General features: G+C 48.1%; 1 protein-coding gene across 1 annotated transcript in view; it reads right to left on the reverse strand.

The window, feature by feature from the left end:
- Nucleotides 1-71,349: 71,349 nt before the first annotated feature.
- The window catches only part of LOC100194109 (Protein BRASSINAZOLE-RESISTANT 1), a 2,647-nt gene continuing 1,907 nt past the window's right edge, over nt 71,350-72,089 (reverse strand). Inside the window, exon 2 of the mRNA NM_001139162.1 lies at nt 71,350-72,089. This exon is cut by the window's right edge and continues 350 nt beyond it. Coding sequence (NP_001132634.1) covers nt 71,651-72,089 — 439 coding nt within the window. The 3' untranslated portion in view covers nt 71,350-71,650.

Below are 72,089 nucleotides of genomic sequence, written 5' to 3' on the forward strand. Positions count from 1 at the left end.
AGATACTGCAGGTATGGGGCCTGCCAATCTCGATCTGGCGTGGCCCCGCTCTGCTCTTCCTCGACGTCCAGTGCCTCGCCCTCGGGGGCCGAGGGTACCTCGGGCTGTGCTGAGGGTGCCTCGGGCTGAGCCGAGGGTACCTCGGGCTCGGGCGCGTCGTCGATCTTGACAGAGGGTTGATGCAGATCCTGGGAGAAGACGTCCGGGGGGACCATCGTTCGCCCCGAGGCTATTTTAGCCAGCTCGTCTGCAGTTTCGTTGTAGCGCCGAGCGATGTGGTTGAGCTCGAGCCCGAAGAACTTGTCTTCCAGGCGCCGAACCTCGTCGCAGTAGGCCTCCATCTTCGGGTCGCGGCAGTGGGAGTTCTTCATGACTTGGTCGATGACGAGCTGCGAATCACCGCGGGCGTCGAGGCGTCTGACCCCTAGCTCGATGGCGATCCGCAACCCGTTGACCAGAGCTTCGTACTCGGCCACATTGTTGGACGCCGGGAAATGGAGGCGCAGCACGTAGCGCAAGTGCTTCCCGAGGGGCGAGATGAAGAGCAGGCCCGCGCCGGCTCCTGTCTTCATCAGCGACCCGTCGAAAAACATGGTCCAGAGCTCCGGTTGGATCGGAGCCGTCGGCAACTGGGTGTCGACCCATTCGGCCACGAAGTTCGCCAACACCTGGGACTTGATGGCCTTCCGAGGGGCGAACGAGATCGTTTCGCCCATGATTTCCACCGCCCACTTTGCGATCCTGCCCGAGGCTTCTCGGCACTGGATGATCTCCCCCAGGGGGAAGGATGACACCATAGTTACCGGGTGAGACTCGAAGTAGTGTCGCAGCTTCCGCCTTGTCAGGATCACAGCATACAACAGCTTTTGAACTTGTGGGTAGCAGATCTTGGTCTCGGACAGCACTTCGCTGACGAAGTAGACCGGCCTCTGAACGGGCAATGCATGCCCTTCCTCTTGCCTCTCGACCACGATCGCGGCGCTAACCACCTGAGTGGTCGCGGCGACGTAGACCAAGAGGGCTTCTCCATCCGCCGGGGGCACCAAGACAGGCGCCTTCGTAAGGAGCGCCTTCAGGTTGCCGAGGGCTTCCTCGGCCTCAGGGGTCCAAGCGAAACACTCGGCCTTCCTTAAGAGGCGGTACAGAGGCAGACCTCTTTCGCCGAGGCGCGAGATGAAGCGGCTCAGGGCCGCGAGGCATCCCATGACCCTCCGTACACCTTTTAAGTCCTTGATGGGTCCCATGCTGGTGATGGCCCCGATCTTCTCCGGGTTGGCTTCGATGCCTCGCTCGGAGACGATGAACCCTAGGAGCATGCCTCGGGGCACCCCGAAGACACACTTCCCAGGATTGAGCTTGACTCCTTTCGCCTTGAGACATCGGAATGTCACTTCAAGGTCGGAGAGGAGGTCGGAAGCCTTCCTTGTCTTGACTACGATGTCATCGACGTAGGCCTCGACTATGCGACCGATGTGTTCGCCGAACACATGGTTCATGCACCGCTGGTACGTCGCGCCCGCATTCCTCAAACCGAACGGCATGGTGACGTAGCAGTACATGCCGAACGGCATGATGAAAGAAGTCGCGAGCTGGTCGGACTCTTTCATCCGGATCTGGTGATACCCTGAGTAGGCATCGAGGAAGGACAGGGTTTCGCACCCAGCGGTGGAATCCACGATTTGATCGATGCGAGGCAGAGGGTAGGGAACCTTCGGACATGCTTTGTTGAGACCAGTGTAGTCTACACACATCCGCCATTTCCCCCCTTTCTTCCTCACAAGCACAGGGTTGGCAAGCCATTCAGGATGGAATACCTCTTTGATGAACCCTGCTGCCATTAGCTTGTGGATCTCTTCGCCAATCACTCTGCGCTTCTCCTCGTCGAATCGGCGCAGAGGCTGCCTGACGGGTCGGGCTCCGGCCCGAATATCCAGCGAGTGCTCGGCGACATCCCTCGGTATGCCGGGCATGTCCGAGGGACTCCACGCAAAGACGTCGGCGTTTGCACGGAGAAAGTCGACGAGCACTGCTTCCTATTTGGGGTCAAGCCCGGAACCGATCCGGATCTGCTTGGTGGTGTCGCCACCGGGGTCAAGAGGGACGGCCTTGACCGTCTCCGCTGGCTCGAAGTTGCCGGCATGGCGCTTCACGTCTGGCACCTCCTTGGAGAGGTTCTCCAGGTCGGCGATGAGGGCCTCGGACTCGGCGAGGGCCTCGGCGTACTCCACGCACTCCACGTCGCATTCGAACGCGTGTTTGTACGTGGGGCCGACGGTGATGACCCCGTTGGGGCCCGGCATCTTGAGCTTCAGGTAGGTGTAGTTGGGGACGGCCATGAACTTCGCGTAGCATGGCCTCCCTAGTACGGCATGGTAGGTTCCTCGGAACCCGACCACCTCGAACGTCAGGGTCTCCCTTCTGAAGTTGGAGGGCGTCCCAAAGCAGACGGGGAGGTCGAGTCGCCCGAGGGGCTGGACGCGCTTCCCAGGGATGATCCCGTGGAAGGGCGCAGCGCCTGCTCGGACGGAGGATAGATCGACGTGCAGGAGCTTGAGGGTCTCGGCGTAGATGATGTTGAGGCAGCTGCCCCCATCCATCAGGACCTTGGTGAGCCTGACATTGCCGACAACAGGGTCGACGACGAGCGGGTATTTCCCCGGGCTCGGCACATGGTCGGGGTGGTCGGCCTGGTCGAAGGTGATGGGCTTGTCGGACCAGTCTAGGTAGACTGGCGCCGCCACCTTCACCGAGCAGACCTCCCGGCGCTCTTGCTTGCGATGCCGAGCCGAGGCATTCGCCGCATGCCCTCCATAGATCATGAAGCAGTCGCGGACCTCGGGGAACTCTCCTGCTTGGTGATCTTCGTTCTTGTCGTCGTCGCGGGCCCTGCCACCCTCGGCGGGTGGCCCGGCCCTGTGGAAGTGACGCCGAAGCATAACGCACTCCTCGAGGGTGTGCTTGACGGGCCCCTGATGGTAAGGGCACGGCTCCTTGAGCATCTTGTCGAAGAGGTTTGCACCTCCAGGGGGCTTCCGAGGGTTCTTGTACTCGGCGGCGGCGACAAGGTCCGCGTCAGCGGCGTCGTGTTTCGATTGCGACTTCTTCTTGCCTTTCTTCTTGGCGCCGCGCGGAGCAGACGCCTCGGGAGCCTCTTCCGATGGGCGGCCCTGGGGCTGCTTGTCCTTTCGGAAGATAGCCTCGACCGCCTCCTGGCCAGAGGCGAACTTGGTGGCGATGTCCATCAGCTCGCTCGCCCTGGTGGGGGTCTTGCGACCCAGCTTGCTCACCAGGTCGCGACAAGTGGTGCCGGCGAGGAACGCGCCGATGACATCCGAGTCGGTGATGTTGGGCAGCTCGGTGCGCTGCTTCGAGAATCGCCGGATGTAGTCCCGGAGCGACTCCCCCGGCTGTTGCCGGCAGCTTCGAAGGTCCCAGGAATTCCCGGGGCGCACGTATGTGCCCTGGAAATTGCCAGCGAAGGCTTGGACCAAGTCGTCCCAGTTGGAGATCTGCCCCGGAGGCAGGTGCTCCAACCAGGCGCGAGCAGTGTCGGAGAGGAACAGGGGGAGGTTACGGATGATGAGGTTGTCGTCGTCCGTCCCACCCAGTTGGCAGGCAAGGCGGTAGTCCGCGAGCCACAGTTCCGGTCTCGTTTCCCCCGAGTACTTCGTGATAGTAGTCGGGGGTCGGAACCTGGTCGGGAATGGCGCCCGTCGGATGGCCCGACTGAAGGCCTGCGGACCGGGTGGTTCGGGCGAGGGACTCCGATCCTCCCCGCTGTCGTAGCGCCCCCCACGCCTGGGGTGGTAGCCTCGGCGCACCCTTTCGTCGAGGTGGGCCCGACGGTCGCGTCGATGGTGCTCGTTGCCGAGGTGGCCCGGGGCCGCAGGCGCGGTGTTGCGCGTGCGCCCGGTGTAGACCGAGGCTTCCCGCATGAATCGGGAAGTCGCGGCATGAGGTTCCGAGGGATATCCCTGCCTTCGGGAGGCAGTGCTTTCGGCCCGTCGGGCCGCAGCGCCTTCCAGGAGATTCCTGAGCTCTCCCTGGATTCGCCGACCCTCGGTGGTTGATGGTTCCGGCATCGCGCGGAGGAGCATCGCTGCGGCTGCCAGGTTCTGACCAACCCCGCCGGATGCGGGCGGCGGCCTGACCCTGACATCGTTGGCGACGCGGTGCTGGAGACCTTGGGGCAGGTGACGTATTTCTCCGGCTAGGGGTTGGCCCGCCCATGCCTGTCCGACGTCCCGACGGATCGGCTCAAGCGCTCCTGTTCCCTCGTTGAGCCTGGCCTGCGCCTCGCGGACTTGCTCGAGTTGTGGGTCGTAACCCCCCGCCGGAGCGGGGACCACAGCTAGCTCCCGTGGGATGTCGGCGCGAGGCACCGGCCTAGGAAGATCACCGTCCTCCGGCATGCCGAGATGGTTGCCTTCGGAGGGATCCCCTAGCTCGATGTGGAAACATTCGCGGCTTGGGCCGCAGCTCTCGTCGCCAAGGCTGCGGCTTCCGTCGGAACAGTCGGAGAGGCAGTAGTCACATGCGGTCATGAAGTCCCGCATGGCACTGGGGTTGCCAAGTCCGGAGAAATCCCAACAGATGCTGGGATCGTCATCTTCCTAGGACCCAGAGGGCCCGTAGGTCGAGACGTCCGTCAGCCGGTCCCAAGGCGACCGCATACGAAACCCCAGTGGGGTTGCACTCGCCTCAATGAGAGCGCCCACCAAAACGAGGTCGTTTGGCGGGTTGAGGCCGAGTCAAAATGACGCAAGATGGGAGTTAGTTGCTACCTTTTGGTCGACGGGGAGCGACGTAGTCACATCGGGGACTGGTTGCACCGTCATCTCAGGTACGAGGGCGACGTCCTGCAGGCTTTCCGCGAGCGCGCTGGCGTCGTCTTCTTGTTCGGGGTCGGCGTGTCGCGGGGGGACGGCGCTTGCCTCCGTCTTGAACGCGAGGTCGACGTCCGGCGTGCCTTCCGTCGGGGCGTCGGGGGCGTCGATTCGCTCGACGGCCAACGAAGCGCGGCCTCCCGCCTGGCCTTGACGGCCCCGCCTCCTCCTCCGTTGGCGGGGGAGAGAACGGAGCGAGCTCGAATGTTGCTCTTCCACCACGCGGGGAAGATGTCGTCGATTCCGCCGCCGGCGGGCGGGTTGTCGGCCGCCATTGTCGTCGTCGCGCGGCGGTGGAAGAAGTATCATGCCGTAGCTGCCGTCGAAGGACATGAACTCAAGAGTCCCAAAACGAAGCACCGCCCCGGGCCGGAGAGGTTGCTGGAGACTGCCCATCTGGAGCTTGACGGGGAGCTGTTCGTCAGCACGCAGCATGCCCCTACCTAGCGCGCCAACTGTCGGCGTTTCGAGACAGGGGGGTCCCTAAGCCGACGAGTGAGTGTGCTGCGTGCCCCAGCCCAGATGGGTCGAGCGCGTGGGCGAGCGCGAAGGGGGGAGAGGCGAGGTGGCCGGAGTCGAGCGTGAGAGAGGTGGAAGTCCCGCGGCCTTCGTGTTCGTCCCGCGCCCAGGTCAGGTGCGCTTGCAGTAGGGGGGTTACAAGCGTCCACGCGGGTGAGGGAAGCGAGCGGCCCCAAGAGAGCGCCTGTCCCGTCCTCGGTCCCGCGCGGCCAACCTTTTCTAAGAAGGCCCTGGTCCTCCCTTTTATAGTCGTAAGGAGAGGATCCAGGTGTACAATGGGGGGTGTAGCAGAGTGCTACGTGTCTAGCGGAGAGAGAGCTAGCGCCCTAGGTACATGCCAATGTGGCAGCCGGAGAGGTCTTGGCACCTTGCTGGCGTGATGTCGTGGCTGTCAGAGGTGCGATGGAGCCTGGCGGAGGGACAGCTGTTGGAGCGGTCGAGTCCCTGCTGACGTTGCCCTGCTTTCGTAAGAGAGCTGGGGGCCGCCGTCGTCACAGAGCTTGTGGAGCGCCATCATTGCCCATCCGGCGGAGCTGGCCAGATGGGACGCCGGTCTTGTTCTCCGTGACCCGAGTCGATTCGGGGTAGGATGATGATGGCGCTTCCTGTTGACGTGGCGGGTCTGTGCCCTAGGCAGGGTGACGTGGGGGCTCCTTCGAAGCCGAGGTTGAGTCTGTCCTCTGTTGCCGAGGTCGAGCCCGAGCCATGGGGTCGGGCGAGGCGGAAGTCGTTCGGCCGAGGCCAGGGCAGAGTCCGAGCCCTGGGGTCGGGCGAGGCGGAGTTTCGTCGTCTTCCGGGTCTTAGCCCGAGTCCGAGCCCTGGGGTCGGGCGGAGCGGAGTTCGCCGTCTTCCGGGTCTTAGCCCGAGTCCGAGCCCTGGGGTCGGGCGGAGCGGAGTTCGCCGTCTTCCGGGTCTTAGCCCGAGTCCGAGCCCTGGGGTCGGGCGGAGCGGAGTTCGCCGTCTTCCGGGTCTTAGCCCGAGTCCGAGCCCTGGGGTCGGGCGGAGCGGAGTTCGCCGAGGCGCCTTTGGCAAGGCCTGACTGCTTGTCAGACTCACTCTGTCGAGTGGCACCGCAGTCGGAGTGGCGCAGGCGGCGCTGTCCTTCTGTTAGACCGGTCAGAGGAGCGGTGGAGTGACAGCGGTCACTTCGGCTCTGCCGGGGGGGCGCGTGTCAGGATAAAGGTGTCAGGCCACCTTTGCGTTAAATGCTCCTGCAATTTGGTCAGTCGGTGTGGCGATTTAGCCAAGGTTGCTTCTGAGCGAAGCCAAGGCCTCGGGCGAGCCGGTGATGTGTCCGCCGTAAAAAGGGGGGCCTCGGGCGAGACGGAAGTCTCTCGAGGTCGGCTGCCCTTGGCCGAGGCTAGGCTCGGGTGAAGCGTGATCGAGTCACTCGTGTGGACTGATCCCTGACTTAATCGTACCCATTAGGCCTTTGCAGCTTTATGCTGATGGGGGTTACCAGCTCAGAATTAGGCGTCTTGAGGGTACCCCTAATTATGGTCCCCGACAGTTTGTCAAAACTCTTTTGTTGTCTCTTTTGTCAAAAGTTGGCCTCTTGTGGGGAGAAGTAGTTATTATGGGAAAAAGGGAGAGTTTTTGAAATCTTTGATCAATCTCTTTTGGAATGACTCTCTTTATGCTTTAACATGAGTGTTTGACTTAGAGATAGAGATTTAAGTTTGATTTGCAAAAACAAACCAAGTGGTGGCAAAGAATGATCCATATATGCCAAAATTGAATAAAACTCAAATTCATTTTTATTTGAAGTGATTTTGCACTTGTTCTAGTTGCTTTATGTTGTGTTGGCATAAATCACCAAAAAGGGGGAGATTGAAAGGGAAATGTGCCCTTGGGCCATTTCTAAGTATTTTGGTGATTAAGTGCAAACACAAGTGCTTAAATGTGAATCTATGCCCATGGATGAACAAAGTGCAAATCAAGAGTAAAGGTATGTTACTAAGCCTTAGTACATTGGTTTTGTGTACTAATATACTTGTCTAAGTATCTGAAACAGAAAGAAGAAGAAAAGAGAAGGGTTGGCTGTATACAGCCAAGAGGCTGTTTCGGTCTGGGGCACCGGACTGTCCGGTGGTGCACCGGACAGTGTCCGGTGCGCCAGGCAGCCTCGGGCGAAGAGGCCGCTCTCGGGAATTTGCCGAACGGCGTACGGCTAAAATTCACCGGACTGTCCGGTGTGCACCGGACTGTCCGGTGAGCCAACGGTCGGTCGGGCCAACGGTCGGCCGCGCGATCTGCGCGGGACACGTGGTCGAGCCAACGGCTAGAAGGGGGCACCGGACTGTCCGGTGTGCACCGGACATGTCCGGTGCGCCAACGGCTCCGCGTCTGCCAACGGTCGGCTTCGCCAATTAAGGAAGGAAATCGGGCACCGGACACTGTCCGGTGTGCGCCGGACTGTCCGGTGCGCCCGACGACAGAAGGCAAGGATGGCCTTCCAGATTTGTTCTCAACGGCTCCTAGCTGCCTTGGGGCTATAAAAGGGACCCCTAGGCGCATGGAGGAAATAGACAAGCAACCTTAGAGCATTCTTGATCATCCACACTCAGTCTTTGCGCATTCGTTTGTCATTCTAAGTGATTCGAGCTCCGTTCTAGTAAGAACCTTGAGATAGTCTTTGAGCTCGATTCTTGGCCGTGTGTGTGCGCATTTTGCTGTGGATTTGTGTGTGTTGCTTCCCTTCCTTACTCCGTGATTCTTTGTGAACATCAAAAGTGTAAGGGCGAGAGGCTCCAAGTTGTGGAGATTCCTCGCAAACGGGATAAGAAAAGAAAAGCATAACACTGTGGTATTCAAGTTGATCATTGGATCACTTGAGAGGAGTTGAGTGCAACTCTCGTCCGTTGGGACGCCACAACGTGGAGTAGGCAAGTTTTGTACTTGGCCGAACCACGGGATAAATCACTATGTCTTCTCTGTGTTGAATTCTTTGTGATTATCGTATTGTGCAAGACCTTCTCTCTAGCCACTTGGCGATTATTGTGCTAACACTTAACAAGTTTTTGTGGCTATAAGTTTAAGTTTCACAGGATCACCTATTCACCCCCCCTCTAGGTGCTCTCAAAAGCCGATCCAACTCTTTTTACAAAGACATGTGATGGTGATTTGTTTGTGTGCCAAATTTATGTCGATGACATAAAATTTGGTTCTACTAACCAAAAGTCTTGTGAAGAGTTTAGCAGGGTGATGACGCAGAAATTCGAGATGTCGATGATGGGTGAGTTGAACTACTTCCTTGGGTTCCAAGTGAAGCAACTCAAGGACGGCACCTTCATCTCCCAAACAAAGTACACGCAAGACTTGCTGAAGCGGTTTGGGATGAAGGACGCCAAGCCCGCAAAGACTCCGATGGGGACCGACGGACACACCGACCTCAACAAAGGAGGTAAGTCCGTTGATCAAAAAGCATACCAGTCAATGATAGGTTCATTACTTTATTTATGTGCTAGTAGACCGGACATTATGCTTAGCGTATGCATGTGTGCCAGATTTCAATCCGATCCTAAGGAGTGTCACTTAGTGGCGGTGAAGCGAATTCTTAGATATTTGGTGGCTACGCCTTGCTTCGGGCTCTGGTATCCAAAGGGGTCTACCTTTGACTTGGTTGGATACTCAGACTCCGACTATGCTGGATGTAAGGTCGATAGGAAGAGTACATCGGGGACGTGCCAATTCTTAGGAAGGTCCCTGGTGTCATGGAACTCTAAGAAACAAACCTCCGTTGCCCTATCCACCGCTGAGGCCGAGTACGTTGCCGCAGGACAGTGTTGCGCGCAACTACTTTGGATGAGGCAAACCCTCCGGGACTTTGGCTACAATCTGAGCAAAGTCCCACTCCTATGTGATAATGAGAGTGCTATCCGCCTGGCGGAAAATCCTGTTGAACACAGCCGCACAAAGCACATTGACATCCGGCATCACTTTTTGAGAGACCACCAGCAAAAGGGAGATATCGAAGTGTTTCATGTTAGCACCGAGAACCAGCTAGCCGATATCTTTACCAAGCCTCTAGATGAGAAGACCTTTTGCAGGTTGCGTAGTGAGCTAAATGTCTTAGATTCGCGGAACTTGGATTGAATTGTAGCATACATGTGTTTATGCCTTTGATCATGTTCATTCTGCATTTTGTTGCTTATTGTGGTGCTCAAGTTGTACAAACACTCCCTGGACCTCACAAGTCCGTTGCAAAGTGATGCACATGTTTAGGGGGAGATATGTTACAACTTGACCCTTTGAAGACTAACCATGTGTTTGAGTTTGATGGTTTAGTCTCGAAGATGGATTGAAAGGGAAAAAGGTGGACTTGGACCATGAAAGACTTCCACTGCACTCCGATGAGAGGGTAACTTATTCCAAGTTCATCTTTAGACTCTTATTGCCTATTTGCTCTTAATTGAAGATTTTGGTGAGGCAATGGGGTTAAAGGGCCAAGATTGATCCCGTTTTGGTGCTTGATGCCAAAGGGGGAGAAAATAAAGGCCAAAGCAATAAATGGATCAGCTACCACTTGAGAGATTTGAAAATAGTAGAGTAGAGCTTTTGGTTTGTCAAAACTCTTTCTTGTCTCTGTTGTCAAAAATTGGCTTCTTGTGGGGAGAAGTGTCGATTATGGGAAATAGGGGGAGTTTTTGAAAATCTTTGATCAATCTCTTTTGGAATGACTCTCTTTATGCTTCAACATGTGTGTTTGACTTAGAGATAGAGATTTGAGTTTGATTTGCAAAAACAAACCAAGTGGTGGCAAAGGGATGATCCATATATGCCAAATTGAATCAAAATAAATTTGGGTTTTCATTTGAAGTGATATTGCACTTGTTCTAGTTGCTTTATGTTGTGTTGGCATAAATCACCAAAAAGGGGGAGATTGAAAGGGAAATGTGCCCTTGGGCCATTTCTAAAAGTATTTTGGTGATTGAGTGCCAACACAAGTGCTTAAATGTGAATCTATGCCCATGGATGAACAAAGTGCAAATCAAGAGCAAAGGTATGTTTCTAAGTCTTAGTACATTGGTTTTGTGTACTAATATACTTGTCTAAGTATCAGAAACAGAAAGAAGAAGAAAAGAGAAGAGTTGGCTGTGTACAGCCAAGAGGCTGTTTCGGTCTGGGGCACCGGACTGTCCGGTGGTGCACCGGACAGTGTCCGGTGGTGCACCGGACAGTGTCCGGTGCGCCAGGCTGCCTCGAGCGAAGTGGCCGCTCTCGGGAATTTGCCGACGGCGTACGGCTAAAATTCACCGGACTGTCCGGTGTGCACCGGACTGTCCGGTGAGCCAACGGTCGGCCGCGCGATCTGCGCGTGACACGTGGCCGAGCCAACGGCTAGAAGGGGGCACCGGACTGTCCGGTGTGCACCGGACATGTCCGGTGCGCCAACGGCTCCAAGTCTGCCAACGGTCGGCTTCGCCAATTAAGGAAGGAAATCGGGCACCGGACACTGTCCGGTGCACCCGACGACAGAAGGCAAGGATGGTCTTCCAGATTTGCTCTCAACGGCTCCTAGCTGCCTTGGGGCTATAAAAGGGACCCCTAGGCGCATGGAGGAGATACACAAGCAACCTTAGAGCATTCTTGATCATCCACACTCAATCTTTGCGCATTCGTTTGTCATTCTCAGTGATTCGAGCTCCGTTCTAGTGAGAACTTTGAGATAGTCTTTTGAGCTCGATTCTTGGCCGTGTGTGTGCGCATATTGCTGTGGATTTGTGTGTGTTGCTTCCCTCCCTTACTCCGTGCTTCTTTGTGAAATTCAATTGTAAGGGCGAGAGACTCCAAGTTGTGGAGATTCCTCGCAAACGGGAAAAGATCAAAGTAAAGAAGAACACCGTGGTATTCAAGTTGATCATTGGATCACTTGAGAGGAGTTGAGTGCAACTCTCGTCCGTTGGGACGCCACAACATGGAGAAGGCAAGTTTTGTACTTGGCCGAACCACGGGATAACCACCGTGTCATCTCTGTGATTGATTTCTTGTGGTTATTGTGTTTTGACTCCTCTCTAGCCACTTGGCAATTATTATGCTAACGATTAACCAAGTTTTTGTGGCTATAAGTTTAAATTCTACAGGATCACCTATTCACCCCCCCTCTAGGTGCTCTCACTTTCTCCTTGGCGGAGATGGGAGCCTTATGGCTTGTTAAGTTCTTGGCTTCCCTCTTGAAGCAAGCCCATCCTTAATTGAGGGGTGTCTACCAATCGTGTAAGCATCCCTAGCAAATTTTAGTTTATCAAAATCACTTTTGCTAGCCTTAAGTTGGGCATTAAGACTAGCCATTTCATCATTTAACTTTGCAATAGAAGCTATGTGTTCACTACAAGCATCAATATCAAAGTCTTTACATCTATTGCAAATAACAATATTTTCTACACAAGTTGTTGATTTACTAGCTATTTCTATCTTAGCATTCAAATCATCATTAATGCTCCTTAAGCTAGAAATCGTCTCATGGCAAGAAGATAATTCACAAGAAAGCATTTCATTTCTTTTAACTTCTAAAGCATGAGATTTTTGTGCTTCTACAAATTTGTCATGTTCTTCATACAACAAATCTTCTTGTTTTTCTAAAAGCCTATTCTTATCATTCAAGGCATCAATTAATTCATTAATTTTATCTACCTTGGTTCTATCTAGGCCCTTAAATAAACATGAATAATCTATTTCATCCTCATCACTAGATTCGTCCTCACTTGAAGAAGCATAAGTAGAGTTTCGACTACATGCCTTCTTCTCCCTTGCCATAAGGCATGTGTGACGCTCGTTGGGGAAGAGAGATGACTTGTTGAAGGCAGTGGCGGCGAGTCCTTCATTGTCGGAGTCGGAGGAGGAGCAATCTGAGTCCCACTCCTTTCCTAGATGTGCCTCGCCCTTGGCCTTCTTGTAGTTTTTCTTCTTTTCCCTCTTGCTCCCGTGTTCCTGGTCACTTTCATTATCGGGACAGTTAGCAATAAAATGACCAATCTTACCGCATTTGAAGCATGAGCGCTTCCCCTTGGCTTTGGTCTTGCTTGGCTGTCCCTTGCGACCCTTAAGCGCCGTCTTGAATCTCTTGATGATGAGGGCCATCTCTTTATCATTAAGTCCGGCCGCCTCAATTTGTGCTACCTTGCTGGGTAACACCTCCTTACTCCTTGTTGCCTTGAGAGCAACGGGTTGAGGCTCATTGATTGGACCGTTTAGAGCGTCGTCCACGTACCTCGCTTCCTTGATCATCATTCGCCCGCTTACGAATTTTCCAAGGACTTCTTCGGGCGACATTTTGGTGTACCTGGGATTCTCACGAATGTTATTTACCAAATGAGGATCAAGAACGGTAAAGGACCTTAGCATCAATCGGACGATGTCGTGGTCCGTCCATCGCTTGCTTCCGTAGCTCCTTATTTTGTTGATAAGGGTCTTGAGCCGGTTGTATATTTGTGTTGGCTCCTCGCCCCTTATCATCGCGAATCGTCCAAGCTCGCCCTCCACCAACTCCATCTTGGTGAGCAAGGTGACGTCGTTCCCCTCATGTGAAATCTTGAGGGTGTCCCAGATCTGCTTGGCGTTATCCAAGCCACTCACTTTGTGATATTCATCCCTGCATAATGAAGCTAGAAGAACAGTAGTAGCTTGTGCATTCTTATGAATTTGCTCATTAATGAACATGGGACTATCCGAACTATCAAAGTGCATTCCACTCTCTACAATCTCCCATATACTAGGATGGAGAGAGAACAAGTGACTACGCATTTTGTGACTCCAAAATCCGTAGTCCTCTCCATCAAAATGAGGAGGTTTACCAAGTGGAATAGATAATAAATGAGCATTTGTACTTTGAGGAATACGAGAGTAATCAAAAGAAAAGTTTGAATTGACCGTTTTCTTTTTCTCGTAGTCGTCGTCGTTGTTGTCCTTTTGGGAAGAAGAAGATTCGTCGCTGTCGTAGTAGACGATCTCCTTGATGCGCCTTGTCTTCTTCTTCTTCCCGTCTTTGCGCTTGTGGCCCGAGCCCGAGTCGGTAGACTTGTCATCCTTCGGCTCGTTGAAGATAGACTCCTTCTCGTTGTTGACCACCATCCCCTTTCCCTTAGGATCCATCTCTTCGGGCGATTAGTCCCTTCTTGAAGAGTACGGCTTTGATACCAATTGAGAGCACCTAGAGGGGGGGTGAATAGGTGATCCTGTGAAACTTGAAAACTTAAGCCACAAAACTTGGTTAATTGTTAGCACAATAATTGCCAAGTGGCTAGAGAGGAGTCAAAACACAATAACCACAAGAAATCAATCACAGAGATGGCACGGTGGTTATCCCGTGGTTCGGCCAAGACCAACGCTTGCCTACTCCACGTTGTGGCGTCCCAACGGACGAGGGTTGCAATCAACCCCTCTCAAGCGGTCCAAAGACCCACTTGAATACCACGGTGTTTTGCTTGCTTTTTCTCAATCCCGTTTGCGAGGAATCTCCATAACTTGGAGCCTCTCGCTCTTACACTTGAAATTCACAAAGAAGCACGGAGCAAGGGAGGGATTAGCAACACACTCAAGACAAGAAATCACAGCAACACCATGCACACAAGTCGCAACGAGAGCTCATAACACAACTCAAAGAGTTCACTACTCAACTAGAGCTCTAATTGCTATCGCAAAGAATCAAAAGCGCGGAATCGATGTCTTGGTGCTTAAGAATGTTGTAGGAATGCTTGGTGTTCTCCTCCATGCGCCTAGGGGTCCCTTTTATAGCCCCAAGGCAGCTAGGAGCCGTTGAGAGCAATCTGGGAAGGCAAATCTTGCCTTCAGTAGACTGGCGCACCGGACAGTCCGGTGCACACCAGACACTGTCCGGTGCCCGATTTCTTTCCTTAACTGACGCAGCCGACCGTTGGCAGACTTGGAGCCGTTGGCGCACCGGACATGTCCAGTGCACACCGGACAGTCTGGTGCCCCCTTCTAGCCGTTGGCTCGGCCACGTGTCCCGCGCAGATCGCGCGGCCGACCGTTGGCCCGGCCGACCGTTGGCTCACCGGACAGTCCGGTGCACACCGGACAGTCCGGTGAATTATAGTCGTACGTCGCCGGTGAAATTCCCGAGAGCAGCTAGTTCGCTCGGACCAGCCTGGCGCACCGGACACTGTCCAGTGCACCACCGGACAGTCCGGTGCTCCCAGACTGAGCAGATTCTTGGCTGCTCGAGCCAAGACATTTTCAATTGGATTTTTCCTGTTTCCAGCACTTAGACACAATACATTAGTCCATAAAACAATGTACTAAGTCTGAGAAACATACCTTTATCCTTGGTTTGTACTTTGTCCACCATTTTACATTTAAGCACTTGTTTAGACACTAAATCACCAAAATACTTAGAAATGGCCCAAGGGCACATTTCCCTTTCACATAACCATTATTACGATCGATAACTTATTATACTCATGCTAAGTGAAAGAATAAACTTAACCACTTAATTTAATGTAGGTGCAAATAAAGTTATCATCTAATCACCATTAATTCCACGCTTAGTTAACATGTCGCTTCCCGACACAGTTCAATTAGTACTAGCGCTTTTAAATGATCAGGAGTATCGCTGCGCGATGATTTGCACACAAATGAAAGTAAACACGTGTGACGTTATGCTACGCACGGGCGAGCGAGCGAGTTGCCATGCTAGTCGCGCGCCATGGACGCACCAGGGGCGCCACGGGGCGCGCAACGCCGCGCAGGGGCCAGATCGTGTCGGGCTAGGGCCGCGCCGCGCGTCGCGAGCAGGCCGCGCCGGGCCAAGCTGCACGCACGGACGCGCACCGCGCACAGCATGACGGGCCGTGCCAGGCAGCAGAGGTCGCGGGCGCGCCACGCCGGGGGCTGCGCCGCGCGCCAGCCACACGTCATGGCCGCGCTAAGGCGAGCCGTGGTAGGGGAAGGTCGCGCATGCCGCCGCGAGCGAGCCGCGAGCCAAGCCGGCAGCGCCGGACACGATGAGCCGTGCCGCGGGGGTGCGAGGGAGGCCGCGCGCGCCAGGGCCGCGCTGAAAGTTGCCTAGAAGGGGGGGAATAGGCAAGTGGAAACTTTTTCAACAAAAAAAACTAGAAACGAACTAGGTAAAACTGGTTCTACCGGTGTCAAAACTGGTTCAACCGGTTTGCACGAGCTTAACTAAAGAATGAGATATAAAACTGAATTGATCTCGAAATTTACCCAGTTAACTTTGGAAATGAGATGTTCTAGTTGATCCATAGGGTTCAAAGTAGTAGATCTGAGAAGGGCACTTCTCAAAATCCACGCACCAAAAAGATATAAACAAATCTTCCACGTAATGGTGAGAGAACGAAGAACACAAACAAACACAATGAGCAAGAACACAAGAGACACAAGATTTATCCCGAGGTTCAGTCACACCACCAAGGTGCCCTACTTCCTCGTTGAGGCGCCCACAAAGAGCCGAGTCTCTTTCAACCCTAATCCTCCCTTTACCGACCAAAAAGGTCAAGCCCACACAATAATCTTTGCTCAAACGAGTGGGTAATACAAACTTTTTTGTGGTCTTCCACAAGATTTGGAGACTCACAAGAGACACCTAGTCGTCTAGGAGCTAGAAGCTCCAAGAGTAATGAATCCACAAAGAACTCGATGTAGTACCAAAGCTCGAATGAAGAAGAGCAAGAGAGATTTGGAGATGAAGCACAAAACCACAGCTCTCAAACTCACTCAAAGATTTCTCTCCAAAGATTTGAAATGGGAGAGGCAAGAGGTGTGTGAGAGAGAGTGGGAGGTGTTTCTCAGGTTAGAAATGGAGTTTTGTGCGTGCTCTGCTATAGGGGAGAGAGGTAGGAGTGAGTATATATAGGTGGGGTTCCAAAACTAGCCGTTTTTGACTTTTCTGCTCAAAAACCGGTTGAACCGGTCCCAAAACCGGTTGAACCAGTTTTCAAAAAGCTACGCACAACTTTTTGGCTGACACAGCAGACAGACACAAAAAAGTGAACAGTGCAAAAACCGGTTGAACCGGTTTCCACCAGACAAAAACCGGTTGAGTGTCCGGTTGAGTGTCCGGCTGAACCAGTATTTGAATACCAGCTGAACCAGCCTGAAAACCAGCTGAACCAGTATTTTCCAGAGAGCAATTTTGGCCAAGATAGACTTAAAAAGGCTGTACTACATACTTTCACTAAGGATTAACAAGGGTAAAATGGAAGTTTTAGATCAAGGATTTTGAGCTTTAGTACCAACACCAACCTTCTTTATGGATCCCCTTTGATAGTACGACGATTCCTATACTCAAGTTAAATAAAATATAATTAAGTAAACTCCTTGAGTCATTGGTGTCTCAAGTGTGATTTCTCCATGGTGTTGCTTCATAAGGATCACAAACATCTTTGTCTCACCTTTTTAAGCAAACACAAATCGAGCCTGTGACTTGTGCCATTTCACCATATATGAGTTCAAATCATGGCTTCAAGTCACCTAACTGATGCATCAACATGTTGTAACTCTTTATAGCTGATTAGTTCATCGACTTAGTGCAAGTACTCTCTTCTTCACCTTAGCCATGGTACCTCGGTCTACAAGCTGTCGCTTGGCCTTCACCTTCGCTTAGTTCCTTGAAGCCCTTTCCTTGCTATCTTCACCCTATCAAGCCATTCTTGAGTCACATCCTATTGAGCATCCATTGAGAGAATCATTTCTTCAATATTGTGAACCTTGCTTGAATGTCATCTAGATATAACTGCTAAGATCAATCAAGCTCTAGTTTGATTCTCATATATTCATATATGGACTAATAGTAATATGGTCAAGCCAATTCACGATTCCTCATATCTTATTCACTTTGGCTTGACCAATCCTCTTAATCACTTCAACCTCTATTATGATCATATTTATGCATAGTGATTTCTCAGGACTTGTCCATATATCCAAACCAATATAGAGACCATATTATATCCATTTGCATTGTCTCACTGGTTATTTGACCTTGTGTTGAACCTTGTTCACTGATCATTATACACTATTCAAGTATGTTCATCATACTAAATTTCCTGTTCAACACTTAGCAAACTTGTTAGACCTTTAAATGTGTTGTTATCCAAATCACCAAAACTCACAAAAGGGATGAATGCACTTTCAATCTCCCCCTTTTTGGTGATTGATGACGACACATTTAAAGCTTACATAAGATTTGATAAATAAGATTTTGAATCCTATGATATAGTTTCCTCCCCCTAAATATGTGCATTTCAGAAAATACCAATTTTGTACTCAAATGCCAAAAGCACATATTTGGGTCAAAGAGTGAAGACAACTTATATCATACTATTCATGGGGTGCAATGAGCCATAAAATAAATGTCACTCATCAATTTCCTACATCTTATGTTTTACTTATGATTCTCCCCCTTTTGTCAATTATTTCTCCCCCTTTTCAAAAGTCTTCTTACACTTAGTTACATAAGACTAAAGGTAAGCTTTAATGCACAATTTCTCCCCCTTTGTCATAAATCTCCAAAACAATATAAAGAATATAAAGGGTAGAAATTATGATTAATCAAGATTTGAACACACTATCATGAAAAGGGTCCTTATATGGCACAAAGGTAATGGGTGTCATAAGTGATGTACCTTTGTGATTTACCTTTTCAAGGGGTTTCCAGACCTGTGTTGGATTTATAATTCATTTGCAAGCTCTTGTTGGTATAATTGTGACATAGGTCCAAAATATCAAATGAATATTGTCATACTAATTGAAAGATAAATCTTGATACCTGAAGTCTAGATGTCACCTAGCATTTTCTTATCATAACAAGAGGCAGCATTGAAAGGGAAATGTGCCCTTGGGCCATTTCTAAGTATTTTGGTGATTGAGTGCCAACACAAGTGCTTAAATATGAATTTATGCTCATGGATGGACAAAGTGCAAATCAAGAGTAAAGGTATGTTTCTAAGCCTTAGTACATTGGTTTTTTGTACTAATATACTTGTCTAAGTGTTAGAAACAGAAAGAAGAAGAAGAGAAAAGAGGTGAAAAAAGGCTTGGCTGTGTACAGCCAAGACTCAGTTCAGTCTGGCACACCGGACTGTCCGGTGGTGCACCGGACAGTGTCCGGTGCGCCAGGCTGACTCGGCGTGAAGTGGCCGCTCTCGGGAATTCGTCGACAGCGTACGGCTAAAATTCACCAGACTGTCCGGTGTGCACCGGACTGTCCGGTGTGCACCGGACTGTCCGGTGAGCCAACGGTCGGCCGCGCGATCTGCGCGGGACACGTGGCCGAGCCAACGGCTAGAAGGGGGCACCGAACTGTCTGGTGTGCACCGGACATGTCCGGTGCGCCAACGGCTCCAAGTCTGCCAACGGTCGGCTTCGCTATTTAAGGAAGGGAATCGGGCACCGGATAGTGTCCGGTGTGCACCGGACTGTCCGGTGCCCCCGACGACAGAAGGCAAGAATGGCCTTCCAGATTTGTGCTCAACGGATCCTAGCTGCCTTGGGGCTATAAAAGGGACCCCTATGCGCATGGAGGAAGACAACCAAGCATCCTTTGAGCATCATTGATCACTCACACTTCATTCTTGCGCACTTGTTCGACATTCTAGTGATTTGAGCTCCGTTCTAGTGTGCTAGTCTCTTGAGCTCAAGTGTGGGTTTTGCGTGTGCGTATTCGCTGTGATCCTTGTGTCGTGTGTGAGTTGCCAATCCCTCCCTTGCCCCGTGATTCTTTGTGAACATCTTTTGTAAGGGCGAGAGGCTCCAAGCTGTGGAGATTCCTCGCAAGTGGGATTAAGAAAAGCAAAGCAACACAGTGGTATTCAAGTTGGTCTTTGGACCGCTTGAGAGGGGTTGATTGCAACCCTCGTCCGTTGGGACGCCACAACGTGGAGTAGGCAAGCGTTGGTCTTGGCCGAACCACGGGATAACCACCGTGCCATCTCTGTGATTGATATCTCTTGGTTATTGTGTTGTGTTGAGATTCTTCTCTAGCCACTTGGCAAATTACTGTGCTAACAAGTAACCAAGTTTTGTGGCTTAAGTTTTTGAAGTGTTACAGGATCACCTATTCACCCCCCTCTAGGTGCTCTCAATTGGTATCAGAGCCGTTCTCTTCAAGAAGGGACTAATCGCCCGAAGAGATGGATCCTAAGGGGAAGGGAATCGTGATCAACGACAAGGAGAAGGAGTCCTTCGTCAACGAGCCGAAGGATGACAAGCCTACTGACTCGGGCTCGGGCCACAAGCGAAAAGATGGGAAGAAGAAGAAGACAAGGCGCATCAAGGAAATCGTCTACTACGACGATAGCGATGAGTCTACTTCTTCCCAAAAGGACGACGACAACGACTACAGGAAGACGGTCAATTCGAACTTTTCATTTGATTATTCTCGTATTCCACATAGTTCGAATTCGCATTTGCTTTCCATTCCTCTTGGCAAACCTCCACACTTCGATGGGGAGGACTACGGATTTTGGAGTCAAAAAATGCGTAGTCACTTATTCTCTCTCCATCCAAGCATATGGGAGATTGTAGAGAATGGAATGAAATTTGATAGCTCGGATAACCCTATGCTTATAAATGAACAAATCCATAGAAATGCACAAGCTACTACTGTTCTATTAGCATCTTTGTGCAGGGAAGAGTACAATAAGGTGAGCGGCTTGGACAATGCCAAGCAGATATGGGACACCCTCAAGATCTCTCACGAGGGGAACGACATCACCATGCTTACTAAAATGGAGTTGGTGGAGGGCGAGCTTGGACGATTCGCAATGATAAGGGGAGAGGAGCCAACCCAAACTTACAACCGGCTCAAGACCCTTATCAACAAAATAAGGAGCTACGGAAGCACGCGATGGACGGACCACGACGTCGTCCGCCTAATGCTAAGGTCCTTTACCGTTCTTGATCCTCATCTCGTAAACAATATTCGTGAGAATCCCAGGTACACGATGATGACGCCCGAGGAGGTACTCGGAAAATTCGTAAGCGGGCGGATGATGATCAAGGAGGCGAGATACGTCGACGACGCTCTAAACGGTCCAATCAACGAGCCTCAACCTCTTGCTCTCAAGGCAACAAGAAGCAAGGAGATGCTACCTAGCAAGGTGGCACAAATTGAGGCGGCCGGACTTAATGATGAAGAGATGGCTCTCATCATCAAAAGATTCAAGACGGCGCTAAAAGACCGCAAGGGGCAGCCAAGCAAGACCAAGACAAAGGGGAAGCGCTCATGCTTCAAATGTGGTAAGCTTGGTCATTTTATTGCTAACTGTCCCGACAATGATAGTGATCAGGATCAAGGGAACAAGAAGGAGAAGAAGAAGAACTATAAGAAGGCAAAGGGCGAGGCGCATCTAGGCAAGGAGTGGGACTCGGACTGCTCCTCTTCCGACTCCGACAATGAAGGACTCGCCGCCACCGCCTTCAACAAGTCATCCCTCTTCCCCAACGAGCGTCACACATGCCTTATGGCAAGGGAGAAGAAGGTGAGTACTCGAGACTCCACTTATGCTTCTTCTAGTGATGATGAGTCTACTGATGATGATGACATAGACTATTCATGCTTATTCAAGGGCTTAGATAGATCTAAGATAGAGAAGATAAATGAATTGATTGATGCCCTAAATGATAAGAATAGGCTACTAGAAAAGCAAGAGGACCTCTTATATGAAGAACATGATAAATTTGTTAGTGCACAAAATTCTCTTGCTCTAGAAATTAAAAGAAATGAAGTGCTCTCTGGTGAATTATCTACTTGTCATGAAACCATTTCTACTTTACAAGGTGCTAACAATGATTTAAATACTAAATTAGAAGTAGTAAATAAATCTAATTCTTTTGTGGAACATGTTATAATTTGTACTAGGTGTAAAGATTTTGACATTGATGCTTGTAGTGAACACCTAGTTTCAATTTCCAAACTTAATGATGAATTGGCTAGTCTTAATGCTCAACTTAAGATTAGCAAGAATGATTTCGATAAGCTAAAATTTGCTAGGGATGCCTACACGATTGGTAGACACCCCTCAATTAAGGATGGACTTGGCTTCAAGAGGGAAGTCAAGAACTTAACAAGCCATAAAGCTCCCATCTCCGCCAAGGAGAAAGGGAAGGCCCCTATGGCAAGTAGTGTTAAAAAGAACCATGCTTTTATGTACCATGATAAGAGACAAACTAGAAATGCTTATAGGAGTTACAATGCTTATGATGATTCTGATTCTCATGACATGTTTGCTTCTAGTTCTTTCTATGTGCATGATAGAAATGCTGGTAGGAGAAATGTTGTTCATAATATGCCTAGGAGAAATGTTGTTAATGTTCCTAGGAAAGTTAATGAACCTTCTACAATATATCATGCTTTGAATGCTTCCTTTGCAATTTGTAGAAAGGATAGAAAGGTGATTGCTAGGAAATTAGGGGCAAAATGCAATGGAGATAAAACTTGCATTTGGGTCCCTAAGACAATTATAACTAACCTTGTAGGACCCAACAAGAGTTGGGTACCTAAGTCCCAAGCCTAAATTTGCCTTGCAGGTTTATGCATCCGGGGGTTCAAGCTGGATTATCGACAGCGGGTGCACAAACCATATGACGGGGGAGAAGAAGATGTTCACCTCCTACGTCAAGAATCAGGATTCCCAAGATTCAATTATATTCGGTGATGGGAATCAAGGCAAGGTAAAAGGGTTAGGTAAAATTGCAATTTCTAATGAGCACTCTATCTCTAATGTGTTTCTAGTAGAGTCTCTTGGATATAACTTGCTATCGGTTAGTCAATTATGCAATATGGGATATAACTGTCTATTTACAAATGTAGATGTGTCTGTCTTTAGAAGATGTGATGGTTCACTAGCTTTTAAGGGTGTACTAGACGGCAAACTTTACTTAGTTGATTTTACAAAAGAAGAGGCCGGTCTAGATGCATGCTTAATGGCTAAGACTTGCATGGGCTGGCTGTGGCATCGCCGCTTAGCACATGTAGGGATGAAGAACCTCCACAAGCTTCTAAAGGGAGAACACGTGATAGGTTTGACTAACGTGCAATTCGAAAAAGATAGACCTTGTGCAGCTTGTCAAGCAGGTAAACAAGTGGGAGGAGCACATCACAGCAAGAATGTGATGACCACCTCAAGACCGCTGGAGTTGCTACATATGGACCTCTTCGGACCCGTCGCCTATCTGAGCATAGGAGGAAGTAAGTATGGTTTAGTTATTGTTGATGACTTTTCCCGCTTCACTTGGGTGTTCTTTTTGCAGGATAAGTCTGAAACCCAAGGGACCCTCAAGCGCTTCCTCAGGAGAGCTCAAAATGAGTTTGAGCTCTGTTGGGGACTTGTTCTCAAATGCTAAGAGTTAAGAACAAGGCAACATAAAGAGTGTTAAGTGTTAAAGTCCTTCGTCCTTCGAAGCATTATGTCCCTTCAGGAAATAATGAGTTTCGGACGAAGGTCATAAGAGACATACCTTCGTAAACATAACAAGTAATGACGAAGGATTCATATAAAGCATGAAATATAATATAAGCATCATCATAGAATCATTTCTATTTTATTAACATGGAAAAATAGAAATGATTTCAAATTACAAATGTACCTTCGGTCCTGAGAGAAGGTAAAAAGTACAAGCGTGACGCAAAAGCAAATGCCAAGTCAGCGTTAACAGTACGGGAGTACTGTTCATCTATTTATAGACACGGGACGCAGCCCACGTAAAATTACATTTATGTCCATTACATTTGTCAATGACTTATGGAAATCTGACAAGGTCCACGTAGTCTTTTCATCTTTAAGTCGGTTCCCCTCTCTGCTATCGCGACGAAGCTTCCCTGCGCACAGCTTCGGCTGTGCACCATCCTTCGTGGAGCTTGGTAATCAGCCCGTCCTTCGTCTGGTTCAGGCTTCGTCCTGACCGCACTTCATGTTCGTAATTCTGAGTCCGAAGGTACCTGTTCACATAATCCACTTGGAAAACATTGTCAAATCATGTTTTTGAGGACCTTCGGAGGACGAAGGCCCCCAACAGTAGCCCCTCGCAATATTAATTTGTTTGAAATAATAAATTCAGATTGCGATATGAACGAAGGCTTTATGCCGAAGGTCCGAAAAAACACCTTCCCTTTGCTAGAATAGCAACATTCAATGACAAGTGGGGTCTTTCAACTTTCAACGCATCAAGCGTATAAATACGGCCATACCGCAAACTTATTTTGCACGCTTTCTGGCCAACCACTCTTGCTCACTCATTTTTTAGCTCTTGTGCACTGTGATCTGCTAAGTTTTTAGCTTTGAAGCTTCGGCTTTTAAAAACAGTTTTTTAGTGTTTCCGAAGATGTCTGAAGCTGCTAAGAAGGCTGCTGCTGAGATGAAGCTGAGTCTTGATGAAGAGAAGAACTTAGGGTTTCTTATAGCAATGTCGAAGACCAACACAGAAAAGATCACCAGGGAAATTCTGGAAGGGCTGTCTGAAGATACTGGTGACAGTGAAAGTTATGATGTGGACAGCGGTGGCGAAGACTCCGAAGATCGCCCCTGGCGACCAAGCCATTCAGTTTATGGTAAATCAACTATCAAAGAGAATCATCTTGTTAATATGAGAGGAAGGTATTTCCGGGATCTGTCCATTGTGAGGGCGGACGAAGGGGAAAAGACTTGTCCACACCCTGAAGAAAATGAAGTTGTGGTGTACCGAAGCTTTTTGAAAGCCGGATTGCGATTCCCCTTGAGCAGCTTCGTCGTGGAGGTGTTGAAAATCTTCGAAGTCTATCTTCATCAACTTACTCCAGAGGCTATTATAAGGCTAAATATCTTCGTGTGGGCCACGAGAAGCCAAGGTCTGAAGCCTGACGCAAGAAGCTTCTGTAATATACATGAATTATTATATGAAACAAAGCCTTGGGGCAAAGAACAGTACCACAATAACTTTGGCTGCTACAGTTTCGTCTCTCGCTCCGGGGCAAGCTGTCCCGTACCAACCTTTCGGAAGAGATGGCCCGGGGATTGGATGACAGAATGGTTTTATGTGAAGAATGACCTATCAGCACGAGAAGACATCAAAGGTATAATTATGCGTCCTATTTGGCAAAGCTTCGGCCTTCGGAGGCCGAAGGTGGAAATGAATGAAGCTGCCGAAGAATGCCAGAGGGCCTTCGGCGTCATCTGCTCTTTTATTGGAACAAGAGATTTAGTACAAGAACATATTGCCTTCCGGGTGTGGCCGCTTGCGGAGAAATGGGAAATGCCTCAAGAAACCACAAAAGAGACCGACGAAGGTGGGCTTGTGAGACTGAAGTACACCTTCAAGTTTGGAGATAAATTTACTGAGCCAGATGACGACTGGCTAAAGAATATTGAAAATTTAAGTGACGAATTACTTGGTGCTTATTCGAAGGCCGAAGATACCGCGATGACAGCAGCCTTCGGAGGCCGAAAAAAGAAGAGGCTGAATCGGGTATTTGATGCAATTGGGTTTGTTTACCCTGACTATTGCTACCCCATCCGAAGGCAGAAAAGAAAGAACATAACCTCTGCAAAAGAAGAAGCTGGAACTGCTCCTAGCGAGCCAGAGCCTGAAAGAAAGAAAATAAAAATCCTCACTCACCGGCCGCGTTATATCGAACCAGCTTCGGTGCCGGAGTTTACCGAAAAATCTTCTTCGGTCACCGAAGCTGAAAAGCCAATCAGACCAGTCACGCCACCTGCAGCTGCAGGGATGACCGAAACGGCGAAAAAGATAGAACTAGAAGAACCAAAGGTTTCGCTGCCAGAAACCAAAGAAATGGCCGAAGCACTATCCACAGAAAAAATTGCAGAAGTGGAAAAACCAACTGAAGAAAAAGTACCAGAAATTGTGAGTCCTGCAGCAAATGTTGAGACAACAAAAAATCAAAAAGCGCCAGCAATGACTCCAAAAAGAAGAAGAATGGCGAATGTGCTAGATGTACTAGAAACAATTAAGACTTCAAGCACACCTCCGAAGAAGGCTGCTGTTACTTTTGAAACAACAGCTGAAATTTCTGGTTCTGCAGCTCCAGAGCAAGAAATTGAAGCCGAAGCTGGGCCCTCAGAGTCCACAAAGGCAAAAACCTTGGAAAGTGAGGCAGAAAAAATAACAAAGCCAACTTTTGCTGAAGGAACTGGTGTTGTTACCCCCGAAGCATCCCCCAAAATTCGTGATTATATTTTTCGTCATGCTTCGGGGAAAAAATTATCAGAAAAAGAAGAACAAGAGGCCCAACACTATGCCCAAAAGTTGAAATATCCAAAGGGGGCGTTGATATTTAATGGCAGTGGAGAAGAAGATTTCTTGTATTGCCTCCCCGACAGCAAGGAAATTTCTGTCTGTCGGGAGATAAGCAGAAGCTTCGGATTCCCAACTTTAGAAGACGGACTTTCGGTGCTGTCAAAGAACGATCTGGCTGACAGCCTAGCTTACAACAGTTTAAAGGTGCGACAAATGGAATTCTTATATTTTTGTTGAGTTCAAGATTTTTCGTTTGTTTAAAACTATTAACACAGACATATTCCTGTCTGCAGGGCCTGATACTCAGCAATGCCCTCAGAGCACAGAAAGATGCTGAGGACGAAGGATGTACTATAGCCCTGAGCAACCTTCGTTCCGAAGTAATTGAACTGAGGAACGAAGGTCTCGAAAAAGACAAAATATTGCATTCCTTAATAAATAAAATAAAAGAAGACGAAGCTATTTTCAAAGGTCAGGCCGAAGCTCAGAAGTGTGAAATTGAAAACCTTCGTAAACAATTAGCCAAAGCTAAAGAGGAATGCATACTTGAAGAAACAAGGCGAGAACTCAGCGACCAATGGGCAAATCATTTAGAAGAAACTGTTAAAGAGCTTCGGTCAGCCAAGAAGAAATGCTTCGACAAATCTATAGAGTGTGTCAAGAAAATAAAAACTAGCTTCGCCAGCGTTGGCGCATTTTCGCAAGAAGAAAACTTTATAAGAGGTAACCCCGAAGGTCCCCTGGAATGGATCAATCATGAGGCGGAGGCCTTTGAAGAAATTTTAAATAGTCGCGGAGACATCTGCGCTTTTTCTGGTGCCAGAGGGATTGCCACTATTTTGGAGGGGAAAGGATGTGAACATGTAAAGATTTTATCGCAGTCCGAAGCCACCTTGTCCACTGAAGATATAAAAGATCCTTCAGCCGAAGCTAGCGCGGTTGGGGGAAAATTTTTCACCGACATCTGGGACAACGGTGGTAGAGAAATGGCCCAAGAAATCATTCAGAAAAGCGAGAAAGGGATTCATGAGGCTAGAAAAGTAGCCGAGGCTGCTGAGAAAAACGCAGAGCCCGAAGGGCAAATAGGTACTAACGAATAGTTTTCATTGCATTATAACTTTTAATTTTATAGTTCGTTCGCGATCTGTAATAATGATGTAATAGTATCCCGTCCTCACTCAGATCCTACTAAAGCATCTTCGGGCCCTCAGCCTAAAGATGACGACGAAATTAAAAAGATGGCCGAAGCTATCATGGATCAGGTTGTCGATCGACTGCTGAACGAAGCTGCAGAGATAGTACTTAGGGAAGACTAAGTGCTATTGCAAAAAACATTTGATATATGATTTGTGTAATATTCTGTAATCCTGTATGTAATATACTTGTTTTATGATTCAATTCTTTACGATGCATGAAACTTTAAACACGTACCATTTTTGAGTCTTCGACGAAAAAACACCTTCCCTTCTTTTCATGCTTCGTGAAGAAGAATTTATCATTTATCACGACAATATCCATAGTGTTCTGATAAGAAATATCCAAGCTTCGTAAAAATAATCTCCGAAGCTATACCTCGAAAATCAATATTGTTTCTCCCTGTAACTTGGCATGATTTGCCCTTTTTCAAAGCATTTTCCGAAGATCGATAACATGCCCCCTTCTTGTGCCACATGCAGTATGATGTATGATGATTATGCTATGCAAAATGATGTGATGATGTTATGTTATGCAAAATGATATTTTGTGCCGAAGATACACACATTCCTGCAATGGGGCACAATCTTTTGTATCAATACTGACTTTTTCATTATAAGCCTCCCTTAGGAGCTTCTTCGCCTTTTACTTCAGCGGAATCAGCGTTTATTTTTCGCTGTAAGTTCTGCATCCCCTTAGGAACGTCTTTGGAACTTCTTCGCCTTTTACTTAGGCGGTATAAGCTCTGCATTCCCTTAGGAACGTCTTTGGAGCTTCTTCGCCTTTTACTTAGGCGGTATCAGCGTTGACTTTTCGCTGTATGCTCTGCATTCCTTTTGGAACGACTTTGGAGCAGAAAACTTACACTGCGCTCCCTTCGGAACGACTTTTTGTGACTTCGTCAGACTTACTCTGCGTTCCTTAGAACGACTTTTTGTTGCTTCGAAGGATTTTCGATAGTCCGAAGGTCCTTTTTATTATCACAAAGCTGTGAAGAAAACATATTTTTCTTGTAGGAATCAACGAAACTAATTACATGAAACCTAAACAATGTCCTTTATTAGAAAAAAAAATAAAACTGAATGAAAAAGATTGCTATTAAGGTAGGATATTTGTCAATAGATGTGTTTTGACTCTGGCACGGTGCTGTTGACCGTGCGAGCTTCGGACTGTTCTCTGAAGTCCCTTTGATGTGGAGCATATTGGCTCCCTTCTGGCTGCTGGCCTTGTTGCAACGGAGGTGGAGGCGGGGGCTGTTGCCAGGAAGCTGAAGGCTGACTTGCCGAAGCAGCAGAGACTGCAGGATGGTTGCCCACATATTCTGGGATGTAGGGCGAATGATACGAAGCAGTGTGCATGACCTGCTTCGGCTGAGCCTGTTGCGCGGCAGCTTCGGCTATCTCTTTTTGCTTCTGAATGGTAACATGACACATCCTGGTAGTATGACCTTTGTTTTCACCACAGAATAAGCAAAATATTCTTCTGGGTTGATCCCCGAATCTTCCGCCGAAGCCCCTGGCGCCTCTGCCTCTTGGAGCTGGTGGTCGGAAGGAGTTTTGCTGTTGCCCCGAAGCCTGTGAGGAGTACTGTGGCCTTTGCTGCTGGCTCCCCTTATCATCATTTTGATTGGAATTATGAATTGATCTGACATGCCTCGGATAGAATCTTCCTCCGAAGCCCCTGGTCATCTCAGAAAATCTGAAGGCCTCCTCCCTTCTTTGGCGAAAATCATTGTCAGCTCGAATATATTCATCCATCTTCTGGAGCAGCTTCTCCAGCGTTTGTGGTGGCTTCCTGGCAAAATACTGCGCTGATGGCCCTGGCCGAAGCCCCTTGATCATGGCCTCAATGACAATCTCATTGGGCACTGTCGGCGCCTGTGCCCTTAGACGCAGAAACCTTCGGACATATGCCTGAAGGTATTCTTCGTGGTCCTGGGTGCACTGGAAAAGGGCCTGAGCAGTGACCGGCTTTGTTTGAAACCCTTGGAAACTAGTTATGAGCATATCCTTCAGTTTCTGCCAAGAAGTGATTGTCCCTGGCCGAAGAGAAGAGTACCAGGTCTGAGCAACACTTCTGACGGCCATGACGAAGGATTTTGCCATGACTGCCATATTGCCACCGTATGAAGATATTGTTGCCTCGTAGCTCATTAGGAATTGCTTCGGGTCTGAGTGACCGTCATATATGGGAAGCTGGGGTGGCTTGTAAGTCTGTGGCCAAGATGTAGCCTGCAATTCTGTTGAAAGAGGAGAAGCATCATCAAAAGCAAAGTTTCCATGATGGAGATCTTCATACCAGTCGTCTTCATTGCGGAAATCTTCCTGATGAAGCTCTCTGCGTGGAGGCCTTCGGGTTTGATCGCCTTGAACGAAATGACGGACCTCTTCCGAAGCTTCATCTATCTGTCTCTGAAGATCAGCTAGACGAGCCATCTTTTCCTTCCTGCGCTGAACTTGTTGCTGAAGGATCTCCAAATTTTGAATTTCCTGATCAAGATCATCATCCGGAGGTGTTGGACTGACAGCCTTCCTTTTCTGGCTTCGGGCTTCTCTAAGAGAAAGGACGTCTTGATTGGGGTCCAGCGGCTGCAGCGTGCCAGCCCCTGGTGCTGAAGCCTTCTTCGGCGGCATGACGAAGCTGATGCTTGCCGAAGGTGTCGAAAAGCTTAGGAAATGGAAGTGAGTTCCCCCACGGTGGGCGCCAATGTTGGGGACTTGTTCTCAAATGCTAAGAGTTAAGAACAAGGCAACATAAAGAGTGTTAAGTGTTAAAGTCCTTCGTCCTTCGAAGCATTATGTCCCTTCGGGAAATAATGAGTTTCGGACGAAGGTCATAAGAGACATACCTTCGTAAACATAACAAGTAATGACGAAGGATTCATATAAAGCATGAAATATAATATAAGCATCATCATAGAATCATTTCTATTTTATTAACATGGAAAAATAGAAATGATTTCAAATTACAAATGTACCTTCGGTCCTGAGAGAAGGTAAAAAGTACAAGCGTGACGCAAAAGCAAATGCCAAGTCAGCGTGAACAGTACGGGAGTACTGTTCATCTATTTATAGACGCGGGACGCAGCCCACGTAAAATTACATTTATGTCCATTACATTTGTCAATGACTTATGGAAATCTGACAAGGTCCACGTAGTCTTTTCATCTTTAAGTCGGTTCCCCTCTCTGCTATCGCGACGAAGCTTCCCTGCGCACAGCTTCGGCTGTGCACCATCCTTCGTGGAGCTTGGTAATCAGCCCGTCCTTCGTCTGGTTCAGGCTTCGTCCTGACCGCACTTCATGTTCGTAATTCTGAGTCCGAAGGTACCTGTTCACATAATCCACTTGGAAAACATTGTCAAATCATGTTTTTGAGGACCTTCGGAGGACGAAGGCCCCCAACAAGCTCAAGGCAAAGAAGATAAGGAGCGACAACGGGTCCGAGTTCAAGAACTTTCAAGTGGAGGAGTTCCTTGAGGAGGAAGGAATCAAGCACGAGTTCTCCGCTCCCTACACACCACAGCAAAATGGTGTGGTAGAGAGGAAGAACAGGACGCTAATTGACATGGCGAGGACGATGCTTGGAGAATTCAAGACCCCCGAGTGCTTTTGGTCGGAAGCCGTGAACACGGCTTGCCACGCCATCAACCGGGTCTACCTTCACCGCCTCCTCAAGAAGACGTCGTATGAGCTGCTAACCGGTAACAAACCCAATGTATCCTACTTTCGTGTATTTGGGAGCAGGTGCTACATTCTAGTGAAGAAGGGTAGAAATTCTAAATTTGCTCCCAAAGCTGTAGAAGGGTTTTTGTTAGGTTATGACTCAAATACAAAGGCGTATAGAGTCTTCAACAAATCATCGGGTTTGGTTGAAGTCTCTAGCGACGTTGTATTTGATGAGACTAATGGCTCTCCAAGAGAGCAAGTTGTTGATTGTGATGATGTAGATGAAGAAGATGTTCCGACGACCGCTATACGAACCATGGCGATTGGAGAAGTGCGGCCACAGGAACAAGATGAACGAGATCAACCTTCTTCCTCAACAACGGTGCATCCCCCACCTCAAGATGATGAACAGGTTCATCAAAAGGAGACGTGTGATCAAGGGGGAGCACAAGATGTTCACGTGATGGAGGAAGAAGCGCAACCGGCACCTCCAACCCAAGTTCGAGCGATGATTCAAAGGGATCATCCCGTCGACCAAATTCTGGGTGATATTAGCAAGGGAGTAACTACTCGATCTCGATTAGTTAATTTTTGTGAGCATTACTCCTTTGTCTCTTCTATTGAGCCTTTCAGGGTAGAAGAGGCCTTGCTAGATCCGGACTGGGTGTTGGCCATGCAGGAGGAACTCAACAACTTCAAGCGCAATGAAGTTTGGACACTGGTGCCTCGTCCTAAGCAAAATGTTGTGGGAACCAAGTGGGTGTTTCGCAACAAACAAGACGAGCACGGAGTGGTGACAAGGAACAAGGCTCGACTTGTGGCAAAAGGTTATGCCCAAGTCGCAGGTTTGGACTTTGAGGAGACTTTTGCTCCTGTGGCTAGGCTAGAGTCCATTCGTATCTTGCTAGCATATGCCGCTCACCATTCTTTCAGGTTGTACCAAATGGATGTGAAGAGCGCTTTCCTCAATGGGCCGATCAAGGAGGAGGTGTACGTGGAGCAACCCCCTGGCTTCGAGGATGAACGGTACCCCGACCACGTGTGTAAGCTCTCTAAGGCGCTCTATGGACTTAAGCAAGCCCCAAGAGCATGGTATGAATGCCTTAGAGACTTTCTAATTGTTAATGCTTTCAAGGTTGGGAAAGCCGATCCAACTCTTTTTACAAAGACATGTGATGGTGATTTGTTTGTGTGCCAAATTTATGTCGATGACATAATATTTGGTTCTACTAACCAAAAGTCTTGTGAAGAGTTTAGCAGGGTGATGACGCAGAAATTCGAGATGTCGATGATGGGCGAGTTGAACTACTTCCTTGGGTTCCAAGTGAAGCAACTCAAGGATGGCACCTTCATCTCCCAAACGAAGTACACGCAAGACTTGCTGAAGCGGTTTAGGATGAAGGAAGCCAAGTCCGCAAAGACTCCGATGGGGACCGACGGACACACCGACCTCAACAAAGGAGGTAAGTCCGTTGATCAAAAAGCATACCGGTCAATGATAGGTTCTTTGCTTTATTTATGTGCTAGTAGACCGGATATTATGCTTAGCGTATGCATGTGTGCTAGATTTCAATCCGATCCTAAGGAGTGTCACTTAGTGGCGGTGAAGCGAATTCTTCGATATTTAGTCGCTACGCCTTGCTTCGGGATCTGGTATCCAAAGGGGTCTAACTTTGACTTGATTGGGTACTCAGATTCCGACTATGCTGGATGCAAGGTCGATAGGAAGAGTACCTCGGGGACGTGCCAATTCTTAGGAAGGTCCCTGGTGTCATGGAACTCTAAGAAACAAACCTCTGTTGCCCTATCCACCGCCGAGGCCGAGTACGTTGCCGCAGGACAGTGTTGCGCGCAACTACTTTGGATGAGGCAAACCCTCAGGGACTTTGGCTACAATCTGAGCAAAGTCCCACTCCTATGTGATAATGAGAGTGCTATCTGAATAGCGGAAAATCCTGTTGAGCACAGCCGCACAAAGCACATTGACATCCGGCATCACTTTTTGAGAGACCACCAGCAAAAGGGGGATATCGAAGTGTTTCATGTTAGCACCGAGAACCAGCTAGCCGATATCTTTACCAAGCCTCTAGATGAGAAGACCTTTTGCAGGCTGCGTAGTGAGCTCAATATTTTAGATTCGTGGAACTTGGATTGAAATGTAGCATACATGTGTTTATGCTTTTGATCATGTTCATTCTGCATTTTGTTGCTTATTGTGGTGCTCAAGTTGTACAAACACTCCCTAGACCTCACAAGTCCTGTTTGCAAGTGATGCACATATTTAGGGGGAGCTGTGCTACAACTTGACCCTTTGAGACTAACCATGTACTTGAGTTTGGTTGTTTTAGTCTCCAAGGAGAATTGAAAGGGAAAAGGTGGACTTGGACCATGCAAGACTTCCACTGCACTCCGATGAGACAGAGTAACTTTTCCAAGTTCATCTTTATACTCCTATTGCCTTTGTGCTCTTATTTGAAACTTTTGGTGAGGCAATGGGGTTAAGGGGCCAAGGTTGATCCCGTTTTGGTGCTTGATGCCAAAGGGGGAGAAAATAAAGGCCAAAGCAATAAATGGATCAGCTACCACTTGAGAAATTTTGAAAATAGTAGATTAGAGCTTTTGGTTTGTCAAAACTCTTTTATTGTCTTTTATGTCAAAAAGTTGGCCTCTTGTGGGGAGAAGTATTGATTATGGGGAGTTTTTGAAATCTTTGATCAATCTCTTTTGGAATGACTCTCTTTATGCTTCAACATGTGTGTTTGACTTAGAGATAGAGATTTGAGTTTGATTTGCAAAAACAAACCAAGTGGTGGCAAAGGATGATCCATATATGCCAAAATTGAATCAAAATAAATTTGAGTTTTATTTGAAGTGATATTGCACTTGTTCTAGTTGCTTTATGTTGTGTTGGCATAAATCACCAAAAAGGGGGAGATTGAAAGGGAAATGTGCCCTTGGGCCATTTCTAAGTATTTTGGTGATTGAGTGCCAACACAAGTGCTTAAATATGAATTTATGCTCATGGATGGACAAAGTGCAAATCAAGAGTAAAGGTATGTTTCTAAGCCTTAGTACATTGGTTTTGTGTACTAATATACTTGTCTAAGTGTTAGAAACAGAAAGAAGAAGAAGAGAAAAGAGGTGAAAAAAGGCTTGGCTGTGTACAGCCAAGACTCAGTTCAGTCTGGCACACCGGACTGTCCGGTGGTGCACCGGACAGTGTCCGGTGCGCCAGGCTGACTCGGCGTGAAGTGGCTGCTCTCGGGAATTCGTCGACAGCGTACGGCTAAAATTCACCGGACTGTCCGGTGAGCCAACGGTCGGCCGGGCCAACGGTCGGCCGCGCGATCTGCGCGGGACACGTGGCCGAGCCAACGGCTAGAAGGGGGCACCGGACTGTCCGGTGTGCACCGGACATATCCGGTGCGCCAACGGCTCCAAGTCTGCCAACGGTCGGCTTCGCTATTTAATGAAGGGAATCGGGCACCGGACAGTGTCCGGTGTGCACCGGACTGTCCGGTGCCCCCGACGACAGAAGGCAAGAATGGCCTTCCAGATTTGTGCTCAACGGCTCCTAGCTGCCTTGGGGCTATAAAAGGGACCCCTAGGCGCATGGAGGAAGACAACCAAGCATCCTTTGAGCATCATTGATCACTCACACTTCATTCTTGCGCACTTGTTCGACATTCTAGTGATTTGAGCTCCGTTCTAGTGTGCTAGTCTCTTGAGCTCAAGTGTGGGTTTTGCGTGTGCGTATTCGCTGTGATCCTTGTGTCGTGTGTGAGTTGCCAATCCCTCCCTTGCTCCGTGATTCTTTGTGAACATCTTTTGTAAGGGCGAGAGGCTCCAAGCTGTGGAGATTCCTCGCAAGTGGGATTAAGAAAAGCAAAGCAACACAGTGGTATTCAAGTTGGTCTTTGGACCGCTTGAGAGGGGTTGATTGCAACCCTCGTCCGTTGGGACGCCACAACGTGGAGTAGGCAAGCGTTGGTCTTGGCCGAACCACGGGATAACCACCGTGCCATCTCTGTGATTGATATCTCTTGGTTATTGTGTTGTGTTGAGATTCTTCTCTAGCCACTTGGCAAATTACTGTGCTAACAAGTAACCAAGTTTTGTGGCTTAAGTTTTTGAAGTGTTACAGGATCACCTATTCACCCCCCCCCCCTCTAGGTGCTCTCAAGCATGAAAATTGCACAAGTATGAATTATACAACTAGAGATCATATACGAAAAATATCAATTGAAAACCACCAATTGATACAATTTGATAGATAATCAGATCACTAATTGCATATTACACTGAGTTCTCCTCAAGTTTTAGTGCACACATATATATGAATTCAATTGATACCAGTTGAGAGTACTTATTTGTAATTTAAAGTACCATTGGCATAAAAGGAGTATCAATTGAACATAATCATGCAACATAAAAACATGTGCACTATTTAATCAATTAAGTTCTAGACAGGAGAATTTATAAGCTATGCTACTTTATACATTTGCAATCCAAAAGGATGTGATACATGTTTACCAATTTTAGATGATGTTGGAGTAGCATGGAAAAGAGAAAGTCATTCCCTTATGAAATGTATAAAAGATACATTTATTGGAGCAAAGAATCTTTGATACCCATCAAAATTTGCAGTGGAAGCGATTGTCTTTGCTTGAAGATTCCTTTCTAATTTGAGACTACACATATAATAGACTTGAAAATGAAGTTAGTCTCAAAGATTCAAATTATAGACCATTCTCCCCCTAAATGTGTGCATACAAGTGATGAATACTTGTTTAGCTTATGCACTTGGACTTGTGAGGTTAGGGGATTAAGTTCTACAATTTGAACCTTAGTACAAATAAAGTATGAAAATGTGAAATAGTACCAATTGAAGGAATTACTCATAATCAAAAGGTATACTAATAGACATGATATGCAATATTTAAGCCAAGATTCTTGAGAAGTTAGCATGTTTGACTCATACCTCACTAAGATGACTCAAGACTAACTTATGACATCACCACAAGAGGTATTAATCAAATATCTAAACATTCTTTAATCGTCACCACAAGTGCAACCTTATGGTGTGACTTAAGATATTGCATATACATTCACACACTAGTGTTGGGGCGAAGGCAGAGACGCCACCCTTCGCTCGTCGCCTTTCGCTGCAGTCGCTGGTTTGACGAAGACAAAACGGGCAGGGACACCCTTCGCTTCATTCAGCACCAGACGAAGGCCTGCGGTGACGTCTCCCCGCGGCACGGCCTCGTCCTGCTCTGAGGCCCACGTGTGATCTGGCCCATTGTAACGGGCCCCGCGTGACCGCCGTTGTGTTACGGGCCTAGTTTGTAAAGGCATTCTTGTAAGTACAGCTTGTAACCCTGCTTTATGGGAATATTCTGGGGATAAACTAGGTGTCCGAGGGCACATGCGTCCTTAACACGAGGCGCTGGGCACTCAGATACCTATAAATACCCCCACACAGTGCCCGTGAGAGGCTAGACATTAACAGAGCTATTTGCCCCCGAGCACGTATCCCTGTTGTCACCACTGATCATCCTTGTTGGCCTCCTTGCTGCTAAGAGCAAGTTCCAACATTTGGCGCCCACCGTTCGTGCTACGACAAGACCACCCGCGATGGCACCCAAGAGAGCTAACCCGAAGGCTGACGAGGCTGCGAAGGCAGCACTGCTGGCCGCGAGAAAGGGCAAGGCCCTCGTCCTCACCCAATCCACCCACCAAGAGCCCACTGAAGACAACATTCCCCGCACCGGCGAAGACGACACCTTCCGCACCTGCGGGCCCGAAGGACATTCGCAGCCGCCCCCAGGCCTCGCCCCAGTGGAGGGCGCGGATCTCACCGAGGACGGCGAGGTCCTCGGCGTCTCAACAGAAGAACAGTTACAGCTGCGCGCCCTGCGCCTCAAGAACCGCAATCTCCAGAGGCAGAAAGAGATACTGGAAGCCAAGCGCCAACGTGTGTCCGCACTAGCCAAGGTGCGGCAGATGATACGCGACGAGGAGCAGAAGGCCCAAGACCTCGAGCGCGAGATCGCGCTGATGCAGCGCGAAGGCCACTTCAGTCTACAGCAAGAGCCACCCCTCCAGCAGCGCGCGCAACCGGAGGACACGCGCGAAGGCCACCTCGGCCTGCAGCATGGCCCACCCCTGCAACACCGGGCGCAGCCGGAGAACCCGCGTTTCCCCCAGCATGACCACGCCTTCCAGCACGGCGCGCCATTCCAAGGGGTCAACTACCTCGACGAGCGAAGTCCCCTGGCGCCACACCTCCAAGTGACGCCTTGGCCAGCTAACTTCCGAGCAGGGGCATATCCCAAGTACAACGGTAGCACCGATCCGGCGCAGTACATAATGAGTTATCAAGTCGCCGTTGCATCCGCCGGAGGGGACGACGCCACAATGGCGAAGTCTTTCATCATCGCCCTAGAGGGCCCAGCACTCACCTGGTTCACCAGATTGCCTCCGCTGTCCATTAATTCATGGAGAAGTCTCAGAGACAAGTTCCTACTCAACTTCCAAGGGTACCGCCCAGACACCGACGCCCTGGCCGAGCTCTCGCTTTGCAAGCAGCTGGAAAAGGAGACCCTGCGGGAGTATTACCGCAAATTCCTAACACTCAAGTCACAGCTGCCCTCCGTCGATGATCAGATCGCTATCCACTACGCCATCAGTGGCCTTCGTGCCGGCGTCCTCTATAGTCATTGTATCAGAGATCCACCCAAAAACCTCCAGGAGCTATATCAGCTCTTTGAAAAATATGTCAAATCCGAAGAGCTCCACCAGCGCAAGATTGAGTCGCAGCGGAAGCCCAAAGATGCCCCGCAGTCCAGCCGCACGTGGACGAGGACTCCGTAACCAGACTCCGGTCGAGATGGCCGCAGTCAACAGCAAGTGCACAACATCGTCAACCAGCAGCCTGCTGCTGACCCCCCTCGTCGCCAGGAATATCCCCCCCAGGGCCGCGGAAACGGAACTCGCGGCAGGGGCCGAGGGCGCGCGCAGCCGCCGCGCCGGTTCTACTGCCTTTTCCACGGCGAAGACTGCGCCCACCAAACCAAAGACTGCCCCAAAACGAAGGCCACCAGAGACAGAATGGCGCGGGCGCAGCCAGCCGACAATCCTAGAATTGTCGCGCATAATTACCAACCACCCCCTCCACCATATATCCATGCTCCCGCTCCGCATCCACCGCACCACGCTTACCAACACCATCAGGAAGTACAAATCGTACCTCCTCCACCCCCACCACCACACCAGCAACACCAAAACATCCCCCATGCCCCAAAGCAGGAAGACTTCGCCGATCAACCATATCGCGGAGTCATTCACATGATAACAGGGGGGTCCAGCACTGACTTCGACACCAAGCGGCAGAAGCGGGACCACTACCGCAGCATCAATCATGTCGCGGTCACCGGCCCAGTCGTCCAGACGAAGTGGTCCCATATACCGCTAACCTTCGATGCACGAGACGTCGACCTGCGCAGCGCCCCCCACATCGATGCTATGGTCATCAACTGCAGCGTGGCAGGCTGGGACTTACACAAAGTCCTAGTCGACAACGGCAGCCAGGCGGATATCATCTTCCTCCACGCCTTCGACCGCATGGGTATAAGCCACAGTCTGCTCAAGCCTTCGGACAATCCATTGTATGGCTTCGGCGGCAAGGGCACCTTTCCCGTTGGCAAAATAGAGCTTCCCCTCTCCTTCGGTGTAGCACCCAATGCCCGAAGTGAGCAGGTAACCTTCGACATTGTCGACATGGTATATCCGTACAACGCCATCATGGGCCGAGGCTCCATCAATAAGTTCGAAGCTGCCATCCACGGACTGTACCTATGTATGAAGATACCAGGTCCGCTAGGCGCTATCACGATCTACGGCAACCAGCAGACGGCGCGCAACATAGAGCGGGACTTCGTGCCTGGTCAGAGGAACGTACACTGCCTCACGACCCAGCGCGAGGTCCCCGCGCCCGCCAGCCCAGCCGACAAGCAGCACGAGAAGGCACAGTTGCAGAGCCAAGATGGAACCAGGACTGTTCCCCTTGATCAGGCCACGCCCAAGCAGACAGTCACTATCAGCGAAGACCTTACGTCACATGAAGAAGAGAGGCTTCTCTGCTGCCTGGCCAAAAATAAAGATGTCTTCGCCTGGTCCGCCCTAGATCTGGTCGGAGTCAGCCGATCCATAATTGAGCACAGCTTGGGAATTGACCCTTCGGTGCGACCAAAAAAGCAAAGGCTCCGCAAAATGTCCGACGAAAAGACAGAGGCCGCCAAGGCGGAAGTGCACCGCCTCCTAGAAGCTAAATTCATCGAGCCAGTGGCTTACCCCACGTGGCTCTCCAATGTCGTAATGGTACAGAAAAAAAGCGGGAAATGGCGAATGTGCATAGACTTCACCAGTCTCAATAAGGCCTGCCCGAAGGACAATTTCCTGTTGCCGCGGATCGACAAAATAGTCGATAGCGCGGCCGGATGCGAGGTCATGTCACTCCTCGACTGCTTCTCCGGTTATCACCAGATATATATGAAGGAGGAAGACAAGGCTAGCACCAGCTTTATAACACCCTTCGGCACTTATTGCTTCATCAGGATGCCGGAGGGACTCAAGAATGCGGGGTCCACCTTCTCCAGACTCACCAAAACAGTACTCGAAGGGCAGGTCGGCAGAAACATATTTACATATGTGGACAACATCGTCGTCGCCAGCAAGAATAAGGAGGACCATCTCGCCGACCTCGCCGAGACATTCGCGAACATGCGAGATGCACGACTCCGCCTGAACCCGGAAAAGTGCGTCTTCGGTGTTCGCCAGGGCAAGATATTGGGTTACCTGGTGTCACACCGCGGCATCGAGGCCAACCCAACCAAGATCCAGGCCATCGTCGACATGTCGCCTCCGCAGTCCGTCAGGGACGTCCAACGTCTGACAGGCAGATTGGCCGCTCTCAACAGATTCATCTCCAGGTCCGCCGAGCGAAGTCTCCCCTTCGTCAAAACACTTCGCGGTGCGAAAGACTTCGCCTGGGGGCCGGAGCAAGCAGCGGCCTTCGCGTCATTAAAACAGTACTTATCGGAACTGGCCATCCTCACAAGCCCCGACTCCTCGCTCCCCCTATTGCTCTATGTCGCGGCTTCGCCGCACGCGGTCAGCGCGGCACTAGTACAGGAGCAGACTTTTGAAGGCACAGTCAGGCAGTGCCCTATTTACTATGTCTCCGAAGTCCTGACACCGTCCAAATGCAACATGACAGAGCTGGAGAAGATCGCCTACGCAGTTGTTATGTCCTCGCGCAAATTGCGCCATTACTTTGAAGCATTCAAGGTCCGAGTCACCTCTGACAGGGGGCTTGGCGAACTATTCAGAAACCCGGAGGCATCGGTGAGGATTGCCAAGTGGGCAGCCGAACTCTCCGGCTACCACATCAGCTTCGAGCCCAGGACAGCCATCAAGTCGCAAGTCCTGGCAGACTTCGTCGTCGACTGGACTGGGCCAGTAGCTCAGCCGGACCCGTCCACAGAAAAGATCTGGACCATCCATTGCGACGACGCATGGTGCCATGCGGGGGCAGGCGTCGCTGCAATTGTCACCTCACCAACCGGAGTCAAACACAGATATGCAGCACGCCTCAGCTTCGCTCTGGAGTCCGACAGATGCACAAACAACATCGCAGAGTATGAAGCGGTTATCCTCGGCCTCCGCAAGCTAAGGGCCCTCGGAGTCACCACATGTATCATCAAGACAGACTCCAAGATTGTTGCCGGCCAGATCGAGAAAGATTATGCAGCAAAGGACCCCGCGCTCATGCAATACCTCGCGGCTATCCGAAGTCTCGAGAGACAGTTCAAGGGATTCACCCTGCAGCATGTGGATAGGGCCAAGAACGAGGAGGCCGACGCATTGGCCAAGGCTGCCGCCAGGGGCGAGCCCTTGCCCTCCGACGTGTTCTTTCACACCATCGGCACGCCCGCCGTCCGGAGCCCCGAAGGGCTCCAAATAACTAATGATAGCGAGGGCCACCGTATAGTCAACCTAATCATGACCGAAGACTGGCGGGCGCCGATAACCCTGTTCCTACAGGGGTACTATCATCCAGCTGACGTCAGTGAGGCAAAGCGCCTCAGACATCGAAGCAGGGACTTCGCACTGATTGCGGGCCAATTATACAAGAAAGGGGTCAGTCAGCCAATGCTCAAATGCGTCACCGAAACCGAAGGCATGCAGATCCTACGCGAAGTCCACAGTGGCACGTGCGGCTCGCACGCAGGGCCGAGGGCCCTGGCTGCCAAGGTGATCCGACAAGGGTTTTACTGGCCCGCAATGATCTGCGCCGCAAATCGGGTCACGAGGTCCTGCGAAGCCTGCCAGAAGTTCTCTCCTCGGTCAGGCAACCCCTCGCAATATACAAAGCTGATTGCCCATACATGACCTCTCCAGCGCTGGGGCCTGGACATCGTCGGGCCCCTACCCACCGCTCAGGGGAACCTTAGGTTCGCCTTCGTAGCCGTCGAATACTTCACCAAATGGATTGAAGCGAGGGCTGTTTCCACAATCACATCAAAGACTGCCCAAAAATTCTTCTGGCAGAACATCGTTTGCCGCTTCGGAGTACCGTCCGAGCTAACAGTTGACAACGGCAAGCAGTTCGACAGCCAAGATTTCAAGGATTTTTGTTTTTCCATCGGCACCAAGCTTGCCTTCGCTTCAGTCTATCACCCGCAGTCCAACGGGGTCGTGGAGCGTGCCAATGGGAAAGTATTCACAGCTGTCAAAAAGATGCTCCTCGATGAAAGAAAAGGCAGATGGACCGATTTATTGCCGGAGGCAGTCTGGGCGCTAAACACAACTGAGTGCAGGGCGACCGGGTTCACTCCTTTCCGCCTTCTATACGGATCGGAGGCAATGACCCCACAAGAAATAAAGCATGGGTCCCCGCGTACAGTTCCGTCAGCCGTCCCCGACGTGGATGAGCCAACTTCAAAAGATCTCATTGACGGAGACCGGGTCTTCGCCCTACAGGCCCTAAACAAATATCAAGCCCAGACCAAAGCATGGCGCGACCACACAGTCATCCCGAGGGAGTTCAGCGAGGGGGACCTCGTACTCATCCGGACGGCTCGGACGGAGTCCAAGGGCAAGTTGGAGCCCAAGTGGGAGGGCCCCTTCATAGTCAAGTCGAAAGCTTCCCCCAGCGCTTACAGGCTCACAACGCCAAACGGCGAGGACCTGGAGCACTCCTGGAACATCGACAACCTTCGCAAATTTTTTGTTTGACCCATTTAGGGCTGATTTCGCCCTTGTAATTCGCCGCAAACAATCTTGTACCGGCCCGCACTCTTTTCCTCCCGGGGGGTGAGGTTTTTAACGAGGCGGAGCCATGTAATATATGCGAGAAAAATCCCCCGCAAAAACATGTGTCGAAAAAAGACCGCGACAACGGTCTTCGGCATTCGACCAATTCGAAGTCACCGCGAGGCTAAGCGCTAGCCACCCTCGCGTGCGACAAATCCGCGCAGAAGTCGCCTAAGGGTGCAGCCGGACTTAGCACAACAAGTGCGAAAAATTCCGACGTCTATCGCGAAGACTATCCGCGCAGAAGTCGCCTAAGGGTGCAGCCGGACTCAGCACAACAAGTGCGAAAAATTCCGACGTCTATCGCGAAGACTATCCGCGCAGAAGTCGCCTAAGGGTGCAGCCGGACTTAGCACAACAAGTGCGAAAAATTCCGACGTCTATCGCGAAGACTATCCGCGCAGAAGTCGCCTAAGGGTGCAGCCGGACTTAGCACAACAAGTGCGAAAAATTCCGACGTCTATCGCGAAGACTATCCGCGCAGAAGTCGCCTAAGGGTGCAGCCGGACTCAGCACAACAAGCGCGAAAAATTCCGACGTCTATCGCGAAGACCATCCGCGCAGAAGTCGCCTAAGGGTGCAGCCGGACTTAGCACAACAAGTGCGAGAAATTCCGATGTCTCTCACAAAGACTCCGCGCAGAAGCCGCCTCAGGGCGCGGTCAAACCAGTACAGCAAAAGCAGAAGCGACAGCATCAAACCATCCGCGCTAAGACCGACTATAATCACACCAGCACAGCATAGCCAACCATGCCACACAAAGTACACAGCGCCCTTGAAGGCACAGGCACGCGAGGGCACACAACTTCATCTTACAACCCTTTACACATATACAAGCGAGGGCACCACACTCTACATCGGCTCCACCTTAGGAATAATCCCCATCTCCCTATAATTAAATAACATTATCCTAAGCTCCTCACCCGCAAAAAGACTTCGCAGTTCCCCTTCCCCTGTGCTCGCGGCAGCCGGCAAAGACAACAGTTCCTGCCGACCAACCCTACTCACGCGAAGCCGAGCCCCTTCCTCCGCGCTAACCCTACGCTTTGCAACCGCCCTTCGTCGCCGGCGCCCGGTGCTAGGACCCGGCACGTCTGACGCGTTCGCTGCGTGTGGCGAAGCCTCCGCCGCAGCCACGTCCAAGGCCGCGAAGTAATCCAAGTCCTCCTCCGACGACTCCTCACTCCACTCAACCGAGCTCCCAGAGTCAGTAAAATCAAAAAACTCAGATACAGACCCACCACATTCATTTCCACCTTCCGCGGTCGAAGCCGCCAAAAACTCAGTAGTAGCGGTTGCGTGCGCAGGCCCAAACTCTTGAACCTGCGCAGCAACCAAAGTTCAGTACAACATCCAAAAAGTCCCCAACCCTAAACACACACTACGCCACCTGCGAAGGCCCTGCCTCTGCGGGAGCCTCCGCTGTCGCCTTCGCCGCTGCTTCCCTCCTCTCCGCCGCGGAATCTTCAGCGCTCGGCGCGGCAGCTGCGGGGGCGTCAGGCGCGCCTTCGGCCACCTTTGGGGGCAGGCCTTCGCCGGCCACAGCAGAGGTGGGGACGCCCGGCGCGTCTTCCGCAGTCTCAGCCTCCGCGAGGGTCAGCTCCGGGTCCGGCAGCGCGCTGTTCAGGGCCCCGAAGTCGTCCACCCGCTCGCCGCGCTCCGCCTAGAACAAGACACACAGATTCAGCAAACACACGCACAGCCCGCATACAGCAAACGCCAAACAAACGACGTTACCTGAGCCCTCGCAGCCTCGGCCCGCTCCCTGACCACCTCACGACCGTACAGACCCCACATCCGGTCATAGAGGGCCCCGGCGGATTCCTTCACCACGGGGTCTTCGACCTTATAAATATCTCGATCAAAATCTTCATCCGTCTGGTCGAAGGCCTCGAAGTGCCGGCACCCTTCGCGGGAGAGCGCGTTCATCGCCCCCTCGCAGGTGACCAGGGAGGCGTACGACATCAACCCCCCCACGACGGCGGGAAGTTCCAGCAGCTCCTCCTGCACCCATTGCAGACAGCGAAGCCCGGACTCTCGGTCCGGCACTTCGAAGTCACCGGTCCACGCACCCAGCTCACGATATGTATCCATAAGCTGCGTGCGCGTCCGTCCGGCCTCCGCATGCGTTGCGGCCTCGGCCTCCTTAGCGTGGCTCTCCAGGGCGGTGAGCCGCTCCTGCAGGTGTTCGGCGAGCTCCTTGGCAAGATTGCCCTCCGCCCGCGCCAGCTTGGCCTCCGCCTGCGCAGCCTGCCCCTTGGCGACGGCCTCGTTAGCTTCCCTCCTCTCCGCCGCCAGTTGGCGCCGGAGGTCAGCCGTCTCCCTCTCCAGGGCGGCCACCCTGTCCGTCAGCTTACGGCACTTGCTGTCGGAGGCCGACTTCTCACGGACAGCGTCAGCATGTTGTGTCCGAAGTCTCTCGACTTCGGCAGACACAGCTGCCGTAAGGGCCCCCGACGCAGTACGGCTGGCGAAGTCAGCCACCTGCAGAGCCGCGACGCAGTGCGTAAGGCCGTCGCCCCAAAAGAGGTGGGGGAGAGAGTATGGCTCAACGGACCTGACTCAGCGCCTCCGTCGCCTGACTCAGCGCCTCCGTCACCACCTTCAGCCGGCGGGTCGCCGCGCCCGCCTCGTCCCTGACCAGCGCGAGGACCGACACCTCGCCTCCGGCGCCAAGCGTCTCGCCCCCCGCCTTCGGCGCTTTGATGGCCGTCGCGATCGCCGCGCCAGGCGCAACTATAGCAAGCTGGCCCTCGTCCGGCCCTGCAACGCATCCACAAATTTAAAAAAAACAATAATAGACCAGCGACTTACCACCAAGGTAGTCATCCACAGTAATGTCGGTGCCGAAGTCGACAACACGTTTGCCCGGCAAAGTCAGCGCTCGGGCCGCCTACGAAGCCTCCGCCACTCCGCTGGCCGGGGGCGCCACCTTCGTTGACTTGGAGCCTCCGGCGCCCGCCGTTGCCTCCGGCGCCTTGCTAGGCGCAGAGGCGCCCGCCTTCACCGCCAGCGGCGGCTTGCCTCCGCCGGAGGCCGCAGCCTTCGCAGTTCCCCGCTGCTTTTTCGGCCGAGCTTCGTGAATCCTGACAGTCGCCTGGCGTTTTTGCGCCGCCCCTTGGCGATCCTTGTCCATCACTGTCCACACAACAGCACCGATATTTCGCCCGTAAGGAAAAACTCTCCACCGATGAACCATACGAGATGTAAAACTGTCCTCCTCAGCCGCGCAGGGGATAGGAACATTTTTCGGCCAGCAACCCCCGGTAACCCTCAGCATCCGAGCCGAAGACTCCCGGAGCTCGGGTGAAGACATCCTTTCCCCCGGGGCCGCACACGTCCTCATTAACTCTCTAGCAAAACTATCAGACACCCCAAGTCCCCCCATCGCAGTACCTAATTTTCTCTTTTTTGAGGAGGGGGCGGCCGCCAGCGCAGGGTCGCCTCCAGTCTCCACCGCCGGTTTCTTCCCACGGCGGTCCGCTTCGTCTTGACCAGGATAGCCGTCGTACGGCAATTGATTTAATTCGAAGACCCTGTTCAAGCGCTCATTTGACCCGCGGATATCAAAGCTGCGCTGGCCTTCAGTCCTCGGCACGTAACGTCCCACGAGCCGCACCGCCAAGTCCTCCGCATCACGCACAAAGGCGGCCGGGTCACGATTTCGCAAGTTCAGTGCGAAGGCAGGACTCCGCACCACCCTTCCTCCGTGAAAAGGCATCTGGCGAGGGCACACTTCGCCCAGCGCCCAGCCGTGCGCCAAGGGCCAGACCCCGTACGCCACGAACTCTTCAACTAAATCACGCCCACTGCTCTGACCGGCAGCGCATCGGAGGGCCCCCTCGTCTGCATCCTCTTCTGCCACTTCAAAAGACGGATACGCAGAATAATAGTGAGAGCACATCTCAGACACGGGGAGTCCTTTATGGCCTTCGACAGTACCCTCCGCAACATAAAACCAAAATTCATTCCAATTGCCCCACTTGTTGCGGGCGCACGGAACCAACTCCACTACTGGCATTGTGGTCTTGCCGGTCTTCGGCGTGAATGTGCATGACCCGAACTGGGCAACTCCGTCCCCAACCATCCTCTTCTGCCAATGCAAACAATAATTCTTCGCAAAAACTTCAACAGACGGCTGCCCGCCATACGAAGTCGTCGCCCAGACATACTTCGCCAGCGCCACCATGGCATTCGGTGTCAGCTGATGTATCTGAACATTGAATCTACGCAGGACTTCGCCGACAAACCGGTGCGCAGGCAAGCGGAGACCGGCGGCGAAGAACGCCTCGAAAACGACCAACTCACCCTCCGGCTCGGGGACTTCCTCCGTCCCCGGAGCACGAGCAACTCCGCCGCCAAAGTAGCCCAACCGCTGCATATCTTCAACGCGGGCTGACGTCATCCGTGACACACCAAAATCAACAGAGTCGCCGGCGCGCAACTCCTCCACCATCACGCTACTCAACGTCTCCTCAGACGAGGCGGCGGCCGGTGGCGTGGTGTCGGAGGAAGAAGAAGAGGACGGCATTGCTACGTACCGTCGGCGGCGGCGGGCGGTTTGCTTCACTCGAGCCAGCACTCCGGCGAGCAAAAGGAGCAGCGGAAGAAGAAGAGCAGCAAGACGGCGGGAGGCTAGGGTTTTTACGGAGCGCGGAAGGCAAAGTTCAAACAGCGCCGACCCCCGCCCCCTTTTATAGGCAGGGCGCGGCTCTTCAGGAAACCCGCAATCCGACAGGGCGCGGCGCTTCGGGAAACCCGCAATCCAACAGTACGCCGTCCATCAACGGTCACATCAAAAACCCCCGCGGAACCACTTCGAGCGAGGGCAGCGTCTCCGCCATCTAGCGACGTCTTCGGCACCAGGTGACTTTGTCGAACTGGTCCCTCGGAGGGCAAATGTTGGGGCGAAGGCAGAGACGCCACCCTTCGCTCGTCGCCTTTCGCTGCAGTCGCTGGTTTGACGAAGACAAAACGGGCAGGGACACCCTTCGCTTCATTCAGCACCAGACGAAGGCCTGCGGTGACGTCTCCCCGCGGCACGGCCTCGTCCTGCTCTGAGGCCCACGTGTGATCTGGCCCATTGTAACGGGCCCCGCGTGACCGCCGTTGTGTTACGGGCCTAGTTTGTAAAGGCATTCTTGTAAGTACAGCTTGTAACCCTGCTTTATGGGAATATTCTGGGGATAAACTAGGTGTCCGAGGGCACATGCGTCCTTAACACGAGGCGCTGGGCACTCAGATACCTATAAATACCCCCACACAGTGCCCGTGAGAGGCTAGACATTAACAGAGCTATTTGCCCCCGAGCACGTATCCCTGTTGTCACCACTGATCATCCTTGTTGGCCTCCTTGCTGCTAAGAGCAAGTTCCAACAACTAGCATGTAAGAGACTAGATGTACAAAGGTAATACAATAGTTCATGGAATGACACACCTTTGTTTTATGCCACATGTTCTCCATCATGATCATCAATTTTCAACTTAGTGTTTTGACAGGATTGACATTATTTTTGCACAAAGCAAGATGATTTTCATTCATGCCCATCAGTCCTCATTATGACATGTATTGAGTAAATTTAGCATGCCAAAGAGAAACATATCCTCTTGAAAAAAATCAAGAGAAACCCATTCTTTTCAAAGACCTACACAAGTTCACTAAAAGAAAATGTTAGTATTTAAGGACACAGGATATAGAATGAGCTCCCCTAAATGTGTGTATCAAGTACTCGAATTACTTGTAACATGCACTTGATTCAATTAAGATTCTTAGAGGGGTTCATCATATATCTTGGCTAGAGCATAATAAATTTGCAACAATTTGAAATCATGCTAGAGAACACATATCGTTCCCCAAAAGAACTAATCCATGGGGTGACATGTGGTAATTATTTGATCATTTCCTTGGAACCACTCATCCTCGTTTGATGTTCTTCTTTCACCAAGGTGTGAGACTACACAACATGAACTTGAAAGAAATCATTGGTCTCACAAGATATAGGCTAAACTCTCCCTCAATTTGTGCATGCAAGAGTACACAAAGTACACTTATGCACATTGACAATGCAAGGTTAAAGGAGATGTTTGCACTATATCTTGGTTTAACATAACATGCTTTACACAGATGATGGAAATTAAATCAATTGAAAGTTTAAGAACTGAAAGTATATCAATTGAAATCTTGAAGGGTAAAGCATGCTAATATGAACCTCAAACCTCATAATGAAGGATATCGTATAAATATGTCATTGCATCTTCATTATTTGGTTGACAAAAAAAGTGTAACTCCCTTCTTGAATCATTGTGATCTCTTTTTCTCTTTACGATTTCATCCAACCAAGTGATCTTGAACTTCTTTCATCTTTTCTTGATTCAATCATATTTGATATGAGATCAATTGAAACTCAATGATTGAAACAACCAAGACTCTTATATCCGTAGATTTTGAATCCATCTTGAAAGCACTTGGAAGGACCTTATTGAAACACTTAGAAAAGGGAGCATTAGAAACACAAGGGAGGGTTTCACAAATGATGATCCTTATATACGGATGGCAAATGAATCATCATTATTGAAACCCAAAAGGATAGACTAAATTCCTTTAAATAAGTGCACACATATAGTTGATGTCAAAGTTATATGCACTATTGAACATTTTATATTGCGAGGAATTTAACCTATACTATGGTACATTCCACTAAGGATAAAATACTAAAACAACTGAAGGAGAGGAAGTTTTCATACCTTGGCCTCTTATCAACTTCATCTTACTTTAGTTGAATAGTATCCTTTAAGCATGTGATTTATCCAATTTAATAATAAGCACCATCTCTCAACATAGATTTTCTTATGGATAAACTCAACACAAGAGATGACATTAGTAGCACAAGAACTAGTTTCTTATTTAGCAACCCTTTATATGTGGAAGGCAAGTGTGTTGCTAAAATAAATAAACCTCATAATATGGACTAAATTTCCCTTGAGCCCTTATGCACAATATATTTTGAATGACATGGATAATATGCATGGTTGTTCAATGAAGTCTAAAGGGCTGACTTAATCCATATTATGGTGAGTGTCTAATATGGAATAATAAAATCCAAATTAACTAGATAGAAAATACGTCACATAATTTTGGATTGTTGACCATATGATAATATTCATTCATCTTCCAATTAGACCTTTATTTCATAATCAATAACTGATGTGTATCCTCAAGTGCTTCTTCTTCCTTAGTGGCTACACAAGTCACAAAAGATATAAGATTTGAAAATAATATGCACTTGGGATTCAGTTGTTACCACCCTTGCTACTATCTCCAAATATGATTTATACATCCATTATTGAGCACCCAACTTGATCCATTGAAGGAGTGATCCTGCAAAACAAGTTTAAGCTTCATATCTTGGTACCCAATTTGAATTGGGTCCTTTGAGATTAGTAGTAAGAGCCTTGAGTACCCACATATACTTGACAACCATCTTACATGGTTTCAAGTCAATATTTAATCACACAGACAAAAGCTAGAGTTAAGAATAGGAGTCTTTTCTCCTTTTTTGATACATCATTGTTTGCCTTCTTGATGATGAACCTAGCTTGACCTTGGGTGCACCTAGCTTATCAAGGTTAGTCGCACAAACATTCATATCATAAAGACAAGTTATGCATGGAATTTACAACTTAGTGATCCAATTGAATGTGAAGCATATGGATACCGATTGAAATAGATTTCTAAGATATCAAAATATAGGTTTACAAGATTTAGAGAGTATGGATCACTAATTGTACCTTTTACAGTTTAAAAATCATATCCATGTTAGTGCATATGTATGTCATAAATATCAACAAAAAGGATTCTTATGCACTTTTAGATTTAATGATAAGGGAATTTTAAACTGCCTCAAGAGTAGCTATTTAGAAAACAAAGATTACAGTCCATATGAATGAGATGCAAATTTACCATTTTAGATTGTCTTAGTATAACTTGCTCAAGGGAAACTTATTTTCTACAACACAAGATATATAATGTTCTCCCACTAGATATGTGCATCAAGTATTTGAATGACTTGCCACATGCACTTTCAATTCAGTTAAGAGTCTCATGAGGAGTACATTACATATCATGGTCAAGGCATGAAAAATTTGCAATGAATTGACTTATCCTTAAGAATACTTACCACCAAGTAGAGCGTACCATTTGTTGTACCAATTTGAAAGATCTTACTATCGGTGGTGGTGTCATCGTAGTATTCTTCTTTTCATCATTTGTGGAGACTTCCTTCTTTAGCTTGTTATCTTTTTTCCTTTTAATACTAGCTAAAAAACTTTTAAAAGAGATATTAGTAGTACAAGGAAGTATTTAATGAATGGTGATCTTTAGATATGAATTGCAAACAAATCATCATTTATGAGGCATAAAGGCATAAATTAAATTCCTTTTAAGTTAATGCACATGGAGGAGTGAATTAACAATATGCACTAATTTACAAATTTAAGCCAAAAGGAATTTAACCTTCATATTAACATTTCTTTCCATATAATATATTATTAGCAATTGAAAGAATGTCACTTGAAAGGAACTACCATTTATCAACAACCAATTGAAGCAATTAGTTCAATACCTTTGCCTTGAGCATTCCTAATCTTTCTTTTAGGTGAAGATTAACCTTTAATGCTTGTGATTTTACCAATTGAAAGAGCACAATCTCTATTATGAATTTCCATGAAATAGCTTAAAAGAGATTGCATTAGAAACACAAACAATAGTTTCCTATTTAGCAACCTCTAGTATGAGTGACAAGAAGGTTACTAAAATAAGGAAACCTCATGATATGAACTAAATTACCCTTACAAACATCATGCATAACACTGATTTAAACATGGTGAAAATAGCATGATTATTTAATTAAGTTTACATGGCAAGTTTAATTCATAGCATGTTGAGTGATTAATGTAGAAGACTCAAAACCAATTTAAACAAGAAGGAATACATCACATTGTATTGGATTGATCTTCTTTGAATGTTAAATGACACACTCCATTTGGGAAACACATTCTCATGTTGTGAAACTACATAAATCACTTAGATAAAAAGCATTAGTCTCACAACTCTAGTCATATAAAGAATTCCCTTTTGGTAAGTGCTTTAAGAGTTTGAATTTTTTACTTAGCACTCTATTCATTTAAAAACATGGGATAATACTCTTTATGTCTAGGTCATGGCAATAATATGATGATTAACTTGAAATATGCCACAAGATACATACAATCAATTTAAAGCATGTAGATTGTCACAATATAAAAATATGAACTTGCAATCTACCATATAATTAGATCCTTTCCAAAGCAAGGTAAAATCTTTTAAGTTCATTCTCAAGTGCTTCATTTTTCCTATGTGGCTACAAAAAACACAAAGGAATATACCAATTAAAAGCAATGTTCACTTAAGAATTAATTGTTACCATCCTTTGGATATCACTTGGTTGTAGGCCTTTTGCTTGATTCCCACAAAGGTTAATCCTTATTCCCTACAACACAAGTTCTTGCTAGAGATGAATATGAAATTAGTGATATAACAACTCAATTCATCTTTGGGTCAATCTTAAAGGATAGACAATGTAAGATTGATAGCTCGAGATAAGAATTAAGTTAAACCGCTCAAGCACCCCAAAGCTTCATATCATCTGTGGGTACCTGCAAAACTTATTAAGTACATTTTGGTACCCATTTTTGGATGGGTCCACCAAGGTTAGCCAATAAGGACTTAGGCACCCAAATAGCCTTGGTCCTAGAATGTGGTGAGCTCATCACCTTTCTAGCACAAGAGTCAAATTTGGGTCTCCTAAGCATATTTGAATGTATTGCCAAGTTAGGCTTAGGAGTTTTACCCTTTGGACAAACCTTGAATAGATGACCCTTTTCACGGCAATTGTAACAAATGTGGTGCTTGTCCTTGCAATGCATTTGCCTTTTGCTTTCATCCTTTTTTATGGTCATCTTTCTTGATCGTGCAAGGTTTTGGTTCTTCATGTGGGGGTATGAATCAATTTCATGACCCTTCTCCTTGCATCCATAGCACCTTCTATCGCTTCTCTTTGATCTTTATTTGTTGAAGCACATAGGTACATTGTTAGAGCAAATAGTATGAGCATTAATTTTCTTACCATGAATTTTGCTCATGCCCTTCTTGGAAAGCTTGGTATTCTTTTGAAGGGGTTTTGTGCATGCTATGGTTGTCCCCTTCTCAAGCTTTTTCACCATATTATCACGGTTATCTTGAGAAGGTTGAGCATGACACTTTCCCTTCAAAAGAGTTGAGCTCCTTCTTAGCCTTCCAACTTCTTCCTTGAGCTCTTTATTTTCTTGTGTGATAGAAATATCACTAATTCCTGAAATTTCTAGCTCAATGGAAGATTGGCTTTCTTGAGAGCAACATTTGTTAGCACATGATAATATAGTTTCTACTTGAGTACATGTGCATATGTGAGGTTGGTATGATTTCAAATTAGTTAACACAACCTCATGAGCCATTTCTAACATGATATGTGAATCCATAGATTTATTATGAGAGCACACAAGCATATCATGTTTTTCTTGCAAAACTAGATTTTCAATATTTAGCCTTTCTATCGTGTTCTTGAACATAGCATTTTTATTTTCTAATTGAGCAATATATGATGAATGATTAACAACTTTAATTTGCTCAATTGAAATGTCTTCATACCTTTGGACCAAATCATCATGAGAGCACTTTAGCTTCTCATGCTCTTTGGTCAACTTCTCTAAGTCTTCCATTTTTCTGATGAGGAAGTCTTCTTGCTTATGAAGCATTTCTTTTTGTTCTTCCGCTCTTTTCATGAGTTTGAGCAAGCTCATCCGATGTTTCTTGCTTAGCCGAGCGAAGAATTGTTGAAGATCGTCCTCATCTTCACTATCACTTTCTTGCTCCTCCTCATCCTCACTTTTGCTTTCACTGTCACTCCCATTAGCAATAAAGCACATATGAGAGGTGGATTTGAAAGATGAACCTTGTGAAGAGGTGGATTCGTCGTTTGGTCTCCATCGATCATTTTCTTCTTCAATTTTGTTCTTCGCCTCATCTTCCTTCATTTTGAGGAACATCCTTTCGGCGATTCTCATGGCAAGATCTATTGCCCTAGGATCAACATCTGCAACAAAAGATGAAGTCAAGGCAACCTCAACTTTTTCAAGCTTAGAAGCACTTTCATTTCTTAGTCCCCCCGACATGATCTTTCCTCACGCGGTTATGCGTTAGAATGAGGATTAGGCTCTGATACCAATTGAAAGTTGCCTAGAGGGGGGTGAATAGGCAAGTGGAAACTTTTTCAACAAAAAAACTAGAAACGAACTAGGTAAAACTGGTTCAACTGGTGTCAAAACCGGTTCAACCGGTTTGCACGAGCTTAACTAAAGAATGAGATATAAAACTGAATTGATCTCGAAATTCACCCAGTTAACTTTGGAAATGAGATGTTCTAGTTGATCCACAGGGTTCAAAGTAGTAGATCTGAGAAGGGCACTTCTCAAAATCCACGCACCAAAAATATATAAACAAATCTTCCACGTAATGGTGAGAGAACGAAGAACACAAACAAACACACAATGAGCAAGAACACAAGAGACACAAGATTTATCCCGAGGTTCAGTCACACCACCAAGGTGCCCTACTTCCTCGTTGAGGCGCCCACAAAGAGCCGGGTCTCTTTCAACCCTAATCCTCTCTATGCCGACCACAAAGGTCAAGCCCACACAATAATCTTTGCTCAAACGAGCGGGTAATACAAACTTTCTTGTGGTCTTCCACAAGATTTGGAGACTCACAAGAGACACCTAGTCGTCTAGGAGCTAGAAGCTCCAAGAGTAATGAATCCACAAAGAACTCGATGTAGTACCAAAGCTCGAATGAAGAAGAGCAAGAGAGATTTGGAGATGAAGCACAAAAACCACAACTCTCAAACTCACTCAAAGATTTCTCTCCAAAGATTTGAAATGGGAGAGGCAAGAGGTGTGTGTGAGAGAGTGGGAGGTGTTTCTCAGGTTAGAAATGGAGTTTTGTGCGTGCTCTGCTATAGGGGAGAGAGGTAGGGTGAGTATATATAGGTGGGGTTCCAAAACTAGCCGTTTTTGACTGGTTATTTGACCTTGTGTTGAACCTTGTTCACTGATCATTATACACTATTCAAGTATGTTCATCATACTGAATTTCCTGTTCAACACTTAGCAAACTTGTTAGACCTTTAAATGTGTTGTTATCCAAATCACCAAAACTCACAAAAGGGATGAATGCACTTTCACGCACGCCACGAGCAGGCCGCGCCGGGGGCCGACCGTGAGCAGTCGCGCTGCGCGCATCGCGGACGGCCGCGCCGGGCCTGCCGAGCTGCGTGGGACGCGCACCGCGCCGCGAGATTCGGTCGCGCGCCACCACGGGCAAGCCACGGATGGGGCCAGGGGGCGCGAGGGGAGGGGTGAGGTCGTGCCGCGCTGGGCCACCGAGCGAGCGCAGGGTCGGGGCAGGGGGGCCACACGCCAAGGCTAGGCAGTCGCGCCATCGCGCGGGGACGAAGAGACCACGCTGGGGCCACGCGCCGCGGGCACGCCACGCTGGGCGAGCCGCGGACCGCGCGCACACGTTGGCCGCCATGGGCGAGCCGCGGATCGCGCGCTCCGATCCACACACCACGACGAACGCCAGGACGCGCACCGCAACGAAGAGGAAGGGAGGGGGAAGGGGGAAGGAGAAGGAGGATTCACCTCGACGACCGTAGATGAGCTCCGCGCGAGCTCCAAGTCGGCGATTCGGCTCCTCCCTGCGCGGCGTCAAACGAGAGAGGAATTCTGGGCGGATTTGTGGGAGGGAGGTGGTCGGTTGGACCTGGAAGTCGTGGGCGCGGCTCACGGCGATAGCTGCGCGCGGGTGGTTGGGGACGCTGGGGCTGCGCCTGCTCGGTGGGCCCGGCGCGCAGGGGGCATGAGGCGAGCGGGGTCGCGGCACGAGCCGGCTGGGCCGCGCGGGGGAAGGTCCCCGGTGGGCCGCGCGCTGGGGTCCTTGGCTGGGCCGTGGGGGCGCCAAGTCGGCCCAGGACGAGGGGGGAAAGAGAGAAGAGGGGGGCTAGGTGGGCCGCGCGCGCAGGCCCAAAAAGCCAGGGCCAGGCCACGGGCCGAAAGGCCAGCAGGGAATGGGGGGAGGGTGTTTGGGTTTTTCCTATTTTCTATTTGGCTCCAAACTCTTAATAAATAAATACCTCACGGAAACCAAGCGAATACACACAAAGGAATAGATGCGTGGCTCGGCATGATGCAACAACCAAAGGAAGAATCCACTTCTAGGATTTATTAATATACGACCTAGAGTTAATTCTCTTTAGAATTTTGAGAAAGAACGAGGCATGGCGAGAGGAAAAGAAAAATAGGAGAGGTGGCACCCGAATTTGATGAGTGAAGGAGAAAGAAAAATTCAACTCCAAAATTCAGGGCGTTACAGGGGTCTACCTTTGACTTGATTGGATATTCAAACTCTGACTATGCTAGGTGCAAGGTTGATAGGAAGAGCACATCGGAGACTTGTTAGTTTCTGGGAAGGTTCCTGATTTCTTGGAGCTCTAAGAAACAAAATTACGTTGTCGTATCCACCACTGAAGCCGAGTATGTTGCCGCAGGCTAGTGTTGCACGCAAGTACTTTGGATGAGGCAAACCGTCCTGGACTTTGGCTATAATCTAAGAAAAGTCCCACTCCTATGTGATAATGAGAGTACAATCGCTTGTCAAATAATCCCGTTGAACACAACCACACTAAGCACACAGACAGCTGACATCACTATTTGAGAGACCACCAACAAAGGGGAGATATAGAAATTTGCTATGTTAGCACCGATCACCAGCTAGCCAATAACTTCACCAAGCCTTTAGATGAAAGAAGGTTTTGTGAGCTGCGTAGTGAGCTCAATGTCTTAGATTCGTGGAACTTGGATTGATCTATAGCATACATGTGTCTTTATGCCTTTGATCATGTTCTCTTAAGCTTAATTGTGCTTTATTGCTTATTTTGATGCTCAAGTTGTAGAATGCCATCCTTAGACCTCACAAGTCCTTGTGCATTGATGCATATCTTCAGGGGGACAATATGCTACAACTTGACCCTTTGAGACTAATATGTTTGCTTGAGTTGTGTTGATGTAGTCTCAAAGATGAATTGAAAGGTAAATGATGGAGTTGGACAAAGAAAAAGGCTCCCACTACATAACAGTATCATTATACTTTGTTCAAGTTGCCCTTAGTGTTTCATTGACGTTTGCTCTTAATTCACAAAATTTCGGTGAGGCAATGAGGTTAAAGGCCACTAGTTTCTCTGTTTTGGTGTTTAATGCCAATCGGGGATAAATTAAGGCCAAAGCAACTGGATCAACCACCACTTAGAGTTTTAAAAAGTTTTTGAGTTCTAAACTTGTCTTTTTTATCAAAACCGTCTTGATTGCAAAGAGGAGCTCTATGGGGAGTTTTTGGTATTTGATAAAAACTAGTCTCTAAAAATGGTTTGAGTTGCAAAACTGAAGAATTTTGTCTTAGAAGTGAGAAAAATGATTTCGATTGCAAAATTTAAAACGAGTGGTGGCAAAATTATCCAAATATGCCAAAATCCTATACTTACTCATTTGGTTTTAAGTTTAACTTCAATTTGCGAAAGTTGGCATATTTGGTTAAGTTAGTAATTTTGAGTTGCTTTAAGTGTCTTAGCATAAATCATCAAAAGGGGAGATTGAAAGGGAAATGTGTCTTTGGGCTATTTCTAAGTATTTTGGTGATTAACTTCCCAAACACACCACTTTGATCTAACCATCCTCGTATGAGCACAAGCACATGTGTAGAAGAATGCAAATTGAAGACATCAAGTCCAAAAAGAGCTCAAACCTGAACCTAAATGTGCAACACTGTATAAAATAGTAGAAAAGTACTTTTTGGGCTTGAGCTTTCACATATTGCAAATCCTATTGAAATAAAGTTGCAAAGTTATGATTCTAGCACTTACTCAATGGTTTTAATTGCTAACAAAGCTAGGGAACTTCTCAAATAGAGCCAAAAAATCCAAAAGAGTTTGGTCAAAAGTGGACAAAGTTGGGCCAGACTGGTCCTCATCGGACATGTCTGGTGCTTGGCCTGGTCTGCTGGCCAACTAGCCGCTCTCGGGAAATCACCGAGGTTCGCTAGGTAAAAAATCACCGGACAGTCCAGTGTACACCGAACATATTTGGTGATCATATCAGGCTTGATTAACCCCTTTTCGTGCGTGTTTATGCTTATAAACTCGCAGATTCTGTTGAGAACGCCTAGGAACGGGTCTAGGCCTCCTCATATATATGAAGGGGTACGACCGATTGCGGGCACCACCAATCGAACCAATCCACTTGTTTATCAATTCCTTTATTTTTTTGCCCTAAGAGTAGTTAGTAACGTAGCCTTTTTCGTCTCAATCTTCACCTCTCTGCGACTATACGTCGTCTAGAGACGTCTTGGGTGGCATATGCCGATCCGAAGATAAACCCTAGGATCTCTCCTCCCTGACAGGATCCCTCCCGGGGGTGAGATCCAGGTGCCGTTAGCGAACGTCGCCGCCTTGTGCACATGCTGATCGTTCGGCCATCAGGCGTAGACCGTCCAACTCCACGTAGAGAACCCCGCTCCTGCTGTCCAGGTCGCGGACCATCCGACTTTAGGATGCGGACTGTCCGTGCCATCATAGAGAACCCGCCTAGCGGAACAACTCCCAGTGTTTGGCGATCGGCGCCAACACTACCTTTCCAATAAAACACTAGCAGGTTGTCGGCGAACTGAATGTAAGACTTTGGTGTGCTCGCACTCCCAAGATCGAGCTTGTGGAGCTAGTTAGAAATCGAGATTATAACCTCTAAAGAAATTGATATTTTTCTCTTTTCAGAAACATGAACGTGACCAACAAGTGGAGGCTGCACCTAGCAGAACTTAGGTTTTAAACACTTGATCTGACCATGCGAGTGTTTCGTTTATAAGAATTAATTTTTAGTCCTTATATTTTATTCTATTTTAGTTTATAAATTACCAAATATAAAAATTAAAATAGAATTTTAATTTCCGTATTTAATAATTTATAGACTAAAATAGAATAAAATGAAGTGACAAAAAATTAGTCACTAAAAACCAAACACCCATGCATCCATCCGCGCGCCTATCCATGTGCTAAAAATGTACGATACTTCTTGGTTGTAGAAGACCCGAAGCCAGCTGAATTACTGGCCAAATTTGTGATGCAGAACGGCAATAAAAAAAAGTGGCTAATTATCTCATATGTGTGTGACAAAAGTAGCATCCTTGGCTAGCACTACTACTCCCCTATACGGAGGTATGATACTATGATCATTAAAAGAATTTGATCTTCAAGGCAGCTTTTAATTTTCATAAACATTATTTACATAAATTTGGAGACTCTCTACTACGTGGATAACGTGAATTCACCAAAAAAATCACCATTTTGGGTTAATAAATTCCAGCGGAACACATCGTATTCTTGTTGAAGTAGTGTTTCTGATAAAGGATTACTCCAGGCTAAGCTATACTTTGGCTCTAAGAGATCTCTATGCCATGATAGATTAGGCAGTGAAAAAGGTAAGTGTTTGTGCTGAGCGTATTTCTTTGGATGTAGATATATTTGTAGAGACAAAGGATATTGTTCAGGCAAAGCTGTGATTACTAGGAAGGATCCAGGAGCGGAGAAAGCCGCCTTTTCTAAGGGAATGTGATTCGTTATACGCTTTTCCTTCGGTCCGAGCTCAATACTCCTGTATTATTCCCACGCTTCTCTCTTCAATCCAATTAGCACGACCTAACATACTCTTATTTCCATATAATAATGCCTGCTCTGCTGGATCTCTTTCCTCGTTACTGATTAACCTCAGACATGCATCATCCTCGATCTACTGACTGCACTTTTCAGCTTGTTGCCTTTAGCCAAATTATTCGTCAATTAAAAAGCAAATGTCATGCGATGACTAGTCATAATTGGTTATTGATATATTCACTAAGAAAACCTACATATGTTCACTTGTCTCAGCTTCCCTGAGCATGCATGTAGATGCAGCAGTACGATATTATCCTTCACTTCCTTGTCTCCCTGATTATTCCCTTTATATCCTCAGACCTCAGTACATTCATTCACAGCTAGCAGGATTCTGTCCCCTTTGTTCGCCTTTAGTCACATACTGAAACCTGAGAACCATGCCCTTTTAAAATGACAGTAATTTGCCATCTCGATCTCGATACATTATTTGATCGGCATATATATATTCTATTTTTTTTACACACGTGAATGATTCCACGTCTGGCCAACAATGTAACCTTGTATAGTTGGATATGCCCTGTCTTTTCACCTTATGTCGGCTCTCGTTGACTGTGTCCATCGGTGCTAGACTGCATGAAAAATCTAACAGCTTTCTAATTTGATGTCCGATGAAAAGATCAATTTTATATCAAAGCTGCAGTTCTTAAGACCTATAACTTTACAGTTGACAGCTTCTTTATTTGAAGTCATTTTGGTGCATAACTACTTGATTCACAAGGCTGTATAGAGTTAATACAAGTATTCTGTATGCTCTATAGCCACATGTGAGTGTGTAGTGGTATATGAAAGGATCTTAGATGAAAAATGACCAAAATATAAATTGTAGACCCTGAAAAGTTACACATTTTTTTTGTAGTTTGCAACTTTTTTATTTGAAATTGTTTTGTTTTCCAAATATTTGATTCACATAATTTTATGGAGTTTGTCAAAAAAGAATCCATATGCTCTATGATCACAAGTGACTGTATATATAAGTGTGTGTATCGTGCTAGAAAACTATCTCAGATAAAAAATGACTAAAACAAATGTTGTAAATATTGAAAGGTTGTGCAAATATGTAGTTAATAACTTTTTCATTTGAAATCATCTATCCAACAAAATTACATTCGAAGTGTTCACATTTAAAATTTGTTTTTTATCAAACGACCTCGAATGGAAAATCGACCAAAAAAGCTATACAACTTTATAGTCATTTTTTGCAAGAAGAGAACTAGGAGAGAAAGAGGAGGGCAATTTGGTCATAACATTAAACGGGCCCACACGTCAGTCATTACAAATATTGGTTGGGTATTTTAGCAGAGAAGCTGGACTGGATCGATCCATTTTTACCAGCGCAACGAGACGCGACCTATTTTGGAGTGTGACGACATAGAGCGACTCATTTTGACAAATTTCCAGATTCTATGTGATCTAGGAACCCAGCCAATAGTGATGAGTATGCGCATCATTTGCCACTTATGTTTTGTAAGTTCGGAAAATAGGTAGTGATGGATGTTTCTGAATCAGCAGTGAAAGCGAGATCAAGAGTAGGGTTGTATGCTCTAGTTTAACTTGTGTAAAAATACCATCAATTTTATTTATGGAATACTACAATGTTTCAAGCCTTCAATTCAATGATCATGGTGACAATTCAGTAGATGCATTTGTTGCCGATGTAATAGGCTTATCCTCACATAGTGTGTAATTATAGTCTGTTACTCCAAACATGACTAACACATTATTATTTCACGTTGGATAGTTGGTGCCATTTAAGGGGTCGATGTTGCTGATGAGACCCACAACATTGCTCATTAAAAAATTATATAAAAATATCGCAATTAATGTTATATAGAAAACATGTAACTTAAAGCATAAAGTTGGATCAACATGGGTTAGAATTAAAACATACTTAAGAACATTAATTTATATCATCCTTGAATAGAAAACAAAAAATATCTTTAATAACTCATAACCAATCGACGTTGGTTAGAATTAATGACATACAAAATATCCAATCAAACTTCATGTTATTCTATTTAATCAGATACCATGTTTAAATAAATCTCAATGTATATCAAGAGAGAGTTAACTCAAAAAATCATTGAAAATTAATAAATTGATCAAAACTTCATTAGAATCCTCAATGTATACACTGAAACAAATTATAGAATGAACCTATAAGGAAAATAGACCCAACCCATTTCATTAAGGGATTTTGGTGTTTGATGAACAACATAACTAGTGAACTAATGTTTTCTAAGAGTTTGTGTTTTGTAGTTCACAAAAATGTGAAGTGGATTGGACTTAGGCTCAAAGGATGCAACACCTCAAAATAAGATCTAAAAGACTCCTTGAAGACTTATAAATACTCAACACAAGTCCAAGACACAAGGCCAAAAGAGCCCAAGAACAGAAGATAGAAGATTCAAAAAGTGGGCTATCAGCTGGCGTACCAAAAGAGCCCTAGAATAAGTAGGCATGCATAGCCTTTTGGATGCCATCAACATTGGCTTGGACGAGAAACGAACCTTTGTAAACCCCTCCAATGTAGAAGTGATCGATTGTATGATTGTGTCATGTGAAGTGACACTAGATGTGTCTGCTCCTCTTATTTAAAGATGTTATGTGGGACACGGAGCTGAACCCTAGCTATCTAAAGGTTCTTATCGATCACAAGATCTATTTTAATTGGATATGACTAACAGATGAATAAAAACTTATGTTCTAATTAATCTTAGGATTAGGCGAGACCACGTTCCAACTCCTAGAATAAGCTATGTTCTAAACCTCTAAAACTAATAGTTAGCAGCTAAAATTAGCTAGAAGGTTTAGAACAAATCAGCTAATAGACCAACTAATTATTAGTTATACCTCTCAAACAAATTAGCACGGGTGATTCCAGGATCTGCGTTTATTTCCAACAATTGGCTGCATATATATTGCACGCGTGCAGGTCGCGAGGTGATCTGCTACGAGAGCCCTCGGCCGCCGGCGGGGATCCACCGCGTGGTGTTCGTGCTCTACCAGCAGACGGCGCGCGGCGCCGTCGACCAGCCGCCGCTTCTCCGCCACAACTTCTGCACCCGCAGCTTCGCCGTCGACCACGGGCTGGGCGCCCCCGTCGCCGCCGCCTTCTTCACCTGTCAGCCCGAGGGTGGCACCGGCGGCCGCCGCCACGTCCTCCGCCAGCCAGCAAGGTCACCAGCGCCTATAGATGTCCAAACAGTACGGGCCGTCCGTTTGGCCCGTGACCCGGCACGATTTTGGCCCGGTCCAAGCACGGTCCGGCACGGTTAATAACGGGTTCGGGTCGGCACGGCCCGTTAAGCGGGCCGGGTTTGGACGGCTACGAAGGCCCGCGTGCTATGGCCCGGCCCGGCACGAGCTGCAGGCCGGCACGGTGGCGGCCCGTAAGCCAGCCACAGACAGCCTAGCCCTGCGGTTGCACTCGAGGTTGACGACGCCGCCGGCTGTTACTGTCGGCGGCAAGAAGTACGTACGTACACGGCTGCCACCTTCTTCGCTGTCGCCACGTCTGAAGTCTAAACAAAGTCGACGTACACGACCAGTCGATCGAGTGCTCTAGCCTGACTTGATTTGGTGGCTGCGCAGCAGAGAGCACGCAGCAGCCGTCACCACCACCGCGACCTACAAATTGAAGAGCGAGGCACCATGGCTGGCTGCACTGCACACCTCCACGAAAGACAGACACTAGCTAGCTAGTGATTCGATCCGAGTGGCACGCGGGCCCCATGCATGCATGTCGTGCTGCCTCACGAGATGGCGACGTCGCACGCCATGCTCTGGAACGGCCGCGCAGACGACGGCGGAGAGAGGGCGATGACCACGGGCGAGCAGAACGCCTGCAGGGAGTAGCGCCTGCTGCTGACGCCGCCGGTCTCGAAACAGTGCGGGCCAGTGTTGGACACGGCCCGTTAGGCACGGTGGGTTTTCGGGCCGGCCCGGCACGATCTAGACATGGACGTGCCGTGTTTGGGCACACAGCTGAGCACGTGGGCCGGCACGGCCTGACCCGATCTATTAACGGGTCGTGCCTGGCCCGGCACTATTTGGACCGGGCCGAATCGGGTTCGGGTCGGGCCCGTGCCGGGTGGCCCGTTTGGACATCTATACCAGCGCCCTAGCTCTGGTTGCTGCGGAATGGCCATCAGTACGTGCATGTGCGACAAACTTTACGACGTACAGGCTACATATATGACGACGACGACGACATAGATACTCAGTTTATCAGCACGATGATGATACGTATATACATATCCAAGCATTGGCGTATGTGTATATATGAACACGCAAGACTGTATATGCTGGGGTTTGTGATTGATATACATCGTTGTGATTGTGAAATAGCATGCTGCATTCCATGGATCTGCATGAGAGAAATAAATCTTGCATGCAGAGGGTGCATGCGTGCGTAAATATTAACTTGTGATCACGGATCACCCGCAAATGAAATAAATGTCGTCACAGTTCATCAGTAGCCGGTAGCCGCCTGTTGTAAATTAAACCACATACAATATTATGGTTGAAACTTGAAAGAGCTCGAGCTCAAGGATGTATATGTATGCAGGATTTGAAATTTGTTAGATAAAATGAAAATTTTAAGTATATGTGTGTTTAATCAGTAAGTGATATTTAAAATAATGCGCGTAATGAATTTTTAAGCATATGTGGGTTTGTGGTTGAGCTGGAGCTTTACCAAGCAGCCTCTAATTAAGAATATGTTAATAAATTAAACTGAAGATATATGCAAAGAATAATGACAATCGCTGTCACAAGGTTCTCTTGTGAACCCGGCCGTGCATAGATTCCTCTGTTTGCTAGGTATAGTACTAGGTGGACCCATCACTCCCGGCTGATAAAAATAAAAGCGTTTGATTTTTCTCCTGGGACAGCTTGCTCCAGATTGTCGTGTCTGCTCGCGGCTTTGGTGTAGATGTATCGGTGACGTCCTCTCCTCTCTCCGTCAGTGTTTGTAGGGTCTCAAGTTTATTACCGTGCGTGTATTAAATTGGATGTTTGAATATTAATTACTAGCATTAAATATAATCTAATTATAAAAACTAATTACATAACTAAACACTAACAATGAGACAAAATTTTAAGCCTAATTAACCTATGATTCACAAATGTATAATGTAGCATTATTTGTGTACTTAGTGTTGTAATTAGTCTATATTTAATAATTATAGCTAGCATCTAAACATCTAATATGACATGGGCTAAATTTTAGCTCTAGTGATCAAACGCCTAACCATTAGACCTTGGATGTCTTGCAGACATGTCCTCCGGCTAGGGATGAAAACGAGACGGGAAAATCCCGTACCTACCTGTTTCTGTTGGGGGGCCTTCGGCTTCCGAAGGTCCTCAAAAATATGATTTAAACAATGTTTCTGGAGTATAATGTGTGAACAGGTATCTTCGGACTCGAATCAGTACCACAGTGAGAGAAGCCCAAAGAATACGAAGGTTGATACAGCGCCGAAGCTGTGAGCAGGAAAGCTTCGGCGTGATAGCAGAAAAGGAAACCGACTTAAAGATGAAAAGTCTATTCAAACCTCGGTGGATTTCTATAGAATTACTATCAAATGTAAAGGGCATGGATGTAATTTTACATGGGCTGTGTCCCATACCTATAAATAGGTGAACAGTGCTCCCGTACCGAGGACACTGACTGGTCATTTGCTTTTGCGTCACGCTTGTACCTTTACCTCCTTTTAAGCCGAAGGTACATTTGTAATTTGATCCCATTTCTATTTTTCCATAATAATATAGAAATGAGTTGATACTCCCTCCGTCCCAGTATATAAGGCGTAACCACCTCTGGTTCAAAGACCAAGAAATGCATTTAATTGTCTCTATACCACTGCATCGATATACGTATACATAGAGAGAGCACGCCTTATATTGTGGGACAAGAATAAAAAGTGGTTACGCCTTATATCCTGGGACGGAGGGAGTAATAATATATAATTATTTACGTTATCCTTTATATTTCATATGTTTTCTTCTTCATTATCATATGTTGTGTTTATGAAGGTAAGTCCTTCATAACCTTCGTCCGAAAATCATTGTATCCCAAAGGGAAATAATGCTTCGAAGGACGAAGGACTTTAACGTTTAACATTTTTTGTGTTGCCTTGTTCTTAACTCATAGCATTTGAGAACAAGTCCCCAACAGTTTCAAATACCTTTTTCCCGTTCATTTTCAAATTGTTCGGAAACCGATTAGAAACGGTACGAAAATAATTTAGCTAGTTTTCCGATCGTTTTCGTATTTTTCGTTTGAGTCGTGATGATATCATTTTTTACTGTTTTATATAATATGAGATATATCTAGCATATAATTTATGCAAGTTACATTTTTTTGTTGGGTTCAAGTGAATGAATAAGAGAAAAAGAAAAGTTATAATTACTCTAAATAATATGAATGATGACGGAAAGTTGTTTGTGTATTTTAATGTCTTAAAAATTAGGCAATATACATTACCAGAATCCGGGTTTTGCCGAGTGTCTAGCTCTTTGCCGAGTGCCAAGTAGGCAGGCACTCGACAAAAAATATAAAAATAAAGAAGCTCCTTTTGTCGAGTACCAGCCAACGCACTAGGCATAGAGACTGGCAAAGGGGTCCACAGGTGCTCCCTTCGCCGAGTGCCAAGTAGGCAGGCACTCGGCAAAAAATCGTTTTGCCGAGTGCTAGCTTGTGACTCTCATCACAGAGGCTACCGTGGGGGCCCACTAGAGCTTCCTTTGCCAAGTGCCAGGCAATCAGGCACTCGGCAAAGGCTTTATCGTCGTCACTTGTTGCGTCATAGTGACTTTTCTTTTTGCGGAGTAAGAGGTGGCAATCGGCAAAGATGTCGTTGCCGAGTGTTTCTAAGGCGGCACTCGGCAAAGTAGTCTGTTTCGGTAGTGATGCCACTTTATTGTGTATTTGTGGAAACTACAAATATTTGTATTTCCGACTAGAGTTTATCATTTCAAATAATCGAGAATTGTGTCATATTTCAACCATTGGTTTTCGTTTCTGTCCTAATAAAAATATGAAAACAAAATCAATTTAGCTATTTTTGAACGTTTTCATCCCTATCTCGAGCAAGGGGATGCTCTGTTCCCCTACCTATTGCTACTAGTTGTAGATGCCCTATATGTAAAGCCCAAATTATGTATAGGAGAAAAAAATAATAAATATATTTATATATTAGTATTTTGAGAATTATTTGATTTTCTTTGTGCATACTTACTTAAGGAAAGGAAATAAACAAAGAGGAATTCTAACTAAGACTACTACCCTCTCCATTGCCAAATAAAAGGAAGAAAGATAAATAATAATATTAAATAGGTAAGATTTATATTCATATTTGAATTATGTTGAGATTGGGAATAAAAAAATCAAAACAGGAATTTGAATTTGGGTTGAATACTTCAAATTGTAGATAGAAAAGGAAATAAAAAAATGGGCAAACCTGCACGTGGGCTGACTTCATTCCTTTTGGCCCACTCATCTCTCCCCCTCTGCATGGCTGCTTGGGCTGAAAGCCTTCCCTGCCGGCCCACCTCCTCCTGCGAGCGTTTAATCAGTCGGCCACCTCCATGTGGACCACACCGGTCGGGTATCCACCCGCGCGCAACCAGTATCACTTACGTGTGGGCCCCTAAAGTCAATTCTATCCCTACCAACAGAACCTCCGACACGAACGCATCGCCTCGCCTGGAATATCTCCCCCGTAGCTTCCGCGCTGGGTTGTTGCTGCCGCTCGCCGCAAGCTTCAGAATTCCGTTGGGGATTGCTCTGCTCGCCCCTATAAAGCTTAGTCGATGCCCCATCCCCTATAACCGAGCACAAGCAGAAACACAGAGAGAGGGAACGTGAGATGCCGCTGCGGGTGATTTGAGCTAATGGCAAGGGCGGGTCTTCGGGATTGGACCCACGGGCCTCATCATGCCGCTCGGAATACCGTCGTGGCCTCGTCGTGGGTGGAGCTCTTGGAATTGCTTGCCATGGATACGTCGTCGCCGCGGATCCGCCTGTTGCCGCAGCCCTGCTTCTCTGCTTCCCCATTACTGGTATGGTGTACCTCAATCAGATCGCTAGGTCCTCCGGTTTGCGTAGCACTAGTTAATCGGTAGGATTAAGCCTCAAATCGCCTATTGGCCAACTCCTGCAAGGAGCGCGGCCGCAGACCTGTGCGCCGTCGTAGGTGTCCGTCAGTGTGGAGGATGAAGATACATCCTTGGCCGTTGGATCGGGCTTCAACGGTGGCGATTAGGGGAGAGCTCTGGGCTGTAGATCGACCCACGGATGGCTTAAATTGGGCAAACGTATTTATTCACACAGCAATGATCCGAACCGTTGGATCATGATCCAAAGGGGGGGAATGGAAACACGATTTTAACCATAACTGATCTGAACCCTAGATAGCTCATCCAACGGCTGATGTGTATTTGTATCCCTTCGGGCTGCCCAGTTTGCAAAAGAACCCTCGGTTTTCTCTCAAATAAACCTGCAGTCCATTGCGCATGTAGCCTGAGTCTTGGGTATCTTTGTATTTTAGCCCCTATGGTTCTGGTAATTAGCGCGCCGTCCAGTGGATAGTTAAATTAGATGAATAATCATGGGAAAGGATTTTTAGTATAAGAATAATCACTAAAATTTGTTTAATTCATAGAAAAGTCATATGAAGTCCAAATTAATCCATTCCAGTTCCTACAAGTTTGTAATATTATGGTTTATAATCTAGTACCACTGTTTTCACATGAATGTTACAATAAAATTTATATCTCATTTAATTTTGTACAAAACACATAGAATCTTCAGAAAATCATAACTCCTCTGTTTTAACTCCGATTTGATCCGTTCAAGTTGCGGTAGTCCCGTAGCAGCACGTAGATCATTATTATTCAGTTTGTGCTTATGTTTGGTGTGATGTTGATTTTGTCTATATCATGTTTGTTTGTATTGCTACGACTAGCGCGAGGTTTCAAGTCACCTGAAGTTCACCTTGGTAACTGGAATCTCAAGTGCCAGGCAAGTTGTGCCCTTGACCACTTTTTACCCAATAATGTTCTTAATATCACTTATTCATGCATAGGTTAATTTTGATGGGACCCAATAGGTCACCCTAGATTGTTTATCTCATTACCTTGTTTACCCCTGAATCACTTGGGTAGTTTGCTATTGCTTTACATGGATTTGGGATAATTATTTATCATATCTATGTTCCAATTCTTTTGTTATTCTATTTATGTTCATGTCAAGATCATTAATGTTAATTGGAACATAGAGCTTAACTTGAGAAACACGTGCCACCACAAGGGTTTATGGACGCCCTTGGCTGATTAATTAGGAAAGCTAGTGGAGGACTACCTTACCCGAAAGGGGCAAGGGCAGTAGGGGAGTGGTCAGTGTAGGGAGGTCCTTGGTTGATTTTGCTGCGATGGCGGTCAGACAAGAACCCTGCATTGGAGCTTCCTATAAATTGTAGCGGGTTTTCTGAAGCTAGTGGAACTTTGTAAAGGCCTCGTAGTGTTACCCTGCCTCGCCTCCTCGGTAGAGGTGTATGGGAAGTCGCGATTACTTGGCAGATGGATAACATGACTTGTGGGTAAAGGGTACCACCTCTGCAGAGTGTAAAACTGGTATACTAGCCGAGCTCACGGTCATGAGCAGCTCAGGACTCTCTGATGATTAATTTATGGAACTAAATTCAATTTGTCATATGCATTGCATCGCAGGTGATGTTGTTACTTTTGTTCTACTACTTAATTGGGTTGGTATTTACTTATACTTAGTAACTGCTAATAAAATTTTGACCAACTTTAAAAGCAATGCTCAGCTCTAACCATCCTCTTTGGTAAGCCTTACACTTCATGTGATCTCCCACCTTTGGCGAGTTCATGCACATTATTCCCCACAACTTGTTTAGCGATGAACGTATGTGAGCTCACTCTTGCTGTCTCACCCCCCCCCCCACAGGTCAAGAACAGGTACCGCAGGATGAGGCGCATGGAGGATGCTGCGATGAGTTCGTGAGAGATCTAGGTCGTCGTCTCCCAGTCAACTTTGGGTTGCTAGACCGTTGTCTCCTTTTTATGTAATTATTTCTTTATTTTGTATAGAACTCCTGTTATGTAGTAAAGATGTGACATTCGATCTTGTGTCATGAATAATCATATGTGTGAGACTTGGTCCCAGCACACCTGGTGATTATGTTCGCGCCCGGGTCTTGGTGCCCCGAAACCCGGGTGTGACACTATCACTGGCAGGGGATAAAATAAAATTAAGGTATGGCTAGCTAGTGGGAAAAAAATACACGCACGACTATTTATTATTAGAAAAAAAATATAATATTGTACACATAGGAATCAAATACGCAACGTGATGTCTTGAACTCTAAAGTTTAACCACTGCACCATGCACACCCTAGCATTTATAAAGAAGGTATCATGATTTTAAAACTTTAGGTATGGTTCAAGCCATACTGTGCCACTACAGCTCCTCGGTCGTTGTGTCCTATAAAGCCAATCATGAGCTTGGAGAGGCTTAGGGTTTGTTTAGTTTAGTTATAGATTCCTGAATATCTGATTAGCTGTGAGTTGTGGGAAAGATGATGCAAGTCGATAGTTGTGAGAAAGCTAAAATATATTCGATTGAAATAATTATCAACTGTATGTTTTGTAAGACATAATAGCTTGATCACATGGATGGAAGAATTATATAAAATTTAGGGTAGAAGGTGATTTTGAATTGAACTAGAGAAATATATCGATTTTAGAAATATATTCTGTTGTGGTACCGTGTCTAGTTGAGATTCCATATTCTTAGCAGCGGGTCTAGTTCAGAAAGCTGAACTAATCACCCCCTTTAGTTGCGTAAGTGATGATAGGGGAGAGTGTGCAAGAAAAGTGTACTTCGATCCATTTTATTTATCGATTTCGGTGTTTAAACATTAACATAATCATTTATTCATTTGAATTAATGATGTTTGTTAGTGTTTATCCAAAGGATACAACATGGACTTGAACAAAGTTAACATAGTGATGTAGAAAATCAATATTTAAAGCAATGATATGAGAAGACTTATTAAAGGTCTATGAAGATCATGTAAGTGTCTAAAACATGAGATAAAAAGAAGCTCGGGTGAAGAAACATGGCACCAAACGTGTCCGGTGGTCCTGACTCCTGAGCCCCTGAGAAATGAGCATGAGCCGCTCTTGGGAGTCTCGGTAATCTCACGTAGCGGCTTGTAGGTGAAGCGAACCAGGTTGTAGGCCCACGCGCCCGCCACCGGCCCAACCATATAGACACTGACGCTTCAGTACCAGCCTGCCACGACCGCTGGGCCCATGGTCCGCGCCGGATTCATCGATGCCCCTGTGATGGGCCTGTAGGTAGGCCGAATCGAACAAGTCAACTAAGAACATGGGCCCTGCGTACTATGCGTGCACGCAAGACGCAGAACATTAGGATGCCGGGAATTGTTCGTTCTAGTTTGAAACGGGCGCAGTGCAGTGTTTCCATTGACATCAAGGACCGATACTACTACCTCCTCCTTAAATATTTATCTTCCGGTAGTTTATTTTTGAACTAAAACATGATAAATAAATAAAATAGAGGGAGTACTACATAGCCTCTAATCGACCGACCTGCTTCCAGGGGAAGCGTACAGTGCACAGCATCACCACGCGTGCACGTCGTTCTCGCTTGTCAAGCCAAGGGCAAGCACACGGCCGGCTGAATTCCCGCGCAAGTTTGGCAACCAACGAGGATCTGTGTGTGTGTGTGTCCCCGGAGGCCCGGACCAGACTTGCTTTGCGGCAGCCTGCACTACAGGTGGCGTGGCTGCTGAACGGAGCACCACCAGCTAGCACCGACGTGCAGCATTTGATCGGGTCAAGCAACCACAGTGAGTCCATGGTGTGGTGCGTAACAGCGCGTGACCCGTTCGTTTACCAGCACCCAGCAGGCAGCAGCACGTTAGCCATCACTATCAGCTCAGCTGATCCCGCGACAGGTCAGGCCACCATTTCCACTTGGTCCTCCAGACGGCAACGGCAGCGAACGTGTGCGCGTGGTGGACTGGTGACCTTGAACGCGTCCGTCGTCCGCGCCCGCACGAGAGCAAGAACTCGGGGGGGGGGGGGGGGGGGGGGGGGGGGGGGGGGGGGGGGGGGGGGGGGGCGTCGGGACGGGCGCTTGCCGACCGCGGGTTGAGTCGCCGTCACACAGCCGCTGACCCGGTACCGGCCACGCCGGGCGCCGGCAGTGCAGGAGAAGGACCAAGGACACCGTGTGAGTCACCGCCCCGGCGCCGGCAGACAGGCGGCAGCGCCAGGCGTCCCTGTTTCTGTTGGGCAAACAACGCGGCACGCGGCGCCGTCCGTCGCCATCCCCTGGGTCGTCGCCGAGGCATCGCCAGCACCGTCGCCCGCTGACCACGGCAAGCACGAGTAGCGTGCGGCAGGCTCCACACGACCAGGCTCCGGTTGCCAACGCCCGTGCGCGCTGCCGAGTCCGGTCACAGCGCGCGACGCTCGTGGCCACCGGCCACGCCGGCAGTGCAGTGGCAGAAACAAAAATGCCCCCACGCAGGGCTGTGAAACCTTCCCAGATTTCCGAATGGTTTTCTGACATTAATTTACACTTGTCACAACAACAGCAAACAAGGAGCTTAATGCACCAGCCAAGTGGAGTCCAACAGCTAGCCGACCACAGCTCCGCCGGGCTACAATTCGAGTAGTTAAAATAACACCACAATTACCACCACCACAGATGTGAATCTAACCGAACCGAGGCCATGATCCGGCTTCCATCAGCAACTAGAGAACAATAACAGGTACACTAAAAAAAACAACACCACCAGCAACTCCTCACGTTAGCTACGTTAACCATCAGCACCCGGACGCCTGCCCTAGAGCTTCAGGGTCAGCTCCAGGTCGTCGGACCCAGAGTCCTCGTGGATCCGCTCGCCCTCCCAGGCCCTCACCAGCCCGGCGGCCTGCTGCGCGCCGTTGGTGCTGCTCCCGAACGCGAACTCGTCCGAGACCACATCCATCATGTGGACGTCCGAGTGCCGTGGCATGCCCGGGATCGCGGGGGAGCAGGCGCCGCTCTGCCCCGGCGTGCACATCCTCATCGACGAGTCGCCGCCGCCGACCGGGATGGACTCCTTGAAGACGCCGAACGGGTTGGTGGAGACGAGGCTGAAGGTCGGGGAGTTTGGACTGGTGGACGAGATCTGGATGCCGGCAAGCCATGCCGGGTCAGGCGCGATGGGCCGGCCGGGGCTGGGCGGCGTGGAGTTCACTATTGTGGGGCTGCTTGCACCGTGCCATGGAGGCTGGACGGCC

Source organism: Zea mays, chromosome 3 (assembly GCF_902167145.1).
Source record: "Zea mays cultivar B73 chromosome 3, Zm-B73-REFERENCE-NAM-5.0, whole genome shotgun sequence".
NCBI lineage: Eukaryota > Viridiplantae > Streptophyta > Magnoliopsida > Poales > Poaceae > Zea > Zea mays.